This window comes from Brassica rapa, chromosome A01 (genome assembly GCF_000309985.2).
Source record: "Brassica rapa cultivar Chiifu-401-42 chromosome A01, CAAS_Brap_v3.01, whole genome shotgun sequence".
Lineage (NCBI taxonomy): Eukaryota > Viridiplantae > Streptophyta > Magnoliopsida > Brassicales > Brassicaceae > Brassica > Brassica rapa.
The window spans coordinates 23,302,795-23,372,698 of NC_024795.2; the positions used below are offsets into that span (position 1 = coordinate 23,302,795).

The 69,904-nt window shown below is 35.3% G+C and overlaps 4 protein-coding genes across 6 annotated transcripts; 1 reads left to right on the forward strand and 3 right to left on the reverse strand.

Annotated features, from left to right (window-relative positions):
* Nucleotides 1-18,781: 18,781 nt before the first annotated feature.
* On the reverse strand, nucleotides 18,782-25,285 carry LOC103837623. Of its 2 annotated transcripts, none has more exons than XM_033290087.1 (12): nucleotides 25,172-25,285; nucleotides 21,377-24,591; nucleotides 21,216-21,291; nucleotides 21,052-21,138; nucleotides 20,849-20,962; nucleotides 20,417-20,752; nucleotides 20,058-20,338; nucleotides 19,868-19,967; nucleotides 19,719-19,778; nucleotides 19,554-19,640; nucleotides 19,344-19,472; nucleotides 18,782-19,255 (listed from the first exon to the last, which is right to left on the reverse strand). In XM_033290087.1, exons 2-12 carry the CDS (start codon nucleotides 21,412-21,414, stop codon nucleotides 18,968-18,970), a joined length of 1,596 nt encoding a protein of 531 aa, XP_033145978.1. In that variant the 5' UTR covers nucleotides 21,415-24,591; nucleotides 25,172-25,285; the 3' UTR covers nucleotides 18,782-18,967. The 2 variants fall into 2 exon arrangements, with proteins under 2 accessions (XP_033145978.1, XP_009112230.1); XM_009113982.3 differs by having other exon boundaries at nucleotides 25,024-25,283.
* Nucleotides 25,286-27,997: 2,712 nt separating this feature from the next.
* Nucleotides 27,998-41,264, reverse strand: LOC103837637. The gene is made up of 5 exons (XM_033290118.1): nucleotides 29,865-41,264; nucleotides 29,243-29,458; nucleotides 28,825-29,163; nucleotides 28,495-28,710; nucleotides 27,998-28,420 (listed from the first exon to the last, which is right to left on the reverse strand). Exons 1-5 carry the CDS (start codon nucleotides 29,917-29,919, stop codon nucleotides 28,185-28,187), a joined length of 1,062 nt encoding a protein of 353 aa, XP_033146009.1. The 5' UTR covers nucleotides 29,920-41,264; the 3' UTR covers nucleotides 27,998-28,184.
* Nucleotides 41,265-50,702: 9,438 nt separating this feature from the next.
* On the reverse strand, nucleotides 50,703-58,237 carry LOC103838383 (F-box/kelch-repeat protein At3g17530-like). 2 transcript variants are annotated; one of them, XM_033290109.1, is made up of 2 exons: nucleotides 54,671-58,237; nucleotides 50,703-54,370 (listed from the first exon to the last, which is right to left on the reverse strand). In XM_033290109.1, exons 1-2 carry the CDS (start codon nucleotides 55,825-55,827, stop codon nucleotides 54,280-54,282), a joined length of 1,248 nt encoding a protein of 415 aa, XP_033146000.1. In that variant the 5' UTR covers nucleotides 55,828-58,237; the 3' UTR covers nucleotides 50,703-54,279. The 2 variants fall into 2 exon arrangements, with proteins under 2 accessions (XP_033146000.1, XP_033145996.1); XM_033290105.1 differs by having other exon boundaries at nucleotides 50,703-54,379.
* On the forward strand, nucleotides 58,225-60,208 carry LOC103837663 (probable 1-acyl-sn-glycerol-3-phosphate acyltransferase 5). Its single transcript, XM_009114023.3, has 3 exons — nucleotides 58,225-58,336; nucleotides 58,709-59,435; nucleotides 59,501-60,208. Exons 2-3 carry the CDS (start codon nucleotides 58,861-58,863, stop codon nucleotides 60,060-60,062), a joined length of 1,137 nt encoding a protein of 378 aa, XP_009112271.1. The 5' UTR covers nucleotides 58,225-58,336; nucleotides 58,709-58,860; the 3' UTR covers nucleotides 60,063-60,208.
* The last annotated feature ends 9,696 nt before the right edge of the window (nucleotides 60,209-69,904 follow it).

Below are 69,904 nucleotides of genomic sequence, written 5' to 3' on the forward strand. Positions count from 1 at the left end.
TTACTATAATCACTCATTTATGTTCATTTTCTTAAAATCAGATAAAACATTTATTTTCTCTTAAAGAATGAGATTTGTACTTTGTTTAGATAGAGAATTTCTTAAATTTTCTTAGTTTAGAACTTTTGTTATTTTTCTTTTTTAATTTTCTTTAAATCTATACTATACTAAAAGCCAGAGTCACTTATTAAATTCATCCAATCACAACATTTCATTAAAACATGTCAGATGGGCTTGAATTTATTGAGTCATTGAAACCAAATGGGAAATCCCCTATCACCTCCGAGGATCTCAGCAGCCTTTTCTTTTCTTTCCTTAATCACGCGAAACCCAGAACAATCTAACCAAAAAGACTCGACCTTTCGACGATTGCAGGTCTGTAACAATCGCAAATGAAACGCGATGAAGAGAATCAGATAACGAGAACAAGATGAAAGCTTTACATTCTCTACCAATTGATTATAAGAATTAAGGTCAACAGAGGCCCAGATGAGGAAATGCGATTACAACGATGATGACGATGATGATGATGATGATGATAACAACAACATTCAAAGTTCTTCGGACCTATTTTGTTTCGTAGTTCTTTGTTGACTTGAGAACAAAAAAAATCTGTTTTTTTTTTGTTTTTTTTGGGTGTAATCCAGTTATAATTCTTTGTCTTCACCCGAGAACCTCCTCCTAGACGAGAAGCTCGACTTGAAGAGATCCGATTTTGGACTCTGCGGCATGCCTGCCTACGTGGCGCCCGAGGTGCTCGCCAACACAGGATATGATGGTGCCAAAATTGACGTGTGGTCGTGTGGAGTGATACTGTTCGTGCTCAACGCGGGGTATGTACAAATTGATAGTTCATGTAATCTAGGTTCTTTAGTTTCGTAACCAAGTCTTAGTGTTGCTTATATATATATTTCGGGAGTCAGAGTTGTATATATAAGAACGTGATCCCTCTCTATCAATTAATACATAGAAATTTAAGTTTCTGCAACCTCTTTAGACTCTAAACTCTCACATGAACCTAACTTCCGTTCTGATATGGTGAACAAAAACGAATCAAAGTCTTGCCTTTCTGCCCAGGTGTTTATTCAAACAGCATGCCTGATGTAGCGTACACATTGGGCTTTCGTATTCTATTTCCTTTTCTAATATTATCTATGTTTTCCTTTTAAGCTTACGTTTAGGTTTTCCTTTATTCTTTTACCTTAGGATTTATGTTCCTATATAATGTGATCTCTTGGCTTTGTAAGAGACATGACTTTTAAATTATTGATTAATAAACTAGAGCTTTTGTGTTAACAAACTCTTGAATCCTTACTTCCGGGCATTCTCTAAGAATTCAACGGCTTTAAGAAGGCATAGATAGCGGGTATTCTCAGAATTCAACGATATCTTTTGCACTATCGGTTACTAGACGGTACTTCCGCTCCGTCAATTGGTATCAGAGACCTTTAATTGCGATTCTACTCGTGATTATCGATCTTAGGATCAATGGCTCCTCGTCCAAACGAATGGACACAGATGCAACAGTTCCTGGAAGATTTTCAGGAGAACTTTCAAGACAATATGAGACGTACGATGGCTGAAGCAATTCAAGCCGGCGTCCAGGCCGGAGTTCAAGCCGCGTTCGCTGCCAATCCCGCGAATGCCGCCCAAGCAGCTCCACGCCAGCGTCAACAACGGCGCGATAACCCAGTTTTCGAAGAAAACAACGACGATTCCGACGTTGAGAACCCCTTCGGCGACAACAATCAGCAACAACATCTCAACCAGGGTCGACGACACAGGAATGATGATGATACACGCTGGATTTCAGGAATCAAAGTAGACATTCCCGAGTTCCATGGTGGTTCACAACCTGAAGAACTTCTTGACTGGCTCGTGGCAGTCGATGAATTCATTGAATTCAAAGAGATTCCAGCACACAAACAAGTTCCCTACGCTACAACTCGATTCCGCAGTCACGCTGCATCTTGGTGGAATCAACTAAAGATATCACGTCACCGTCGCGGGAAAGACAAAATCGTCTCTTGGGATAAACTTAAGAAACACTTGCGCAAAACATTCATCCCGTATAATTTTGAACGTTTGCTGTTTCAGAAGTTTCATAATATTCGCCAAAGCAATCGATCAGTAGACGACTATGCGAATGAGTTTTATCAACTGCTAACTCGTGTAGACGTTCAAGACTCGGAAGATCAGCTTGTCGCTCGATTCATTGCAGGTCTACGTCCGCAACTACAAAACATGTTACATCAATTTGACCCAACCTCCGTGGCAGAAGCAAGACAACGAGCAGTCTTGGTTGAACAACAAACAAAGTTCTCAACTAACTCTTGGACGGGAAACTCGCGACAGCGTGGCAGTACGACCAACGACGACAGCAAAACATCCTCGGGTGTAGATTCGACTAACAGTACCCGCGGAAACAATCGACCTTCGGAGACCAACGCAGTGACCAGTGATGCACGTCCTCCTGCGCGCACCAGCGCTTTAAGGTGTTTTACTTGCGGAGAAAACGGGCATCGACAAACCGCATGTCCTAAGAATGGTCGGCGAGGTTTATTGGCCAATGAGAGAGAGGTAACAGGCGAACCAATCTATGATACCGAGGAAGAAGAACTCGATGATACCGAAGAAGAGCAAGTCACAGGTGATACAGGAACGTTTTTAATGCTGCGAAGAAATTGCTTGGCTCCCAAGACAACAGAAGCTTGGCAAAGGACGTCGTTGTTTAACTCCACATGTACGGTCAAAGGGAAGATCTGTCGATTTGTCATCGACTCAGGCTGTTCTTCAAACGTCGTATCCGAAGAAGCTGTCAGAAAACTTGGCCTCAAAATTGAAGCCCATCCCCATCCTTATCGTCTAATGTGGATGCAAACAGGTGCAGAGGTTCAGGTTTCTCAGCGAACACTTCTTTCACTCTCCGTCGGTTCGTTTTACAAAGACACGCTTTACTGTGACATTGCAACGATGGACGTCTCTCATATCATCTTAGGACGACCATGGCAGTATGACAGGGAGGTGATTCATAACGGCAAGCATAATACACACTCATTTATGTTCGAAGGAAGAAAAATAACATTGCTTCCATCACCGGAAACTGACGCAACGAACCTCCCCACCGTGTCACCAAAGTCAACGAAGCAAGGGCTTCTTATCATCTCAAAATCTCAGTTCGAAGAAGAGCTTCGTGAGCCTTGTCCAATATTCGCGTTAGTAGCAACAGACAGTAGTCCGGAACAACTTAAAAACGTTCCTACGGCCTTCTCATCAATCATGGAGGAGTTTAAAGACCTTTTTCCAGAAGAACTTCCAGCAGGCTTGCCACCACTACGAGACATTCAGCACCATATTGATCTTGTTCCCAATGCAGCTTTACCAAACAGAGCTCACTACCGAATGAGCCCGGAGGAGCATGAGGAACTACGGCGGCAAGTAGAAGGTCTGTTGTTCAAAGGGTATGTACGTGAGAGTCTCAGTCCTTGTGCGGTCCCTGCCCTTCTCATACCAAAGAAGGACAAAACGTGGCGTATGTGCGTCGATAGTCGTGCAATAAACAAAATCACGACCCGCTACCGGTTTCCAATTCCAAGACTTGACGATCTCTTGGATCAGATAGGCAAGGCGTCTATTTTTACAAAATTGGACCTTAAAAGTGGTTATCATCAAATTCGCATAAGACCGGGTGATGAGTGGAAGACGGCTTTCAAGACGCGTGAAGGATTGTTTGAATGGTTGGTCATGCCTTTTGGTTTGTCTAATGCCCCTAGTACCTTTATGCGTGTTATGAATCAGGCTCTTCGCCCATTTATTGGAAAGTTCGTCGTTGTCTACTTCGACGACATTCTCATCTTTAGCAACACGTTGCAAGATCATCTCAGCCATCTCCGGGACGTTTTGGTGGCTCTGCGTCGTGAGAAACTATATGTTGCGCAGCATAAGTGTGAGTTTGGTGTGTCACAAGTACTATTCCTCGGATATGTCATCTCGGCTGCAGGTCTCCGGGTTGATCCACAGAAGGTAGCTGCTGTCGCCTCATGGCCGACACCCACGACTGTTACAGAGGTCCGGAGTTTTCATGGTTTAGCGTCATTTTACCGACGGTTCGTATATAACTTCAGTGCCATCATGGCCCCGATAACAGACTGCATGAAGAACTCAACATTCACTTGGTCTCCAGAGGCTTCTGCAGCATTTGAGCTTATCAAAACAAGACTAACGACGGCCCCTGTATTGGTACTGCCAGACTTTGACCTCCCTTTTGAGTTGCATTGTGACGCAAGCAAACTCGGCATTGGAGCGGTCTTAAGTCAACAAGGTCGTCCTGTAGCTTACTTTAGCGAGAAGATGGCGGGAGCGCGAGCTCGTTATAGCACGTATGACGTCGAGTTTTACGCAATTGTTCAAGCTGTCAAACATTGGCGTCATTACTTGGCCCATAAGGAGTTTGTTTTGTTTACGGATCATGTGGCTCTTCGCTATCTAGGAACGCAGGATAAAATCTCATCTCGTCATGCCTCTTGGACAGCTTATTTGCAACAGTTTACGTTCGTCATTAAACATCAGTCGGGCAAGCTCAATAAAGTGGCGGATGCATTAAGTCGTCGTTATGCTTTGGTCTCCACTCTGCGGGTTAGTGTCACCGGTTTTGAGTGCTTCGCTGAGTTGTACCCAACTGATAACTTCTTCTCCCCGATATGGATGGACCTCACGCACGGCGTGCGATCTGAATACTCTCTGGTCGATGGTTTTCTTTTTCGTGATAACCGCTTATGTGTCCCAGAGTGTAGCCTGCGCTTACACATTATCGTGGAGTTGCATAAAGAGGGCCACATTGGACGAGATAGGACACTCAAACTCGTCTCAGAGTCTTATTTCTGGCCATCTTTGCGTCGGGACGTCGAACGATTCGTCGCACGGTGCACGATTTGCCAACAAGGAAAAGGACATGCGTCTAATGCAGGACTGTATTTGCCTTTACCAATCCCTACTCAACCTTGGAGCGACATCAGTATGGACTTCGTCCTTGGCCTTCCACGAACGCAACGAGGTAATGATTCGATCTTTGTGGTGGTTGATCGTTTCTCCAAGATGGTTCATTTTATTCCTTGCAAGAAAACTACGGACGCCGTCCAGGTTGCGTCTTTGTTCTTCCGGGAGATCTACCGTTTACACGGCTTACCAGTCTCTATTGTGTCGGATCGTGATTCGCGGTTCATTAGTCACTTTTGGCGGTCTCTTTGGAAGCTTTTCAAGACAAGCTTGAACATGAGTACTGCATATCATCCCCAAACAGATGGTCAAACCGAAGTTGTCAATCGAAGTTTAGGCAATATGTTGCGGTGCTTGGTCGGTGACAACGTGAGATCATGGGATTCTCTCTTATGTCAAGCAGAATTCGCGCATAACCATGCTCACAATCGCAGTCTTGGTTTTAGCCCTTTCAAAGTGGTTTATGGAGTAGTTCCACGGGGGCCTTTAGCGTTGGCAACAACACCGCAGCCGGGTGAGTTTCATGGCCGTGCTGTGGAGCTTGTGGAGGAGATTACCACCCTGCATACTCGTGCGCAGGATAACTTGGCAGGTACAACAAAAAAATACAAACGAGACGCGGACAGAAGACGTCGGGAAGTTCACTTTCAGGAGGGTGATCTTGTTTGGGCCGTGTTAATCAAGGAGCGCTTTCCTTCGGGACAGTACAACAAGCTTCAACCTCGAAAGATTGGTCCCGTTGAGATCATTGAAAAGATTAATGAAAATGCCTACAAACTCCGCCTTCCACCTCATGTTCACACAGCAAATGTTTTCAATGTGAAGCATCTCTTCAAGTTCGAGCCTTCTGACGACGTACTCTCTGGATTCGTGGACGAATCGCTCGTAGGGGAGGGGACCTGATGTAGCGTACACATTGGGCTTTCGTATTCTATTTCCTTTTCTAATATTATCTATGTTTTCCTTTTAAGCTTACGTTTAGGTTTTCCTTTATTCTTTTACCTTAGGATTTATGTTCCTATATAATGTGATCTCTTGGCTTTGTAAGAGACATGACTTTTAAATTATTGATTAATAAACTAGAGCTTTTGTGTTAACAAACTCTTGAATCCTTACTTCCGGGCATTCTCTAAGAATTCAACGGCTTTAAGAAGGCATAGATAGCGGGTATTCTTAGAATTCAACGATATCTTTTGCACTATCGGTTACTAGACGGTACTTCCGCTCCGTCAATGCCTCAAGCATTGATATGTGTTGTTGCCCAAGACTGAAGGCCCCGCGGTGGCACACAATTCAGAATCTCCTTCTAAAAATGGTAAAAACAGTTGCACACTATTTATGAATCTTTACTAATTGTCTTCATATTCAATTACAACAATGATTAAATTTACAGCAATAACGCGTCTACACCGAGCCAGATGTGTGCAAATTCGGGCCTTCCAGAGAACCGGCATATGTACTACACGTAAGCTTAAATTAATCAACTATATCTGCATATAGGATAGCCATGAAATCTGCAACGCTATAGAATGATGAACAGACAGAAATTATAAGAAGCACCGGTTTTAAAATTATGCTAACACGAGCAACCATATTTACTTTTTGATGCACATCTTCATTTTCCTAACATAATAAAAAAAAAACACCATGGTTTGCAGGAAACACTCATCCCCTAGACTTAGTCACATGCCCTAAGTGTGGTGGTTGCTATGGAAAGGGGAGTGACCAGTTACGGATTTTTAAGAAGCTGCAGATAGAAGGTTCAGCACTGTCTAAAGAAAGCCAATAGTTCACAAGAAAATAAAACAGATCGTGAGTAAGGATGAGATAAGATCATGAAATATTTTATAAGTTGCAATATTTTTGTTCATATTTTCCACCTTTTCTTATCATTTTGTCATATTACTTCTCTTCTTTCTCTTTGCTTTGACATTAACTAAGTGTTGCTTCCTTTGCAGGCTTTCTTCTTCACTTAATAGTCTTTCTCTTTCTTTTGCTTTGATATTTGTTACGAGAACTACAAATATCCTTCATCAAAACTGATGACACATAATCTTTTGAGGAAAAGAACATCGTTAGAAAGGTCTGTTTCGATGTAACAGGCTCTGTTTTTGCTTATTTTTCTTACTAATGTACAATGAGTTGTGAAGTTTAGGTACTCTCTTTCACAAGCACGATGTGTGTTTTCGTACTTTATAAGCTGTATTTCAAACTTTAATACATAAAAGACTATTATGTTTGCTATGGTCTTTTCTTTTCTTGATGAAAAAAAAAAACAGAGGGTAATTAACTTGGTTCACACTACAGCGATATTGATGTCGAAGTTTATATCCTTCTTATATTATACAAATGTGAGTTTCTTATTAAGACATCTTCATGTTCTTGATCGTTCACATTATCTTCGAAGTCATTGGCTTCTTCTCAATTGTGCAACCTGCTCTATCAAAACTCTTACCTCTCTAGCATTTGAATTCTTGCCCTTAGGAAACCTTTTCCAAGCGTATGCTTAAAGAGCAGAACATCCAACAAAGTGCCCACTACTCTTTGATAACCAGATGAGATGGCGTTGTTGTACCAGATGTGGCCAATATAATGTTATATATAGGTAGAAATAGTAGTGGGCACGCTTTATAAATAAAACCATTATTAATTCTCTTTCCATTCATATATGAACTTGAAAACAATATCAAAATTATATCTAACAGTCAAGAAATCTGTGAGTAACTTCCCATGTTGTTAAGTTATACAACTAAAAAAATAGTAACTCATTTTAAAAACGAATATTCAACTACAAAATTTTTCATTGTCTTTCTACCCCTAAACATAAGATTACCTAATATATTTATTTGACGTCCAACACAATAATCAGCAGCCCACATGAAAAATTGCCCAAGAGTATAAAATTAATAAACCCAACTCTATGCAAAAATCATACGGATATACGTTTGAAGCGATAAACACATAAAATACACAAAATAAATAACATACGAGCTGTTCGTATCAGTGACACTGCCAAAATTTAAAATTGTATCAAAATTTATTATTTATTAACAACACTACATCTATTGAATTAAAACCACACAACACCAACTTCCCCTAAAGACAATATATCACTTACACGTACAAAACAAAACCCAGAATACCAAAATCCATAAAAGCACATCTCTAAACAAAAGTTGATCCACAGCACAAGTATAATCCACAAAAGAACATAACATCAGCCACACATGTGTATAAACTCTACTTCGTCAAGCTGGAATCATAACAAACACATCTTTTATGCATAGCAACATGTAGTCAGATACATATAAAATTGAGTAATTGGCGTAAATGCACCCAGAAATTCATGTAATTTGTCATATAACTTTGTTTCTTTTTAATGTTTTAATGATTATAATACCCTTATCTCTATTTCTCTCCCTTTTCCTTTTTATGTGTTCTAATCTATTTATCTCTCGTACAAATTCTTCAAATCATCTTCTAATTCAACACAAATCTTTATTTTTTTATTCTGATTCTTTTGACACCCATAATGCTAATCTTATTATCTCACCCCAATTCTAATGTTTCTAATTTCGAATCACAATCAACTTTTAGATAATATATACGTTAGTAGATATTTTATTACTTATCTGCTATTATTTAGATTTTAATGGATTCTTAATCGATACATGAAGTGTTAGCTGTTACAAATAGATTTGGAGCTATTCAATAGATAACTAAGTAATTGTTAATAGTTTCATTAACTGATATATGATTTGTTAGTCGATACATTTGTTTGATACATAGATTGTTAGATGATACTGAAATTATTAGCGGATATGTTAGTTGGTATGTAGATTGTTACCTGCTATGTAAATATTTAGCTAATAGATCTAGAGTTACTTGTTTTCGATAAAGCATAAGGGCATTTTCGTCTGCACAGTGTCAAAAGGTTATTCCTTTTTGGTTTATCCATAATTATGGGCATTCAGCAAATTTGGATCTTAATTGAGGATATTCCACACATTATCTCTATAAAATTAACCAAACAACAAACCACATCCCTTGCTTAACTTTTTCCAACGTCCTCTCCTCAACCTTCATCTTCTCATCAATCACTCTCTCTAGATTACCCGGATAACAACATTAGTTGAGCAAAAACCAAATAACACCCTTAATAACCACTAAATTGTTAAAATGCACGTCCAAATATTTAACAATCAAGTTAATAGTTTACAGTTGTTTTAGTTAGAAATTAAAGCAACACACTGTATCCTAAGTGAATAGTTTAGAGTCATTATTCATGAATCAATATGATTCGACCAGTTCAATCAAGTTCAACCAAATTCAATTAATCTCAAATAAAGAAGAAAAATAATCAAATCTAAACTACTTTATTTGTTATCTTTGATAATTTTTTAAAAATAATTAAATTGAGTTATTACAGTTTTCAATTTAAAACTATAAAATAAAATTAAGCATAAACAAAATTAAAATAAAATAAATATTTAAATTATAAGATAAAATATTTACCATTGTGAATTATGAATTTGAAAAAAATTATATAATAAAAATGTAATATCTAATTTGTAGTAGTTATAATGATTTAAAAGATAAATAAAAAATTTCATAGCAAATAAAAAATAAATCCAGTGTAATCCACATGATGCACATATATGTCCGTTTCAAAGTTAAACCCGATCTGATGTTAATTAGGTCCAAGTTTAAAGATAATGACAGATACATTACTCAACGTGAGAGTAACGGCTAATATGCACCACTTCATCTGACGGACGATAACTCCATAGCCCACACTCAACTTCCCTCAAAACAAACAAATTTCTCGCAATAAGCAAATATACCTCCGAATATCCACAACACATATATCATATTTTTTGGATTAACTAAACAGAAACCCGCCCGTAGGGCGGGCCAACCCCTAGTGATTATAACTTCTCGTAATACTGCTCTTGGAGATGCTCTAAAACAAGAGAGTGCAAATATTACAAACAATGTCAATTGTGAAAATATGCCCAAATGAATGAGCAAAGCCCAAAGAAGCTGAGTTTTAAAATCCATAGAAGACGAAAATTAGTAATGGATGAGGTTGGAGCCTTGGAGGAGATGAAACTATTCCTCGTTGATGTTAGTACTGGTGAGCAGTGGTGGAGCCAGCCCAATTGCTTACATGGGTCAGTCTTATGATTAACATTATTATAGGGGTTAATCAGCTAATTTTGCAACATTTTCCAAGTTTTTCATAAGAAATATATGTAAATTTTATTTAAAAAGCATGGGACCAACATTATTTATTATAATAACTAAGAGATTTTCTCCGCGCTTCGCGCGGATTGTGTCTTATAAATTTATTTTATTTATAATATTATTTGTCGATTTTTTTCTTTTACATTGACTTCTTGTTTTTCCAAAGTTAGTTTTTCTTAATTTAAATTTATATGTTTATAATTTTTCATTTTTCTTGTTGTAGATGGAGAATTATATTTTTTATTGATGGTTTTTTGTATGTGACATAAACTTTTTGAAATTTTAAAATAATGTTATATATAGTACGATTAACACATTAAAGAAGAGAAACATATTCAGGCACATTTTACACATGTTTTATATGCATAATTTTAAACATTATATATGTATATATTATAAGTATGAAACATGTAAATGCTTTCTAAAGCTAAATACTTGTTCTGAGTTTACATAACTTATCGAAAGTTTGATCTCTTTTTAAATTCAAATCACATAAAAAAATATCAAAAAGCCAGTATAGATGTGTGTTTTGGACTTGAAAATCAACACTGAAAAATTACATGAATCAAATAACAACAGTTTTATAAACAACTGGATAAAATTTGACCGAGCCAAAGATTTTCACACAATATGTTCTTTCTTCTTCAAATTGCGAAGAGCCTATAGGCACAAGAAAAAAAATCATAATTTTTGTTTTCACTTATATAACATTTCTTCTCCTTTACACACGGAGTTTATTACACTGCTATAAGCAATGGAGAACTTTATTCATATAAGATTCACATCTATGCATTTTGACAAAGAAGAATTTTAGTCATCTTAAGTTTCAGAATAGACCAACTTCAGTCATATACACTATATTTCTCTATGATTCAAATCTTACAATTTTAATATATGTGCAGATTTCCATGTGAAAAAGCACGCACGCCATCTATCATTTGACCTATTACTTTTTCCAAAGTAAACACTATAATCCTCGTTTGGTTAGCTCCACAAACTAATCTCTTTGGATCAGTTTACTAAAAAATATGGATACTAATGTCAGAAAAGAATATAAACACTATCAACAACAAATATTGGCACAAGACTATTTGGTTCAAGGAACATATTCCACGTAATGCGTTTATATCATGGCTGGCTTTGCGGAGAAGACTGCCAACCAAGGATCGCTTGAGGTGTTGGGGGTTAAATGTCTCAGGAACGTGCGTCCTTTGTAATCTGGAAATAGAAACTCACCATCATCTCTTCTTCGAGTGCTCTTTCTCTCGCTTGATATGGGAGCTTTTTGCTGCTGAAGTTTGGATTTCTCCTCCGGCTGATCTACACTCTATTGCAGCTTGGATCAATTAACCTCGCGTCAACGCAGATGCGCATGCTACTCCAGTCATCAAGCTCTACTTTCAGTCAGCCATCTACCTGCTGTGGAAAGAGCGTAATGCTCGTGTGTTCACAGCTGTCTCCTCAGCTTCATCAGTTATCTTTGCCTCTCTCGACCGTATGATGTGTGACCGTCTCCTCTCTTGCCCGGCAAGTTCTTCTTTCTCCTCTTCTCTACTTCTTTTTATCTTTCTTGTATAAGACCTCCTTAATGCTTTTTTTTTTACTTTGAGTTGTTATTGATTGTTTTTGTTTCCTTGCTGTAATAAGTTGTTTAAAAACAACAGTGTAACCTTTCAGAAAATGATAATCTTAACATCTTACAAACAAAACAATAAATATTGACTTATTTATGTGAATATATATTTTATTTTAAATCATTATAATGGACGAAGAAAGCACCATAATTTGTACAACAAATTTTCTTAGATTCACCTCATCATACTCACCATTTTACCATTTTAATTACATAATTTTACATGAATTTTTCACCCTCCCCGGTTATTTTCTCTTTATTTATAACTACAATATAAAGTTATGAATTATATATATTATAAATTAATAATTTATTTACCCTTAAAATTTCTAGAAATATCAAAAGTCGTATGTTAGTTAATATTTTCTAAATGACGTGTATTTCTAATTCTTTTTGGATGAGAATATTTTTGGGTTGCGAGATTTTTCTTTACCTGGCCCACCGGCAAATATTTTTGCAGCCTATTATATATTTTTCTTTGGTTTTATAGCGTTCGGACTGGTCCGAGTGGGATATTCAGTGATGTTACGTGATATAAATCAAGGAGCATGGACAAAAGTTTTTTTCCAAGTGACATGGCAGTTTGATAGGTGGAGCATTATTTTGCCTATGTGGCACCTCTAGAAAACCTAGAATTTAGCTCCTTTTATATAGTAGGATTGTTATCTTTAACTATAAGGGAAAACAAAATAAGTTATATTTAACACATCACATAATTAATTGATAAATATGTGCTAATATTATCAAATACATAGTCATCTGGGTTGAAAGGAAGTTTTACTATGGGTGTAGGATTTTGAACAACAATATTGAAACCTTTCCTTCGCAAGGCTTCAAGAACAGTTGAGAACATAAGATCTTCACCAGTGTCTTTTGAGAGTATCAAACAAGTTGTGGTTTATTTAACCAAGTCATTGCATGGCAAAGCAAGTCCTCTGCAATGCTATGCATTCTAGCAAACTTGTTTCCTGAGAAAATGAAGCATACATAATAAGTTTATTTATTTAGGAATTCTAAGTAACTTTATTTAATTATTTATATAATAAAATAAATAGCTTAAATATAAATCAAGAATTATCACATTTGGGGACTGAATGCATAATGAGATTGGGATGGCTATATATTGATAAGATATCTGACGAGATGGCTCATCAACGTAGACCAAAGTACTACATCGAAGACACATATAAATGTTACAAGTTTTGTTTCAACATTCAATGTAAAAATAATTGAATCATATACAACATTTCTAGTTTTTTTTTTACAATTAGTTTTTATGATCTTAAATGTTGTTAATGGCTTGTCATTTTAGAAGATCAACTAATTCAATAGTCATCTATTTGTCATCACATGGTATATAATACTCCTTGTTATGGGCAATAACTGTACAACAAATTCTTATATCATTTTAACATTTTTTTGTTAATAATCATCATGACTATTATTATTTTGGTGTTGTCTATCTATCTTTATATTTCTTCTTATTTAACTCGTCTGATTTAGCAGTGATTTGTTATTTTTTCTTAGTAATTCATTCACACATGTTATTTAATTTTTATTTTGGCATCTAATATATCCATATACTATTTTAATTTAGCATGAGTTTTAACATGAGAAAACACTTATATGAATCGTTTAACAACTCACATTGACAAAACTCTTGAAAACATTAATCACATGTATATTCTGACATCTATAAAAATCCGACTGGTGACATACAGTATTAAGGTTGATTTGCAGTATGTATTGTAATTCGATGTGATTTGCAGTAAAATTTATGTGGTAAAAACTGTAAATTTATATGGTAAGTTTGCAGTAAAAGTATGAGTTACGATTTTTTTTAAAGTAATGACTGGTAACTTTTTTGATGTACAAGTTGCAGTACAATTTTTATAAATAATTAAATTTATAAATAATTAATTATTTATTAAAATAAATTAAACGTTAAACCATTTAAGACAAATAAATAATAATAAAAGTATTTTCATTTTAATATGTATAAAATACAAATTTGACAAAAATAAGTTGCAATATTTATTTTCTAAAAATTATAGTAACTAATAATATAATTGATTGGTAACCTTTTTGTTATATAAATTATAGTAAATATTATTTCAAATAAATAAAAATTATAAGTATAAAATAATTATCCTTATACAATTTTAATAAGAAAATATATTACAGAAAATTAATTTCTATTAACTAAACTAATGAAAGATACATAAACATTTGTATTATATATGTAATAGCAAAAAATCTCATATAAACATACAACTTTATATACAAACATAGTTAATAATTTTTATTATAAAATTATTCTGTTGAATCATTTAAATGGAAATAAGAATGCTTATAAAAAGACTAAGAAACAAATAGTTATTAAGTCACCAAAAGTAAACACAAATACCATGTTTCAAAAGATGATAAATTGTTTAAAGTTAAAAAAAACAAACGTGGAAATAACAAACAACTAAAACACTAACTCAAGTTCTAATACACCCACTTTTCCTTGATGTTGGTTTAGAATTTGATTTAGTGATTTTACAAAGAAGACAACTCAAAAATATAACTCAACTTTACCACATTATAACTCAAACACAAAATCAAAAAGTTATAATTAAATCATGATTGGTAACATTTTTGATTTATACCTCGAACTCAAACTAAATCAAGTATAAATCATGTTACCAATCAAAGCAAATATGTGGTAGCGACAAACTTTTCACTGAACCACAAGAATAGATCCTTAAGAATCGTGGATCCCAACCAAATATGATGATTTTGGTTATTTTGTATGAGGAACTTAAGAAATTTGTTATTTTGGTTATATGTGTTAACCAAACTCGGTTCACTTATGGATATTAACATAATAATGATGTTTGATGTCTCAATTTTCTAGGTTTTTAGTTGGCAGTAATCATATTTGGGATTTGTAGTATTTCTGCTTTCGGAATGAGAATTGATAATGCTGGCGGTTAAGTAGAGTAAATTACTTTTGAACATCTAAGAAGATATTTAAAATGAATTTTAATGAAAAATGACTATGATTTTAGTTTTTTTTTTTTTAATAATTCAAAAATTTGTATGCACAATCTCATATAAACATTTCTGGAGTCTTTTCTTCATTCAAAATGATAAATGTCGTGGATACAAAAGTATTTCAGTTATAACACATCTAAACTAAACAAAATATTACATGATGTAATAGCTGTTATAATATAGAAGTGTTTTTTTGTTTGTTTGTAAATTTCGAATAGCCACGTGGATATAGATAACGATCTAACGAGGCCTAACTTACAGCCCACGTATTGTTTTTGGTCGCCAAAGCCAATATATACGAGGCCTAGTAGATAGATACGCTTACCAAAATGTTCATGCAAAAGCCAGGCTCTCAGTGATAATAAGATAGGCACTTTTTTCATGACTTGTAACCATAACACAACATAACTGGAAAAGTTGGCACAATACAAGTTTCTCGTTAAACTCTCAAGTATAAAAAATTATCGGTTCACAATCTGATGTTTTCTTCTCAGAAAAGTAACATGAATCTGAAATCATGAGGGACCCAATCGATGGTGAATCTTCCATGCTTCTTGTTCACACACGGCTGAACTTTATTTCTGGCATCACAAGCCATATGGTTCACGATCATGTCGTTGATGCCAACGTGGCAAAGTTCAGTGTCCTTGGCATATAACTCAACCAGCTTGGGCAAAAGAATTTTGTTGTCTTTGGATATTGCTACATTTGATCTTACATACTCTTCTTTACCACATTCTAGCTCCATCACCACGTAACCATGTGTGCGTAAAACATATATAATCCTATTCTGAATATAAACCTATTGATGAGGACTACTTTAGGGAATAAGAAAGTAGTGATCAATTGATAGATTTGAAATTTCGTACATAAATGTTTTATTCTGGAGTCAATTCTGGAGTTTCTAAAGCCTTGAGGTGAAACATCTCCGGGACTACAAAGAAAGTAGTTGGGCAATCAATTCTGGAGTCAAATAGTGTTTTATTCTATCGGTAACTATAAGCCAAGCCAAGTAGTTTGACCGGTTTCAATCTTGAGAGCCGATGAAACTCACTATGAATTTTCTTTTCGGCAGGGAAGAAGGTGGGAAATGGCGGATGCCGTATTCTTGGAAGACTGGAAGAGTATGTACGGAGATCACCCGAATATGTCCATGTCTTAAAACTGTTCTTCTAGCTCACAAGGTGTAGTAGTACAAGTATGATACAATGAGAAGTTATAATCCGATGGAAACATTTTAATGAGGGTATTTCATCTTCAAATCTGGTACTGTATGACAGACTTAACAGGTAGAATTTCAGTATTATAAGAATATATGTGTTCAGTGGTGACCGGTGAGCTCACAAAGTCAAAACAGAGGTTGCAGTAATACAAATATGATACAAAGCGAAATTTATAAACACTTGAGATGGTTTAATCTTAACAGAGATCTCTTTTCTGTTTTTTTTTCCAGTTATCAAATCTGCGTACTGCATAGCAAACTTAAAGAAGTAAAATTATTTAACTTGGCTATTTATAAATTGTTCCATCGGATTTGAGTTGTGCTTACCGGTGCAAAATGGTTCCTCAGCGTTCTTACAAATATTAATTTTTGGTCCATATTTGGCGCCGTGCCGTTTATGCATGTGTATTGATTAGGATTTGTTGGAAATGAATTCACTTTTTGAGATAAGCAACTAATTAATTTCAACATCTTTTTCAAAATGTAGCTTTTTAAGTAGTTGGACAATAAATTCTGTTACTTGGTTGATAGTATATATTTTAAATTACAGTCTTAGAATTCTATCATATTAGTCCATATTTCATCGCCCCAGCCACAGACACTCGAATGACTCCAGATTCTGTTCATTCTATGTTCCCCTACTATGTGGACCAAACCACTTCTAACCTTCTTGCAATGCCCACTGGCATCATTACAGCTGATACTTTGAAAGAGATTAATGGTGACGGTGACTACAGTGTTGAAGCCATTCCGCTTGATAAATTGACCGAAAAAGAGTTATTGGTATTGCCTGCTGGTTTACCCATCCCTGAAGTTCCGCTTGAAGAAGTTGGTACCAAAAAAGCTAAGAATTACTTCACTGCACCTTACCTCTTTTCTGTGTACATCCTTAACAAGGCTATTTGTGCTGATACCACAAACAACAATGATGTTAGGTTTGGGTTAGCCAGGATGGAGGCTGTAAAGCTAGGGTGGTTCTCAAACCAGAGAGCAGTCAAGATGGAACCAGCTCCGAATGATCCCATTACCGTTGCTACTGCTGATATTGCCCTGATAACCGAGCTTCTAGCACCAGCAAGGGATGTAGCTTGGCTAGTACCGCTGGCAGCTGAATACACCTTCCGTACAATGGGGCATCATTACCTGTCTGCCTTGAAATCTGATTACATTAAGGGTTATGATGATATCTTCAAAGCTTCCTTGATGCCAGATGTTGGGAATTTCCTACCAAGTAACTTGCTCTATCAATCTGCTTTTCACTGGATAACCCCTGCAAGGATTTGGAAGGTAATGAAGGCACATGAGGATAGTAGACTCTTACCAGATGCCATAAAATTGAGGATGACCTGTGCACCTGTTGGGGCTGCCTTGGTGACTACAACAGCTGCTGTTTTGAAGTCATTTAGCACTGCTGGGTTCCTGAATGACCTGATAGCTCTAAATATCACCAAAATCGACATGATCTTCGAGCTTGATGCTAAGATTAGGAAAAGTCCTACTGTGTATCATAGAACCCCTACTGCCTATGATGAGGCATTCTTGGATGCTGGTCCTAGGAAGGAATTTGAAGATGGAAAGGAAGATGCTAAAAAGCTGGCACCACTGCTCCAAGCATTCTGTCATAATGCTCAGAAATGCTCCACTCGGACGACAGAAGGTCTTGAGAAAGCATGCTGATGTTAATCCAGCTTTGAGGCAAGGTGCAAAGAGGTTCTTCCAGGATGTTGTCAGAGGAGTCCCCACATCGCTAGCTGAGGTGTTTGGTCAGAAGAAGAAGAGTAAGGCAACCATTGAAGACCCATCAGGTGCTGATGATAATCCAGCTTTGAGGCAAGGTACTAAAAGGTTTTTTCAGGAGGTTGGCAGAGGAATCCCCACATCAGTTGATGAAGTGTTTGAGCAGAAGAAGAGTAAAGCAGCCATTGAAGACCCGTCAGGTCCTAATGAAAGTGGCTAAGGAGACAGTGCCATGATAGCATTGCAGCACAAGCCCAGTTTGTTTCTTTTGTTTCGTTTTCTATGAGTTTCGGTTTCCCTAATCCGTAGAGGAGGGCATTATGATGTCCAATGCGAGATGAACCTTTTTTTTCCAGTTAGTTTGATCTCTTAGTTTCTGTCATTTTATTGTATTTGGGCTTTGTGTGTTTTAGAAAGAAAAATTCTATCATTATATCATATTGTCAGTCTGAAAATACAGAGAGAAATTAATATCCGGGGAGTGTATTACCCACCAGATAAGCATGTGTTTGCTCAAAACCATAGGAATAATAATCTGAGATAATACAAAACAATACTCCTAAGGGAAACCACCAGACTTGGTTGGTTTTATCAAGCAGTATGAACAAATGGAGGAAAGGAAGAAAGAAAAACAGAGAAAGAAGAATTTTATAAAAAGGCTTTGATCCAGTTAAATATAGAAGTCATAAAACCCAACTTAATAAAGTTCTCAAACTATTAGTATCAGAGTAAGTCAAAATATTCTGATAATTAAGAAATTTGCTATCTAGTAAAAAAAAAACAGATGGCAAAAGCAAAGCCAGGTTTAGGGTTGTAACTAATCTTAGAGAAGAAGAAGAGTAGAGACAATAATAACATTTTGATATAATGAATGTTCCTGCAAGAGCCAGGTTCTTGAGGTTAACCACTAACCATAACACAATCTTCATGGGAAACCATAACTGGAAAGATTGCCACAATACAAGTTCTTTTTTTTTTAATTCAACAATCTTCATGAATAACCATAACTGGAAAAATTGGCATAGTACAAGTTTTTCAATTCAACTCTCAAATAAATAAATAAAACTCTCAGTTCACCATCTGATGTTTTCTTCTCAAAGAAGCAACCTGAATCTGAAATCATGTGCGACCCAATCGATGGTGAATCTTCCATGCTTCTTGTTCACACACTGGTGGATATTATTTCTTGCATCACTAGGCAGATGGTTCACGATCATGTCGTGAATGCCGACATGGCAAAGTTCAGTGTCCTTAGCATATAACTCAACCAGCTTCGGCAAAAGAATCTTGTTGTCTTTGGAGATTCCTACGTTTGATCTTACATACTCTTCTTTGCCACATTCTAGCTCCATCATCACGTTTTTTGGCGTATAAGTACGGACCTATAAGAATCATACGTGTGTTGTTCAAAACATACATAATCCTTCAAGTGGAAGCGTGTAACACAAGGAACATGTTTGAGTTGCTTACTGATGGATCTGAGAAGTTCCCAGAGCATAGCGCGAAATGAAGAAGAGGCTCAGGGTGAGTTATAGCATAATCTTTACCCAAGTCTCCAGCTTTACCCTTTGGTTTAGAAGCAAACAAGAACCTAAATACCTGCTAATAAGCAAATCCTTTAAGCTCTCAAGCGAACTTCGAAAACTCTGATCAGACAACTTGAAAGAAGACTAAACTTGCCTGTCCTGGACGAGAGACACGGCAACGAAGAATCGAAGTCTGAATTGTATCTAAGTTCAAGCTTCGTCCTCCAACGTTATACGCTGCCTATAATACACATAAGAATAAGCCGTTGATATTGTTACTTTACTGTGACTTGAGACTCAAGTAAAATGATCCTACTACCTTCAACAATCCAGATACTCTTTTCATACTGTTTTTAGGGTTCCCATAGACAAGAATCGACTGAAAAAGGACAAAAGTAAACCCAAGAACACAAGTTAATGTCCTTACAGAGATTTATTAAGTTGAAAACTTAGTTTCAAAAGCATTACATGCATAACCAAAGAGTTGTGTATGTTGATCCAGAAAGCTAGCTTCTCTTCATGATTCAACTTCCTTGGATTAACTCCTTCTAACTTATTAACAAGCGACCTAAACATTTTCATTGAAGAATAATGATACAATTAAATAAATAAATATTCTGACTAATATAAACCAAGAGAGGTGGTTATTAATAGAAACCTGAAATGCTTTAAAGCAGGTTCAACTTCATTTAACTTCTCAGAGTCTCTACATAGAGATTTCACCATTAGTAACTTATCGTAAGGCCGGCTAGTAACCTTCAGCTTCCCCTTTCTGCGAAATGGACTACTGGATTCTTGATCATCATCCAATGATTCTTGATTCCCAAGTTTACGAAATACTTCTGAGATACACTTGATCATCTCTTCAGACAAACTGTTTGGTGATTTGGTAACATTTTCAGAAACATATGTCCCAACCATCACATCGATATCAGCTTGCTGTAACCAAAAACAAAGGATATTAGTTTTTTTTATTAAAAAACTCAGTAACATCACTTTACCTAAAGTTGCTTTTACCTCAAGCATTGAGAAAGGAAGAGAGTGATGGTATGATGAGTCCATTGCTTGGGGAGACATTCTAAAGGAATAGCCTGAACAATGAGACAACGATGAATGGCTGCGGAATATTCCAGAGTCCTCTAGAACTTTCTGCGGGCTGCAGACCGCAGTTTTTGGGGACTCAATGAGATTAGTAGACACAAGAAGATCCTCTGATATCTCTTTCTCCTCTGGTTCTAAGTTACTTGAAACTCTGTTGTTGAAGAACCTTCGGTATAACAAAAGAAGATATCTTTCTAAGTACATCACTTGCAGCTCCAAGCCTGCGATTTCGCTCACCAGTTTCTTTGCTTCCTAAATCAAGAAACCATTAAAAAAACATCTCAGAGAAGATTACTCAATAGCTTACTTGTGTTACAAGGTAGCCAAAGGTTAGTTGTTTTCTATAACCTTGGGGATAGAAGGATCTTCGTTTCTACAATCTTCCAAGAACAGTTTGCGTCTGAGAACTGTCTCCAATTCAGCCCGTACTAAAAGTTCATCTTCTTGAAGCAGCAAATCAATCTGAACATAAAGAGTTTTAAAGATTTTAAGATCTGTTTTGATTTTCTTAAAGAACTTGAGACAATCCTTAGATAAAACTTTCTTCAAACCTCATCACATGACACTCCCTGGGGCTGTAGTTTTCTGCATTTTACAAGAGATTTGAGCTGTTCTATCTCTCTCTGCAACGTTTGATCCTAAAGAACAAAAACTCATGTTAATTTGATGAGCCGTGAAGAAAAAAGCTTTAACAAACAAAGTTGAGTGTTCAGACCATGTGAAATCTATCGATGTTGTGAGTGGCTTCACTTGATTTGTTGGTTTTGAGAGATTTTTTGAGGACTGGATCACTGGAAAAATGGTGGACAACACAGACACTTGTTAAGACAGGACTGCTAAATTAATTATAAAGTAATGGAGTAGAAGAGACGGAACCTTCTTGAACGGTTGTGAATCGAATTTGTTGTTGTCATGAATGATCTGAACTCTGAAGGGTTTGCTTCGGTGAACAACTTGTTATATTAAAAATCAGAAGTAAAAACGACTAAGCAGCTGATATTCACTGAAACAAAGCATTAATGAGACATATAAAATAATTAGATAGTGACAAAAAAGTTACAGAAGAATAAAGGAAAGGTCAAAAACAGATGAAACAACGAACAAACATTATACCACAAATTGAATGAGACTACTCACTAAAATAAAGAAAAATTATCTTAGTATAAAATGTATTTTTTATAGAAAATATTTGTCATAGAAAAAGTAAAAGTACTAAACTGTTTGATACTAGTATTCTTTTTTTTCATCTCTTCTTTCACCTAACTTCTTTAGGTTAGAGTAAATGCATATACACATAATCATGCGCATTGTTTTAATTTAGGACTGGGCACAAAATGAATATCACAAAAACAAGAACACAATAAGGACATATTGATTAGTCTTAATTTATCTTCTTCTAGTTTTAATTTTCAAATTTTATTTTTAGTTATAATTGGCGTAAAATTTTTTTGGGGTTTATTAGTTTTTTTCCACAATATGGTTTACCTTGGATAAAATTACATTTTATCCTCTTATCATTCACATATTAATGTTAAATTCGAGTATTTTGTGAATGATAAACACAACTGTTTTAATATCTACGCGTGGTCAAAGTTTCATCTGAACATAACTCGTTGTCGGATATGACCATTTACATAATCATTGTAGAAATAATTTGGCTATCTATCTATTTCATGATTCATAATTTCATATTTGACCAGTCCGATCTTAGAAAGAAACATGCCTTTGATTGAAACACTATTATTATTTAAATAAAGTTTCTTAAAATAAAACAAACTGTCTCTCTTTTTGGGTAATTGCATCAAAAGAAACAAATATTATGTAATTATTGGTTTGACATCGGGTCTGATGTTTTGTAAAAAGTAACCTTTTTCATGCAAACAAAAATCACCAAGGACCACTTACAAATTGGAGATTTCCTGTGTTTGTGTGAACTTTTTTTTTTTTTTGAGAAATTAAGGGCTTGTGTATGTGTGTGAACTTGTAATGTTAACTCATCTTTATCATCATATTGTGGTTCTCAGATGATAATCAAGACGGGTTGTGGGCTAACTTTATACATCAAGTTTTATATAAGAACTAAATATTGTAAAAAAAACTAAATGATATCAAAAAGTTAGTATAGTAATTTATATCCTAATTTCCTTTTTTTTTTTGAGCAACATATCCTAATTTCCTTTATGATTTTTTTGGGGTCAAATATTCCGTTATGATTTAATCGGTTATATATAGGACCTGACCTGAACATGATCATCAGATTTTATTACACAAGATTCTAAATTACTTGGTGCATGATTGTATGCTTGTGCTAGTTTTATTTCCATGATACATTACCTTATTTATACGTTAATTTATTTTATATGGACATAACAATAAATTTAGATATACTCGTAGTATTTTTTCGTGGGAGAGCTATTTAGCATTTGCAACAATTTATTGAAAAACATGAGATTCTCTTGAAATTTTGGTTCCACGTCGTGTATATGGTTTGGCCATATATTCTAGTCAAGTGGAACCTTTCTAAGCTCCACTAAAGATTCAAAATTTTGTAAAAGCATTCCACGAATATAAAAGAAAACTTCTTTTGACAAAGCATTATCCGCAAGAATTACTAATGGTAAATGACAAAAAGGTTACTTTGGTGGGTGCCTTTTGATTAAAGAGATTGTGCATGGAGTGGCAAGCACTTGATTGAAATGGTAAAGGAAAGCCTTAAAAGCGATGAAAGGTGAGAAAGCTGTCAAAACCTCTTGCTGTAACAAATCTACTATAGGCAACGTACTATTAGAGATACATATTTTCTAAAATAAATGTGCTATTTAATGTTGTAAGTTGTAACAGAGTAGTACTTTTTGGCGCGATATCATCGATAACATTATTATAAAAAATTACATATTTGCAAAATATTGCTAGAGTTGGTTTTGTTTGGAATTATTCCATGTGGCTAAACGTAAATTCAAGTATATTCATGATCAGACTATATGACAAAACAAAACTTTTGTGAATATATAAAAAGAGATAAAGAGAATCCAAGAGAGAGGTTATAGAAGATTCATAGTTTGGGATTGTGTTCTTCGTTTTGTGGTTTCCCATGTTTATGTTCCGTAGTTTTCTCTCCGAGACGTAAGGCGACAACTCTTTCTTGTCTTCTAAGTTCTTGTCTCGATTGCCACATTTTCAACACAAACTAACTCCCAAGTATGTCGACTCTTCTTACCATGCACCCAGTAATCTAGAATTACTATTTTCTGGCCAGTGTTTTATACTTGGTCGTGTAAAGTATGCACAAAATTGTCCATACAAGAGTGTGATATGCCTTACACTTTTATGTAAACTTTAGCAGATAACACTGATGCTTCATGGGTGTTAGCCCTTGGCCATGCACACAGTAACTTGTACTTCTATGCATCGTTATAATCAGTAAAAAATATTTCTCTTATGGAGTATACAACACTAAAAAGTAAAAAACTTCAATTTTTTCATATCTTTTTAAATTTTTGTGTAATATAAATATGCTGTCTATTTTCTTTTACCAAAAAAAAAACTGTGTAATATATACAGTTTTATTAAAACATTTAACGTTATATATGTAAAGTTGAGTATATAAGATAGATCCAAAGTTTATGAAATCCTTTAATGATAATAAATCTGGATTATATATTATGTGAGAGGAACACAAATGGTTTATCAAATTGAATATGTTGTATTACTATACAAATAAGCTCCCTGATTCACACCAGCAAAAACTGAATTGCCCCCTTTCTCTCTAGCTCATTTTGTAAGAATCTGAAGTTAGGAAGAAGCACCAGGGTTTAAGCCCAACTCGTTCACAAATAACTAATGACTGATGACCGGAGATGGAAGCGGTGATGTTGGAGGCTTCATGTCCAAGCATTTGAGTCACTCAGCTCACATAAGAAGTAATAACAATTGATCACACTTAACGTAGAATGCTTCACCTCATCTCTCTTAATCTCATATTGTGTAAGGTGACAAAGGTCTTGGTCTTGGCTGATCAGATGCATTGTCTTCTGTCACATTGGTTACAGTTTCTGCTTCTGGTACAGTAGAACGCTGAGTCGTACGTGTTCCTGCACAAACAACAAGCAAAAACCTGAGAGATTGCCACCTTCAATGTTGATGCATTGAAGATAAAACAGAACAATGCTAAACCGATTCAATAAAATTTCGGGTCATGACAGGTTTTGCTTTGGTAAGGAGATAGTTTGGAATTGGAACATATCAAACAGTGAAAGCAGAGGGAAGAAAACAGTCAAAGGTATCTCTGTTGTTTTTAGGAAGATTCCTTCCATAGCTGGAGTAGCTGTTTAAGTCATAACTAGAAGATATCAAAGAATCAAACACTTAATAATCTCTGATATAAAAGAGGAAGATGCATTACAAATACAGCAAGACTTGAACCTAAAAGAAATTAGAGGGTCTGAAACTTAGCAGGCAACTACCAAACGGACCAAACACATGACTAAACTAATCACCAACTGAAATTAAGACATGGACTCAACTGAAACCTATACACGACTCTTTAACAACCGAAACCCTAGCTCCTCTCTTTTTTTAGTGCTTGATTGATCTCAGCAGATCAAATCTCCAGGTCTTGGTGGAGCCATAGTCATCATCATCATCATCTGTCCTCCTTGTCGTCTAACATACCTTATGACCGCAAGAGGACAGTACATCTGATCTGGACATAGTGGAATCACACTCCTCACGACTCTGTGCGGTGCAACAAAAAGATGTTTCAACAGTTCCGCTGCGGTGGCTCTGCGTGAGGGCTGCACTTCCATCCACTTTCTAAAGAAGTCATTGGCCACCGGAGACACAAGTCTGGGAAGCCTCCATGGCGTAGCAATCTCCCATCTTCTTTGGACAGCCACCAAACATCTGAAGAACCACTCACCCTAGAGACCACATATCAACGGAAGGTCCGACCATATTCACTCCGTTGAGTCCGAAAGACTCAGGGGGCATGTACTGAGGCGGGCGTACCACCAGACAAAGCCGACCTAGAAGAATCCGTGCCCGGTTCCTTGGATAAACCGAAATCGGCAAGCTTGAGATCCCACTGCTCTCCGAAAGTCTTGGAAGGGAAGAGAAGAACGTTGGCAGGCTTGATCACAGTGAACGTATCCCTGGGAGTGAAGAGCTTCGAGTCCTTGAAGGATCATAAGAGCATCACGTCCGATCATCATCTCTGGCATGGGTCTGCCAAGGAACTAGAGATCATGACGTTGTGGAGAGAACCTTTGGAGGCGAACTCCATGTTGATGTAGCAGCGGTCGAGATTGATCCCAACGTGAAGATTAGGACTAGTGGTTATGGTTGCGAAAACAGTGAAAGCAGGTTGGATCATAACTGCATTACAATACAACCAAAGAATATATAACTGGAGAAATGAGTATAAATGAAGAGAGTGTACCCAAACTAAAGAGAGACAACCAAGGACATGTCATTTTAGATGATCAACCATTCATTTGAATTATCATCTTCTATTTGTCAATCATATGATATATGATATGATTTGTTCTGAACAATAATTAGATAACAAGGTTTTCTATCATTTAAATCTTTTTGCTAATGTTTGATGTTTAATCGATAAGATTCAATGAATTCAACTTAACAAAAACGTAAAAAAATGTACACGCAGTGTTTACAAAATGTTAGAGAACATATATACTTAGATCAACTTTTTGTCATGAATCAACGTTGCTATTTGAGTTACAATAAGCTTCAACAATTTTTTGAATACATTTTAAAAGGGATGCAACACGAGTAAAATAATAATATTGTGAAGAGTAACGAAAATTAGATACGGAAAAGTTGTTGGTCAAATCAATGATGTTCGTAGAGTTGTTGATCAAGCCAATGTTGTTGAGCTGCCAACATTCATATCGGAAATATAAAGAGAACGAAAGAATAGTCTACTCAAGGACATAAATTAGTTTTGAATTTCATGTGTTCTTAGTGTGTTTATACATTGAATGTTGAATATTGTTGTTATTTTGAATCTCGACATTGCATTTTGTTTTGGAATTAGTATTTTTGATTTTTCCATGATGTAAAATAAAGAAAAAGTGAAAACATCAAACTTTAATATAATGAAAAGCAAAAAAAAAAATATTCAAATTTTCTTATAATATGAAAAAAGAAAAGTGACATACACCAGATAAATTTTCTTATAATTTTCATCACATTATTTTATCTACAACCTCTTCTGCTTTACATATATATTAATTTTTCAGAATTAAAATTTTACATAGTTTTGTCTAAATGCTAAAACGTAACTGACATACACCAGACACCTATATTTTAAAACCATATATAATCATCACATTATATTTTTTTACCACATCTTTTGAATTAGATGTAAAACATTTCCCCGTTGAAAATTTTACATAGCTTGTCGGATCTCCAAAACATATACACTCTACAACTTCCATATGTGTCATATGTAGATGCTTAAATAACAAAATTCCAACAGAACTATTTTTTTTTTGTCAACAATTTTACAAACTCATATAGACTCTGTAAACTACATCAGCCGCACCGTTCAATCCGCAGTCACCATTCTGGAGAGAAGCTTCCTAAGGTCGGCATCGGTCTTGGGGCAGGGATGGCCCATCATTACTAAAGGTCCTATTTAGATTAAAATTTTTGGATTCTTTTTTTAAGATAAAAAATATGAAATTTTTTTTGGACTTTTTTTCTTAAACTAAAAACCTTCAAAAAAAATTTTGGGCTCTAAGCGACCGTTTACTTTGCCTATGCTATGGGTAGGACCTACGGAGCTATTGAAAAATCTGATGATATTTGTGGTCTTCGGCTTTTTGTCTTGCAAGAGACTTTTGTGGTCTTCGGCTTTTTGTCTTGCAAGAGACTTTCATAAAGCCACCGTGGGTTTTCAGTACTATGAAGTCTTGGTTTTACTTGCTGCTTGTATGTTAAGAAGAAATTTTGTTTTCTATGGTGCAAAAGGTAAATATTATCGACTGCATCTTCCTCTTCAATTGTAAACAATTAGAGAGTGGGAAAACAAAACATATCAGATCATGGGATATAATCAGATCTAATCGAATAGATCTTACCTCGGAAAATATCGACATAGTTAGCGAGAGTCCACACCGGCGGCAACTAGGACATGGTTTCTGGCTGAGGAACTTCCGTGAACGAAAAGATAGAAACAACCCTAATCTTTTTACTCTTTTCTTTTTCTTTTTATTTTAGGTTTAGCTAAAGGAGGAAACTTTGAATCAAGAAACATGTAAGATACCAGAACCAAAGGAGGAAACTTTGAATCAAGAAACCCTGAGAAGATAACAGAATCAGTAGTAGCAGATGAGATGAGTAGAGTTTGGTATCGTGTGCATGCATTCAGTGAGGTGTGAGACAAGCGGAGATATGAACTTATGACGAACACATAGATGTTTGGTATTGAAGACAAGCAAGACTCGAGTCTAGCTACTATGTAAATGTCACCGGTATTACAAAAATGGTCAGAAGACGTAACCATACATTATTAGATAATGTAACCATAAGGGAGGAGCAAAATAAGTTATATTTTACAAGACAAGTATTCAAACTGCATTGAAATAAACTAAAGAAAAAAACAAACAAGGGCAGTGACCATGAATAGCTTATTTCGAAGAAAGGAACATGAAAAGTCCAATCAGAACCAACTTCCTAATCTGGGATCCAAATATAACTCTGACGCTAATATGGACTTGGGCGGCTGAAAAATGAGAGTGAAACCTTTCGATTTCACAGCTTCATAAACAGTCATGAAAAGAGGGTCTTCAAGAATGTCTTCGGAGAGTACAAGCAAGGTTGTTGGTTTGCTACGATGAGTCAATGCATTGAAAAGAATGAACTTTGCAATTTTTTGAATTCTGACACGCATATTTCCTGAAAAGAAAATAACACAGTTATTTTTATTTTAAAAAGATTATTGACAAAATATACATATTCCAGAATATTACCTTTGGGGATGATATCGACATGGAGACTGGAACCTAGATATTCTGTGATGAGATGTTCAGGGAGGGCATCCTCATCAGCAAACACCTTGGTAAAATTAGGAGGAGGAAGACCTCTAAGCATAAAAAATGCATCGATATTGGCAGCAGAGATGACAGGTTCCAAATCTTGAAGTGCTGCGGAATCCACGGCGTCCCAGATGGCATGTGTAGTATGAACTGCAAGTAAACAATTTTATTTAAATAACAAAAGAAAAGAAAAAAGAAAAAACAGAATTATGATCAGATGAATCAATATATAGATCTAAAAAAAAAAAGAATTTTGAAGCTTACCCCGTGATCTGACGAAGCTTCCGGGTACGTCTAAGGTCGGCATTGGGGTGTTGATGATTCTGATGGTGGTCTTGTTCTTTTTGTCAACATGTTGGCCGCCTTGTTGATCTACAGCTTGCAAGACACTTTCATAAAGCCACCGTGGGCTTTCAGTACAAAGGCTTGGTTCTACTTGCTGTTGGTATGCTAAGAAGATATTTTGTCTTCTATGGTGCAAAAGGTAAATATTACAGACTGCATCTTCCTCTTTGAAGTCCTCTGCGAGTACCATCAGATTTGAAGATGGATGATCCAGCGCACATATTAGCATGTCCACTGACATTCTATAATCTCTCGTGTCTGCAAAATAGATAGACAGATTACACACAATAAGTAGAAAAAAAAAGAGAGAGAGAGAGAGAGATAGGGTTTAACCCACCTGCAGGTTCGAAACAGAATCTGAATCCAGCAGACTCATAATCCTCCTTATAATCCTTCTGTATCTGGGATTCATGATTCGCGTACAACCATATAGACACGGGTCCCGAGTAACCCTTATTGAGAAGGGTTGACTTGATATTCTCATAAACCACATGGGGATCGAGACATGGAATTGGGAAATCATTGAGGTCCCAGAAGACACCTGTGTGTGCGGCTGCAAAGTTTCACAAAACAATTATAACCGATTAGAGACTGGGAAAACAAAACATATCAGACGTATTAGGTCAAAAGTGTTTTGGACCAAGTTTATTATAACTCCAATCAAGCAACATAACAGTGACAGTAAAAACACAATTACACAAGTTTTAGTTCCCGTGAAATCTAGTTTTATTCCACAACTAAGTGACAGTAAAAACACAATTATTCTCTAACCGTCCCCAAGCCGTACCAATGATGTCCCCGTGAAGTATCAGTCCCCGAAACGTTTCCCGTATCGGTAGCTAAATAGACGTCCCCGTGCTACATAGATATCAGATCATGGGATATAATTTGACTAGACTCGACCTAGATTCGACCTCTATTTTTACTACCATAATCAGATCTAATCGAATAGATCTTACCTGGGAATGTATTGGCATAGTGAGCAGAAGGCAACACCGGCGGCAAATAGGACATGGTTTCTGGCTAAGGGCTGAGAGAAACTTCTGTGAATGAAAAGATAGAAACAACCTAATATGTGGCCGCGGCAGATCTCTATTTGCTCTTTTCTTCTCTCTTTTTTTTCTTTTTAGGGTTAGCTATAAACCATGTCTATATATGCGTTGCTTTGTTGTGAACAATTCGTTTTAGACTGAATATTTTGTGTTATTATTAATCATCAAAAAAAGTTAAGGATTCCAAGATAGAGATAAATGAAAAGATTACTTATCCTAACCCTACATAAAATAGGAAATCTACTAAATACATAAAAGGAAAGATAACATCTAATCGGAAAAGGAAACCTCATTTTCTCCAAGCTTGTGGTCGCCTCTCTCTCTCCTGAAGTCGGCTCTCTCTTTCCTCTTGGACACGGCCGCGGTTGGGCCTGGTCGTGGCCTGATGGATCTTCTCTTCTTGTCTTGGTTAATGGCAATCCACATTATTCATAACACTCCCCCTTGGATGCCATAACCATACAGGATTTGTAGTACGCTTAATGTTGCCTCATTAAAACCTTATCAGGAAAACCCAGTGGGACAAAACCATGATGAAAGAAAAAGAGTACAACACGCACTATTCCCCCTGATGTGAACCTCAGTGTAGGTTCTACATTCCACGCATCTAATGCGTGATCTTTCATGTCTGTGTAGGAAGGGAGAAATCGGCCAGTTTCATTACTGAACCGTAATTGAGACCACTTAGACCTCTCAGGTCGTTTCTCATGTCCTTTGACATCGAGTGTCCCGGTAAAGCATGTGTGCTAAACAATGTGAACCACATTGTCCTTGGGAATCACTTGTTGGTCTTTACAAAACGTGTTTGCATGTGTCCATGGTCTAGACGTGATCGTCGACCACCAAACTCTTTACTTTGCTATTCATGATAACCATTCGGCCATGTATCAATCTGGCCGATCAATGTCCAGGTCATAGACCTTGTCTTATACATGTCTACTACTTTATGTTATGAGTGTTCAAGATCAATGATCTTTGCTGTGGCTCTTAGGCCGAACACACTCATGGATGTGGACATTGATTCCTTTGCCTTAGGTAATGCCATATGATGGCGTTTCATGACCTCAGTTGTTGTGGATCATATCACACGCTAAGTATACATTATTAGGTCATGGACTTCGGCTTTCACGAGCTTAGGGACTACAACTTCTTTTGTATCCGTTTGATTAACTATCTCCTCTCAATCTTATGACCAAGTCTTTGTATGGGTTATACAGCAGCATACGGTTCTACTAAGCCGGATCCTTACTTAAAGGATCTGATTGTCGGATCACAACCTGATGGTTGATCTTTCCTACTAGCTCGTGATCGAGAAGAATAAGGGCCGGATGTCTTTAGTCAAAGGGTCGGACACCTTTTGCTGAATAGCCGGACGCCCTTGGACGGACAGGGCCGGACGTCTTTAGTTTGAAGGACCGGATGCTCTCAGCCAATGTGCTGGACGCGTACAGATATGTTCTGTGTCATTCTTCTAACCTCTTTTAGGTTTAGTATAAGCATAAGGAATTTCTTTATAAATTCTCATAAGTATATGGACTGTTATTGGATTGTCTTTTACATAACTCCAAGATCAATGATCATGTGTGATCAATTTCTTTTACATACTATATGCAGCTGCTTTTATTTCAGTCCATCAATCAGCTTAGGAACAAAGCTGTTCTCTTATTTTATATTATCTTATCCAGTGATCCATATGCTGCTTACTACATCAGTGTATCTATTTTCTTTCTTATGACCAAACCATTTGTCAATTTCGAATTCTGTAGTAGCATTCACCACATAGGAGTTCATCTCCTTATAATCTGTTCCTTTTGATCTCTGTGAGTACCTTGTGTAACAAGCTATATCTAATGCTGTTAATATGAAGACATGGACACTCTAGGCCACGTGATTTATATGTCTTCTCTCACGGTTTCTTTATCTCACAAGATCCATCTATTTCACTGGTTTTATCGGATAGCGTTTCTGTATATGTACATGGACAATACGCTCATCTCTCTTTTAGATACTTTGAACCTCCACGTTTATCTTTCTAATCTTTATAATCTTTTATGATTGTATGATTGTATGATGAGTACTCATTCGTGGGTTCATGATCCTCGTTCATGTTCAAGTGCTATTCTCTTATGCATCTTTATATAGATCTTCATGTGTGTGTCGACACTTTCATATGGTTCCATTATGTTCCAGACATGATTTGATCATTTTGAGATTTCATTATCCAGGACCTTTGTTAGCTAGTAGCTTGGCGTCCCAAGCCACTTGATTTGGTACCTTAGATGTGTAGCTGTGCAGCCTTTTCTCAATGTCTGTATGGTTTCTCTTATAACTTCGGATCTATCATTCTATGCACCTTTTCTTTCTATCCGAGTTTCCTTAATCTTATGGAACATCTACGATCTATTATCCAAAGACATGATTTGATCTATTATCCTATGGCTTTTAGTTTAGAGTTTTATCTTTTAGGGTTTCAATCTTTACAAAACAATCAGGTTCGATTCATGTTCTCAGAATTAGGATTACCTTTGTTTTGCAGATTGTAGAAACCAGACCTCCAAGATGGACTGATAAACCTCGGACGGGAGCTGGACGGACGCTGCCTCCTATCGGGTCGCGAGCTGCTTCCTTTGCGAGTGGCTGAGCAGATTGCGAGCTGGTTGATTGGGAACACGAGCTGGCTATGTTGCGAACAGGAAGCTGAGGTTGTCTAGGATCAGGAACGCTTAAGGGCTTTAGCTGATCGGGAGTTTGCAAGCCGGAACGCAAGCAAGAACAAGTTAGGCTTCTTCGAGATTAGATCTTTGCACCAACTCCTCTCAGCTCATGAAACAATAAATAAGGAGTATTAGATTACATGAACACCGTAATTTGAACAAGATATCATCAAACTACTAAGGTATGATAAACTTATCTTTCATAGGATTTGAAATTGGTTAGAAAATCTTGTAGGTTCGGATTAGGGTTCCAAAGAACTAAGTCGGCGCCGTGTATTGTTTCTGCGAGTGTGGGCGCGTCTCAGATCGGATCGATAAACGGTTTACGCTGATGGATTCATCTCGTCAAGAGCTTCAATTTCCTTTGGCGCTCGTCGTCTGGTTCGTCGGGGTTGGAGAGATCGATCGGTTTGAAGTTCCGCCTGATTTAGGGTTTATGTGTGACGGATTTTAGGTTGGGGTTTTGTCTCAGGGTTTGGAGTCTATCGTGCTGATAACGTGTTGTGAACAATTCGTTTTAGACTGAATATTTCGTGTTATTATTAATCATCAAAAGTGGTTCCTTATATAAGGATTACAAGATAGAGATAAATGGAAAGAGTACTTATCCTAATCCTACATAAAATAGGAAATCTACTAAATACATAAAAAGAAAGATAACATCTAATAGGAAAAGGAAAGGGTTTCCTTTTCTTCAAACTTGTGGTCGCCTCTCTCTCTCCTGAAGTCGGCTCTCTCTCTCTCCTCTTGGACACGACCGCGGTTGGGCCTGGTCGTGGCCTGATGGATCTTCTCTTCTTGTCTTTGTTAATGGCAATCCACATTATTCATAACATGCTTCATATTCTTTGAATAATGTTAATTATAGAGATGCCTTTAATAAAGTAAAATATTATATCTAAGAATAATGTACTCAAAAAATATTTAATAATTTATGCCAATTAAAATTTTAATTTTAGTTTCCTTCTTTATATCTTATTATATAAAACTTGATTCTTCAAACTGTTATTATTATTATTGTTATTATTATTTTTCATTATAATGTTTGTTTTAAAATATAGTCCATTTGTTCTTAAATGTGAGATGTTTTACAAAATTTTGATGTTCTAATATATAAGATGTTTTCATTTTCCTAGGTAATTTTTATTTTATTAAAAACTATATACCCAATCATATTTTAATAGTCTATTTTGTAATTGGTTGAATATCATTAATTTATAGTTTTAATAATAATTTCTAGACAAAAAGTAGTTTTCTTAATATGTGTATTTCTACCTAAACATTTTATATTTAGGAACAAAGTGAGTATTAAAGATAGAGAATTATAAAAGATAAACATTAACTTTTAAGAAAAAAATGTTAAACAAAAACGAATTGTAGAATCATACAAGTCCAATAAATTATTTAATAAAAACATGAAAAAAATATTACTTTTTTAAGTGTAATTAAAAGAAAATTGTGAAAATAATGTTATTATTTTCTTATAAGTAAATAACTTTCTTTTTTAATAGATAATTGTATGTTAATAAATTATGACTAAAAATAGTTACAAATATTTCATATTTATATTTATGTTTGAGATTTCACATATTATTTTCACAAAATACAATAGTATTTACATGCACTATATTACCTGAGTATTTTCTTTTAATTTTTTGATACAACTCAACTTTTTATTATCTTTATTACAGCTTATGATGCTAGCATAACTTTTAATTTTGATTTTATTGTCGTGCATGAGTATATGTAAATATGTATTTGTATGTATAAAAAATATATAATTAATTAAACATTTTTTCAATTAAAAAGAAAACATTTGTATAAAAATCTACAAGAAATAAAATAATTAATTTTCTTTTTATAAGCATAAATAAAATAAAAACATAAAATTAATCTTATTTTCTTATAATTAACTACCTTTACTTTTTAATAATTTTGTGTTAAAAAATACTATAAACCAAAATTAACTTCAAATATTTCACCTATTATGTATGATTGTGATATGTGTCAATTAAAAAAATTAGTGTCAATAAAAACTTCCATTATATGAAAATAACTTCTTTTTTTCCTAAAATCTTAAATAAAAGAGATTTTTAAAAGAAAATTCTTTTCTAATCTTAACCATTTAAGAATTTTCCCTTTTTTTAGATTGTGACTAGAAAGAATTGTAAAATTTTATTTAATAGTAATTTTTACTTCAAAAATTTAATGATAAACATGATATGAATAATTATTCAATTAACAAGAAAAATTATAAAAATATCAATGATATTGAAAAAAAACGATTTAAAAGTTGCAACTTTTAATAATAATTAATATTAACTGGAAATAGTTATTTGATAGAAATTTTATTTCTTTAAATCCTAGACAAAATATAATAGTAAAAGATTATGTAATAATAATTTCTTTTCTAAAATCCTACGAAACTATAAAAGAATATTTGATAGTTTTTTCCTTTTTATAAAAAAAATCCTAAACAAAAGAAATTTATGTAATATTTTTAAGTCCTAACCAAAAGAGAATTGTAAAATTTTATTTGATATTATTTTTAAGAGAATGTTTGATGATGAGCATGATACTAAAACTTATTTAATTAACAAAAGAAGTGTAAAATTAGTATTCATATGAATTGTAAAAATAAAATTTTAAAATATTTATTAATAACTAAAAATAATTAGTTGATATCAATATTTTATTGTCCTGAAATTATAAAGAGAGGATAATTGTAATAGCTAATATGACAATAATTTACCTTTTCTAAAGTTTTAAACAAAATTTTAAAAAGAGTATTTAGTATTTTTTTTATTTTTTAATTGTAAATAAAAAGGAGATTTATAAAATAGAATGTTTTCCTTTTTAAAAAAATTCTGGCAAAATAACAATTTAAAGACTTATTTAATAAAAACATTAAATTAGAACATAAGAACATGTATACCATTGTCATTGATTTAATTGGTGTATTTAAAATTTATTTCTTTTTACTTTTCATTTCTTATTTCGGATTGTGCTCAGTTTAAATGTTTATGTATAGTATTTTCTCTAATCTTGAGTATTAAGTCATCTATGCACCATGATTATAAAATACAAAAAAAAATTAACTTGAACTTATGAGTGAAAACGAGTTTTAATTATAAAATAAATTTCAAACAATATATGCAAAATAATAATCATAATACTATAATAAATGATTTATTATTTTATGGTTTTTATTAAATTAAAACATCAAACAAAAACTCGTTGCAATGCAACTGGCTCAAATCTTGTTTACAAATAAAATATATATAATAAAAAGGAAATATTCTTATAAATAAAACCGAAAATTATATTTAAAAAAAGGAAAGAAAACATATTTACATGGATCAAAGTCTCTGGTCGATAAACTTAACATGTATCACAACTACTTTATTATTAACTAGGTGTTGGCCTAAGCTACACCCGGGATTTTTGTTTAATTTTTAATCTTGTTTATATATTTTTGTATGTATATTTTGGCATATAAGTATTATAAGTTGCTATTAAAATAGCTGGTAGACAATTTAAAATTATTTAAAATTATTCTTTTTTTTGTTTTACAAAATTGAATTTTTGTTTTTTTTTGTTATAGAAAATTACATATAAGATAATGAGCAAAATGAACAGAAAACAATTTAAATTAATTTTAGTTAGATTGGTTGAACTGTAAAAAATGTTTCAGTTCATTGATCCCAACGTGAAGATTAGGACTAGTGATTTGAACGATGCATGGATGGTTGCGAAAACAAAGCATGATCCTAAGCTCTTTCTCGAGAATCTTCAAAAAATCCATTAGATATGATTTCTCAGCGCAGAAAAGGTATTTGGAATCTCTCATGATAGATACGTAACCGAAACCACCTGGCCCAAGAAAAGAGACAAACTCTAGTGAAGAAGAGTCGTCAACAACAACATTGTTGTCTTCTTCTATACTCATCGTCTTGTTCAACATACTGTTTCTGAAATTAGAACCTATGCTTCAAAGTGCGTCCTAATATTTTTTTTTTGTGCAAACTGAATTCATTCATGATTTAACTTTGGTTCAAGGCCCATAAGGCCTGTTTGGCAATAGAGTCAGCTCTAACATTAGCTGCTCTAGGAATAAAGGTAAATTTAACTGACTTAAATGAGAGAGATAGGTGGTAGATATCACAAAGGACGCCATAAATCTCAAGCTTCTTCTCCTGTCGGTTCAGAGTTTTGATCAAGGTTTGCGAATCTGAGAAGAGCGAGATGGAATCAATTCCGTGAAGTAGAGCAAAGGTCATGGCCGTGGAGACAGCCAAAGTTTCTGCCATGAGGGGCGACGAGACGAACGTCGAGGTCGCTGTATGTTGAGACGATGAATTCCGATCATCAATGATCCAACCAAGTCCTGCACAGCCTGATGTCGAGTTCCACGCTGCATCCGTGTAGATCGAGCAGTGAGCTGAGTAATTAGGAGTTGGTTCCGGTCTGATCAAGGGGTTCATGATAGCTGGTGATTTAGGGGGTTGTGACAGCATCCATTCTCTGGCATCTGAGATCGCTTTGCTGATTGTTTCCTCCGGCGTGAATTTTCGTTTTTCAAAGAGTAGCTGGTTCCTTGCGATCCATAGTGACCAAACGATCCAAGCCGCTAGGGTCCCCGGACCCAGCCCTATCGGAGGAAGAGTGTGGATCTTTTTGACGTGTTCCCATCCTTCCAGGGTAGAGATGAATACCGCTGAGTTGATTACCTGTGGGAATGGTGCTAGTTTCCAGACTGATACCGCAAAGTGCGTCCTAATTTATAAGAAGAAGAAGCTAACTAACTGAAGTCGGTTGGTTGTTCACTATTTTATTTTCCTTTTTTTGTTCTCATGTTTAATTTCCTTTTTTCCGAAACAGAATCTTTAATTTCCCTTTTTAAATTAATAAACTTGTAAACCGAAATAAACTGGCTCGATAAATTAACTTTGGTTCAATTGGCCTTCGGTTTATTTTACTCACAAAATCAACAATTCATCCTCCTTGAATTATTCAGGGTCTTTATCTGAATCTCTCTTGCTACCTATTTGATTTCAATGTTTCTCTTCGATGCATTTGGATCATTATCTTTTTCATGTTTGGGTGCTTGTTTAGTATCGATTGACTCGCAATTGAATTTTCACATCTGCGCCAGGTCTACGTAACTGCAAAACACAGTTGATTCACTGAAGATAATATTACTATCTCAATTAAACTTGTACCAGAATCAGAACGGTTAGATCAAAGCGGCAAATATATCCAAAGAGTATAAATGAAAAAAGAGTATAAATGAAAAGAGTACCCGAACTGAAGATAGACAACCAAGATCATAGTAACCTGTCACTTTAGATGATCAACCAATTCATTTGAATTGTCATCTTCTTTTTGTAAATCATATGATATATGATATGACTTGTCCTGAACAATAATTAGATTAAAAAGTTTTCTATCATTTAAAAAAAACATTTTTGCTAATATTGATGCATGTGTTTAATCGATAAGATTAAATGAATTCAACTTAACAAAAACATCAAAACAATGTCAATTCAGTTTTTACAAAATGTTAGAGACTAAATGAATGATTAAATAAATGTTTACATCTAATCTATTAATTTAGGGATTGGTTTTTATCTACTACTTGAAGTTGTCATTTAAGTTTTGATCTCTTTGATAAATGTTACTAGAATATATCACACTACTTTACAAATGTAACATACCTACTTAAACTTAACCAATATACATACAATCGGATTACTTAATCTAAACCAATATCTAATATATTAAAACCATCCAAAATTAAACAAAAACTACAACGACAGGTTATTGCACTTAATAAAGCAATCCAATAAAACTAAACCAACAGGTTATCATGTTTGGTATAGATGTTCGTCTTTCCTTCTCTTCAGATCACTACCTGACACATAAAAAAAACTCAAATTATTTTCTATTTTGTCCATCTTTCATCGTACTAACCATTCTAACAAATATAAAATCTGATTATGAACACAAAATTATCTGCATATAAGCTTCAATCATATATAGATTAGATCATGACTTTTGTTTACGTTACATATGTTTTGTTTATTTGTTTATTATAGCCGAAGATACAATTCATACCCGTATACAATATATGTTCCTTTATATAAAAGTATATAGATTAGATATTTTGTAATTTCAATTCGTTTAATATCTAATGATTATCTACATACAATCGATATCCAGAATATTCTATCCACATTAAGATTTGCCAATAGAGTCTGGAACAAAGCCTTCAGATACGTGCAGTGTGTGTGTTATCTCAACGCAGCTGAGCTTAGCTTTTTGTATCCAATATATTTCAATCTGCCAATGTTTGTAACAAGCTCGATTTATTAGATTAAATATTATGAATAAAAAAACACTCAAAGAAAATTATAAAACTTATCTTTTCTCTTTCTCGATTGACTTGACGAACCACGTATTTCGTTTCAAATCGGCCACTGATTTTGCGTCCGCTACTTTCAACCTGGATAGTAACTGTTTCCTTGACTTGATCTCTCAAATTACTGTCTGATCTACAAGGTTTGCATATCTAGATCAACAAACATATTAACCAAACCAATTCTTTACACGATTTATAAACTATAAGAGATCAGATTAGCTATAAGAGTTAGGTTAAAAATTAGTATTACTTTCTTTTCCTCCGATCAAATAGCAAAGATCATGCATGTCTTGAGAAACAAAATCTTTGTAGAAGATCAATTGATTTTTTTTATTGTTTCGGTAAACTGGTCGTTTCGGTTCCAACGAAGAAGAGAGAGAGAAAAGATGAACTTGAATGGTGCATCTGTTATTCACACCGACAGAAACAAAATATTAATTGATCATCAAAAGTTGTTGACTTTACAGATTATTTTGTTTTTTTTTTGGGACAAAAGTTTATTACTCATTTGGGTTTAGATAATATCCTTTGTTAAATTAAATTTGTCACAAGGCCTGATCCATAAACTATTAAATAGCCCAAACTTTTGATCTTAAAAACATCCATTCAAATTTTTTGGGCCAAATGTGTTTAATATTTTTAACAAACTAATTATGATTAGTTATAAGCATAACTAATAAAGTTGTTAAAATTATATAATATTTATAAAAAAAATCAAATATTTTAAATTTAAGATATGTAAGTTTAAAGTGATCCAAATCAAACTATTATACTGAAAATGAAACAAGATTCAATACAAACTAACAACATGTACAACACAAATTATAACACCACTAAAAATTAGATATAGATGTCAAATATATATATATATATATATATATAAATATTACACAAAACGATTTATAAAAATTATATACACATATTATATACAAAAAAATAAAATTAAAATTAGATGAATTAATTTCCGCGTTTCAGCGCGGGTTAGAATCTAGTATATACTTAAATAAATTTTTTGTCAGCATTTAAATCAACTAATTGATCTGTGTTGCTATTTGAGTTGTTACAATAAGCTTCAACAATTTTTTGAATACATTTTTAAAAGGGATGCAACGCAAGGGCAATAACAATATTGTAAAGAGTAAAAGATGATTTGAATACATTCTCTATGTACGATTTTAGTGTTTTCTCTCCTTCGACATGTAAGTAAACCTTGTTTTCCAGATTACTAGTTGAAATCAAAGATCCTCTAAAATTTCTATGCTTATTAAGGTTTCTAAACTTAGTAAATATAACAAGTTCAAGTTTAAGGTTTTGTGGAATAACTTTGGTTAGATGATTTGCTTCTCTTTTTTCTGAGATTTGGTTGAATGTATTTTGTAGATCCATGAATACTCTCTTGTGAGTAAAATGTTAGTTCACTGCAATTATTTTATATATCTCATTAGAACTTTGGTCATGTGAATTTCAGTCGTTGTTTATTTATGAAGTGTTCACTTCACAAAAAAATCTTATTGGGAGGGGGTTTTCGGGAAAAGTGCCAATTTCGACCCCAACAATTTCAGTCGTGCCAAATACGACCCGAACAATTGATCAGTGCCAAATACGACCTCAACTCAATTATAATTCAAAAAAACTACCTGAACTTCTTAAAACGTGCCTAAATCTACATTGACTCTAACAGAAGTTAGTCAACCGTTAACGAGATAAAACGACGTCGTTTTGATATACTAGGAAAGTGTCAATTTTGACCTCAACACTCTCAGCCGTGCCAAATAGGACCCGAACAAATGGCCAGTGTCAAAAACGACTTCAACTTAATTATAATTTAAGAAAAATTACCCAAACTTTTTAAAACGCGTCTAAATCTACATTGACTCTAACAGAAGTTAGTCAACCGTTAATAAGATAAGACGACATCGTTTTGATATATATATATATATTTTTTAAAAAATATGTTCATTTCGAGACTCAAACCCGTGCCGAGATATCCTTTTAAAGGGGTACACTAACAACTAGACTAAAATAATTTTTTGAAATATTATTACAAATTGAAATTCCCATTATATAAACTACTATTCTTCTTCATCTTATCCAATTTAAAACTTTAGTGATTGCTTTATATATTTTAGTTATTGTTTAAATGTCTAATATTTTGTACAATATATTTTAGTGAAAGAAAGGTAAAATGTGTCTTAACATTTTTGAATAAAATATCAAAATATATAATATTAACTTTGAAAAATTAAAAAAATTCCGCTTAAGTTTAAAATTTAAAAGTAATTTATATAAGAAAATTGTATAAATAATTCAAAGTTTTAAGCATATTTAAGATCGTATAATAATAAATATTATATTATTTATATTTTAGTAAGATATAAGTTTATTAAAGATATGATAAATAAAAAACATGTAAATGTATTTATATAAATCAGAAACAATTGGCACCAAAATTATAAATTGGATAAGATGAAGAATAATAGTAGTTTATATGATTTCAAATTTGTAATAGTATTTAAAAATATTACTTTTATCTAGTTGTTAGTGTGCCCATTTAAAAGGGTGTCACAACACGGTTTGAGTTCCGGAATGAACATACTTTTAAAAAAAATAGATATATATATATCAAAACGACGTCGACTTATCTTGTTAACGGTTGACTAACTTATGTTAGAGTCAATGTAGATTTATGCACGTTTTAAGAAGTTCATGTAGTTTTTCTTAAATTATAATTAAGGTGAGGTCAGTTTTGGCACTGACCATTTGTTCGGGTCTTATTTGGCACGACTAAGAGTGTTGGGGTCGAAATTGGCATTTTTCCTCGTATATCAAAACGACGTCGTTTTATCTTGTTAACGATTGACTAACTTCTGTTAGAGTCAATGTAGATTTAAGCACGTTTTAAGAAGTTCGGGTAGTTTTTTCGAATTATAATTTAATTGAGGTCGTATTTGGCACTGATCAATTGTTCGGGTCGTATTTGGTACGATCTAAAATGTTGGGATCGAAATTGGCACTTTTCCCGGGGGTTTTCACCGAACCAAACACTTTAGAACACTCATGACAATTTTGACGGTTTACGAACATTGAACAAGGTTCTGCCTTTTCTTCTCCACTAATTTATCTTTGATTAATTAGTCTGGTCTCAACAATTTTATGTTTTGTCCACGTAGATAGAACAAATTCAAGTTTAAGGTTTTGTGGAATACATTATGTTAGATGATATTATTTTTGAGCTCTCTTGAGTTGGGTTAAATATATTTTCTTTCATCCATCGATAATCCCCTTTACGTTGGACTGTACAGGGATTATCAAACTTTCTCACTTCCAAATGATTATCAATTCTCCAAATTTAAAAAAAATTCTTACTTGGCGTTTGAAAACTAGAAATTTCAATTATGTTTTTGCTACTAATAAGTTGTTTCTTATGGGAGAGTTAAATGAGCTGATGGATCTAGATGCACACATGCCTCTCAAAGAATAAGGATTAAAACAATAAACAAAAAAATATTTATGGATCATAAAGTTGATGTGTGGTTGTAAAAATCAAAATGCAAATAAAAATATGAAATTTCAAATTTGAAATTTTGAATAGTGAAAATTCATATATAGAGTTTCACTACTCAAAACTTCAAAAGTTCATTTTTGAAGAACAAAAAACTTTATATTTGAAGTTATAAAATGTCTTTTAAAAATGCTCTCACTAGCCATCTATCATCATAAAAATTGAATTAGGAGTATAACAACATTTTAAACCTAATAGCAACGTCGTATCAAACACACGATTTTTCAAACTATAGGCAAACGATTTCAATGATTTAGAGATCAAGAGATACACAAGGAAGCATATCTGTCAGAATCAAAATCCATCTCTACAAAAAAAAAAAACAACCAGAGACTAAGAGATCACAAGTGTGTGGTGACTGAAAGTGGCGGCGACATTACTCATTCCAGTCACAGCACAGACCATAAACACCACATCTTTAAGCCTTAGAACAATTTGGACAACATTTTAAAAAAACTCTTAATATTTAAAAATATATAAGTAACCAATCAATAACCACTCTCTCATATAACAAATCAATAACCATTTTCTGTCTCATTCTATAAACTGAAGTTACATAAACCAAAACGCTTCAGTAAAACAAAGAGTGCGCAGAGACAGACATACCACAGAGACCGGTGATCTTCTTGGCGACCTCCTTGACTTCTTTCTCTAACGCCGAAACCCCCTGCAAAGGACGAAACATCAAACATCAAGCTCGAGACAATACTACTACTCTCATCAAGGCATGAACTTGAACTAAATATCTAAGCACGAAACATCAAACAGGCTTAATATTGAGAGGGTAGCTGGGGATAGAGAGTGTGTCCGTCTGTTGTTTGTGGGCGTTTAATATTGGGCTGGGCCGGTAAGTTATCAAACAGGCTTAGTTGTGTTTGTCGACTACCAATGGGCTTTTATTTAGCCCAAAATACTCTGGTTCATGGATATGAACCGGTTTCAAACTGAATCGGTTAAAAACTAATTTCTATTTAAAATGCGTACCGGGATGAGGATATAAAGAGGCGATTTCCGAAACCTGTGCTTCACTTCATCTTCAACCTCTATCTTCATCCTTCTTCTCCAAGTTCTCAAATTCCGTGAAAACTTAAGACTTCCCTCGCCTCGTCTATCTCTGCCCCCAATCTCTTCTCTCCAGCTTTCAACATCTCCAAAACCGACCCCGTCTTCCACTTTTTCACTGCCGAGGTTGAAGCTTCCCCGGAGGAGTCCAAATGATTGATCTTGAACTGCCCAAACATACTACTCTCCGTCGCTGGCTGGTTGCGGAATCTGAACAGAGGGAGCAAGAAGAACGCGAACGAGGGCTCAACACGAGTGTTGAGAAGCTGAGAGCTAAGACCATCTCCATCGGAGATGCTTAACATGGGTTCTAAAAAAAAAAAAAAGCCAAAAAAATAAATGAAAAAATGGCAAATTAGACAGAACCGATGTCTAAATGAGGAGTTTTGGAGCCGCTAGGAACCTTATACGTGGCAGTTTGATTTAGGCTAATTTTTAGGCAAAAGGAGAAAAAAAAAACTGGGTTCTCTCTTTCTCTCTGGATCTAGCGTCTCTCTTTCACGATTGAATTTTGTTGTGTTGATATTTTCAACAAATCCCTCTCTTTTTTTCAAGAGAAATCGTGTTGTTGATTGTGCTCGATGGCTGCTTCGTCCTCCTCCAAATCCGGCTATGAAATCACCGAGAAGGTTCGGTGATTCCGATCACAAAGTTTTGATCAATTCTCTAAGCTCTGGTTTTTGATTCAGAAAATCGAAGAAGGATTTCAGAAGGGCTATCCTTGAGAGGAAGAAGTCTCCTAATCGACTAGTTGTCATCAACGATGACAACTCTGTGCTTCAGTATCTGCCTCTTGTGGTTCAGTCTTCATCTTTTCTTTGATGAGGTAACGATTCTTCTACTTTCTTGGTTTCTTTTGTGCTTCTTGATTCATTGTGTCTGATACTAAATGTAAACATTACCATGTGATGTAGAAAATCTCGAGGCGCTGTCTGTTTGTCTGTTTATGTTTCTTGAGGCGTTGCTTGTGTGTTTGGTTTTATGAACACAGGTTCTCTGCAAAGAGCTGGCCCACGAGAAGGAATGCAGGTTCTCTCTATGCTACTGTCCTAAACGAGGCTGCAACTACGCCGGCCTGTGCAACGATCTCTACATAATTGCAGGTTAACTCCCAAGTATCAAGACTGAAGTTGTTTGTTGGAATGAAAAACTTTATAAAGATGGAGAAAGTGTTTTGTGTGAAGAAGAAAGATTTTATAACTTAGAAGAGGATTTTTATTACTTATTACAAACTTGGATTATTTTTTGATGATACAAAATGATGGGGAGTGGAGGTATTTATAGCCTCCAAAGTACAAAATATCTTACATATTTTAATCCTAAATCTAGAGAATTCTAGCATAATATCTAAGATTTTTTATCCTAATTATCTAGATAATTCTATGAGAATATCTAGATTTTTATCTTATGGAGGTGGAGGATAATTCTAGATATTGAGTTAAGTTTGGGCTAAAATGATTAGTAAATTATTAGCCCAAAATGTGATCCAAATCAAGTTTAACTTTCAACACCCCCTCTTAAACTTGATTTGGTTACTCCTAGTAAGCTCCTCATCTTGATGAAGTCTTCTCGCTTGAGTGACTTGGTGAAGATATCAGCTACTTGATCATTTGTCTTCACATACTCCAACTGCACATCCATCCTGGTAACACATTCTCGAATGTAGTGATAACGAGTATCGATGTGCTTACTCCGGTCATGGAAGACTGGATTCTTCGCCAATGATATTGCCGACTTGTTATCCACAAATATCTTTGTTGGCTCCTCTTGTGGTAGGCTCAATTCCATTAGCAAGTTTCTTAACCAAATAGCATGGCAAACACATGAAGTAGCTGCCACATACTCTGCTTCACAAGTAGAAAGGGTGACTATTGGTTGCTTCTTTGACATCCATGTGAAAGCAGTTTCTCCAATGAAAAACACGAAGCCACTTGTGCTTTTCCGGTCATCTACATCTCCACCCCAATCGCTATCGTTATATCCAACAAGCTTGTAATCATCAGAAATGGAGTAATACAAGCCAAAGTTGATTGTACCTTTGATATAGCGTAGGATCCTCTTGGCTGCCTTGAAATGAGTTGTTGTTGGATGCTCCATGTATCGACTCACAACTCCAACTGCGTGTAGGATGTCGGGCCTTGTGCATGTTAGATATCGTAAGCTTCCAACCAAACTCTTAAAGAGTGTTGGATCCACACTCTCTCCTTCTTCTTCCTTTGACAACTTGACTCCACATTCCATTGGCGTGCAAACTGGATTTGAGTCATCCATCTTGAACTTCTTAAGCACCTCTTTTGCATAGCCTTCTTGAGTAATGAAGATTCCATTTTCTTCTTGCTTTACTTCAATGCCAAGGTAGTATGACATTAGTCCAATGTCGGTCATCTCGAACTCTTTTGTCATCTCCATCTTGAAATCTTCAAACATAATCGGATTGTTGCCAGTGAATATCAAGTCATCAACATATAAGCATGCAATCAATATATCATTGTTTTGAGTTTTGATATAAAGTGCATGCTCATATGGACACTTGATGAAGCCTTTCTCCTTGAAGTACTTATCAATCCGAGTGTTCCACGCTCTTGGTGCTTGCTTTAATCCATAAAGCGCCTTCTTCAGCCTTAAGACTTTGTCTTCTTCTCCTTTGACTATGTAGCCTTGTGGTTGCTCAATGTAGACTTCTTCTTCAAGGTCTCCATTTAAGAAGGCTGATTTTACATCCATTTGATGTATCCTCCAACTCTTTTGGGCTGCCAATGAAATGATTAGTCTAACCGTTTCTAAGCGAGCAACTGGAGCAAATACCTCATCATAGTCGATCCCGGCTCTTTGACTATAGCCTTTTGCCACCAATCTTGCCTTGTACCTTTCAACTTCTCCTTTAGAGTTCTTCTTTGCCTTGTACACCCACTTCACACCAATTGCCTTGTGTCCATTTGGAAGTGAGGCTAACTCCCATGTATCATTCTTTTGAATCGAATTGATTTCTTCATCCATTGCACTTCTCCATGACTTCTTTTCTTGGGCTTCTTCAAAGTTCATAGGTTCGCAATCCGCAAATAGACAAAATAGAGTAAGATTGTCTTGATTTTCGGTTACCTCGTAGATATCTTGTAAACTTCTAAAATGTGGAGTCCTTTCACTTGAGCTTTCATCTCCTTGAGAACTTGTTGTTGGTGAAGTTGGTGGTGTAGCTGGATCTTCTCTCGGTTGCTCCACATTCTCTTCTTCAAAGGATGGAAAGAAGTTGTAGTCTTCATTATTTGATCTCCAATCCCATTCTCCTTCTTCATCAAAGATGACATTCCTACTAATGATTGTCTTCTTTGTTTCAGGATTGTAGAGCTTGTAGCCTTTGGAGTTAGCGTCATACCCAATGAAGATATACTTCTCACTTTTATCATCTAGTTTGCTCCGCTTCTCGTCTGGAACATGAGCATGAGCAATGCTTCCAAAGACTCTTAGATGTGAGACTCCGGGCTTCCTTCCGCTCCAAGCTTCTTGTGGTGTCTTTTCTAAAACACTCTTTGTAGGCGAACGGTTTGATATATAAACCGCACAAGCAACTGCTTCTGCCCACAACTCCTTTGGTAGCTTCTTACTCTTGAGCATGCTTCTTGCCATCTCAAGTATTGTCCTATTCTTTCTTTCCGCAACTCCATTTTGTTGAGGGGTTCTTGGCACCGTCAATTGTCTTCGAATTCCATTATCTTCACAATACTTCAGAAACTCCTTGGACATGAATTCTCCTCCTCTATCCGATCTCATGGACTTGATCTTAAGACCACTTTCCTTCTCAACATGGGCTTTGAACTTTTTGAAAATTTCAAACACTTCTGATTTTTGTTTCAAAAAGTAAACCCATGTTTTTCTTGAAAAGTCATCGATAAAGAGAATGAAGTAGTTACTCTTACCAAGTGAACTTGGTTTGATCGGACCACATACATCTGTATGTATGAGTTCTAGTGGCTTTCTTGCTCTTGTCTCCGACTCCTTTGGAAAACTCATCTTGAATTGCTTTCCAAGTAAGCAACCTTCACACACTTGATTTGGATGATTGATGCAAGGTAAGCCTTTCACCATTTATTTCTTGGAAAGTAGCTCTAAGCCTCCAAAGTTGAGATGCCCAAATCGAAGATGCCAAAGCCAAGATTCCTCCTTGTAGCACATCTTGAGACATCGTGCAATGTCATTTTGAATGTTTAGGACAAACATTCTATTACTTGACATCGGCACCTTTGTGATGAGATTATTTGCATTATCTCTTAAAGAAAGGCTATTATCCTTTAGTCGAATGTCATAACCTTTCTCTAAGAGTTTTCCTAGGCTCAAGATGTTGGTCTTCATGCTTGGAATGTAGTAAACATTGGAAATGAATTGATGATCTCCATTCTTCAAGCGGATGAGAATATTTCCTTTACCTTTCACCTCCATCTTCGATTCATCTCCCAAAGCCACATTGGTTTTCACCGATTCATCAAGCTCCACGAACATGCTTTTATTTCCACACATGTGGTTGCTTGCACCACTATCAAGGTACCACTTGTGAACCTCATTTGGTTCATCCTTCTTGTAAGCCATCAATAGTATATCTTCTTCCTTGTGTCGTTCTTCAACATAGTTGGACTTCTCTTCCACTCTATTGTTGTTTGGAGTTTTGCACTCAGAAGCATAATGTCCAAACTTTCCGCAACTATAGCATTTGATGCTTGATTTATCGTACCTTGATTTTGGGTTTCCTCTTCCACGACCTCTTGATGAATTCTCTCCTCTTTGGTTGAAGTTGTCTTCATATGGTCTCCAACCTCGTCCATTTACACCACGACCTCGTCCTCGGAAATGACCGCCACCACGTCTTGGATTGCTTCGGCCACTTTCTTCCTTGTGATCAATTCTCATCTTGAGAACTTGCTCCACAATATCTTCTTTCTTCTTCTTCTTTTCTTCATAAGCTTGTAGTGATCCAAGAAGTTGCTCCATCGTCATAGTCTCCAAGTCTTTTGTCTCTTCAATCACCGTAACAATGTGCTCGAATTTCGAATCCAATGATCTAAGAACTTTCTCCATGATTCTCACCTCATCTAACTTCTCACCATTTCTTTTTAGGTTATTAGTAACCGTCAAGACTCTTGAGAAGTAATCTGAGATGAGTTCTCCTTCCTTCATTTGTAATGCTTCAAATTCTCCTCTTAGAGTTTGAAGTCGTACCTTCTTAACTTGTTCCGCTCCCTTGTAAGATGTCCGAAGCTTGTCCCATGCTTCTTTGGACGTCTTTGCACCAGCAACCTTCTCAAATGTATATTCATCTAATCCTTGATAGATTAGACAGAGAGCCTTCTTGTCTCTCTTCCTTGAATCTCTCAAACCATCTTTTTGAGTTTGAGATAGACCACCATCATTCTCCGGTTCATTGAAGCCTTTCTCGACTATCTCCCACACATCATGTGCTCCTAAGATAGCCATCATCCTAAGACTCCAATTGTCATAGTTGCTCTTAGTGAGCAATGGAACTTGGAGGGGAACACCACTATTTGCCATCTTCAAAGGGAACTTGTAGCTCTGATACCACTTTGTTGGAATGAAAAACTTTATAAAGATGGAGAAAGTGTTTAAGTGTTTGAAGAGAAAGTGTTTTGTGTGAAGAAAAAAGATTTTATAACTTAGAAGAGGATTTTTATTACTTATTACAAACTTGGATTATTTCTTGATGATACAAAATGATGGGGAGTGGAGGTATTTATAGCCTCCAAAGTACAAAATATCTTACATATTTTAATCCTAAATCTAGAGAATTCTAGCATAATATCTAAGATTTTTTATCCTAATTATCTAGATAATTCTATGAGAATATCTAGATTTTTATCTTATGGAGGTGGAGGATAATTCTAGATATTGAGTTAAGTTTGGGCTAAAATGATTAGTAAATTATTAGCCCAAAATGTGATCCAAATCAAGTTTAACTTTCAACATTGTTAACAAACTTAGTTGTGTTTCTTATCTAAATAATTGCATCACTGTAAGACTTGTTCTGAGTTTAGCTATTTTGGACCCTGTTTTTATTTTATTTGGTCTCTCTCTCTGTGGTCTTTAGCCAGTTTCTGGTTCCATTGTGCTGTGAGCGGAATCCTTTGGGTTCTGATTCATATATTGCTTAATGTTGAGTTTGGGTGTTATTCGTTAATGGTTAATGCTTCTGTTGTTGTCTTGGTCTGCCCCTGCAAGCAAGCAAGCAAATGTGTGTTTGAAGTCTTTGTTGTTGTCTTTGTGTCTGATCATTTTTTTTGCAGGTGGAAGAAGAATACATGTGAGACAAGAAGACATGGGAGTAGACACTAGAAGATATGGGAGTAGACACAAGAAGACATGTGACTAACATGGCTTAATGCACAAGCCATGGTCAAGATCGTCTCCTCATCTCAATAAAGTCTCCTGAAGAAGAAATATCTTGTCTCTTATGTAACATTACGTATTCACATGATTGTAGTAACAATCTTTCAGTTTTTTCCATTCCTATTATTGTCTCCTCCATTGTGAATGGAGACAATGAGAATGATCTCTCTTTTTAATATGTTGTTATGTTTTTTTTGTTAAAATTTTTATGTTCTTTCATGTTATGAAATTCAATCATTCAACTTAAAAGAAAAAAAAAATTTTAAGAACCTCAATGAGATTCTCCCATTGGATTATGAGAAATTAAATTAAACTAACAAAGGTTCTAAACCTTTCAAATCACTAAATTAATTACTAAATTATTGATTAGAGCTCATTATAGGTTCTTACCAATGGACTTGCTCTAAGATGAGAGATTCTTAAAGAGCATAGGGTTTGAACACGAGGAATCGGCTAGGGTTTTAATTTGGAAGAGTCCCGGCAATATTCGGGTAAAGCTTGAGGCCCAAGTTTGAGTTACTGGTTTACGATATGGAAAGAGAGTTGAAGAAGTTTCAGCAGTATTTTGGGTTTAACTTGTGATCTCTGATTGTTTGTTAAGGTTTTGTTTCATTATGTGATACATACTAATTAATTAAATAAATCAAATTATATGTTACAGTAGAGTAGTAGTAGTAGTTGTGGAAGGAGAGAAGAACGCTTGTCTTGATCGCTCTAAGGTACCTCTTCATGCTATTCAACACTACGTCACGACTCACGAGTCATGATCAAGATAACTTTCTTACACTTTTCTCTGGTCGATTTCACAACCCCTCCCCTTGATAGCTAGGTGTGTACGGTCTTCTCTTGTGTGGAACATTGTCTGTGTGTGTATGTATGCGTGTGTTTTTTGTATGTGTGTGTTGGTTCGTTTTTGCAGCTTTGTTTGTTCAAAAGATGAACATAAAATCTAAAGATGAACAAGATTAAATAGTCATCAACATCGGGTCATTTAAAATACATTGACTTATACATATCACCACCGACTGGTGGTGAGAACGACCCTAATTATAATCTCTACCTAATAGCCGTACACTAAATGTTATTTATACTTGGCAAAGCAAAAGATAAATGGAGGAAAAAACAAAATGAATCTCAAGTTCTTTTTATTAATAGCTTCACTTTTACTTGTATGCATTGCATCTTCATGTTCGGCAGTCATTCCTGTTTTCAGAAACCGGAAACTTAGTAAGTCATTTGATTAATGTATACCCATATATATATGATATTATTATGTTGTTAGAATCTGCTCTACCTCTCTATATTTTTGTTGTTTTATGCGATTTATGTGAAAGTTAATTAGTTTTGAGTGTTTTACAAGTCAATGAAGGAGAAGATGGAGAGATTCACACTCGCAAGGAAAAACAGATCAGTGTAAACTTCAGCCGTTCACCTCCTGCCAAAGGCTGGATTTGTTGCAACGATTGAAGACGCTCTGAAAAAAATTACTAAGATCACATCATCCCAACATAATCATTATCGGAGAGCGATTGAATATGTAAGAGCATTAATTTGTAAATTTCGGGGTTAAAGTGTAATCTTTTGAGACTTCAGCTTGTTTTCAACCTTCCAGTTTCCACTTTTTGTTTTACAAGTCAGCTCGTAATGAGTTTCTGCTGCATGTACGTGTGTATTGTATGTTAATTTTGTTTATAACAAATTTAATTTGAATTTACTTCAAATAATAACATTTGTATTGAATTTTTTTTGAAGTAACATACTTCTGATTTTAACAAAGTTAATTAAAAAGATATAAAAAATTAGCATAGTAATATATAGAAATAATATATTCATAATAGGTTTGCAGTCTCAAACTCGAATGTTATTCGTAAATTCTACAGGATGCCTACAAGGTCTCTCTCTTCGACTAATGAGTTTTCAGCTGAGTTAAGATAATATATACTGCTACCAAAGTATCCTTCTCCGTTTGCTGGCGTATTGCGTGGTGAAAATTCACTTCCAAATTCCAACACATTCTAATAAGGTTGGTCTTAATTATGAAAGTTAGTTGATTCAACGAACAAATGGTCTTAATTAAAGAAAATGGTGGCTTACTTTCTTTTGAAAGACCGACAAACAAATTTCCATGTGATAAATGAGCATCATGTTTATATATTGAACATGACACGCTATCAGTCTTATCTGACATATAATTAAATCAAACAAATCTCAATTACAAGTTCATCATCAAAAGACAAAAGTCAAAATGATTACTAAAATTTCTTGTATAGTTAACGTTATTTCTTGGATGCATACATGGTTGTGGTGGTGGAAACCAGCTATCTATTACCCTAACTTATGATTGACAGTGGAAGGCATTATGAAGGACATACGTTCGTCTACGTTGATGCACCAAGTCAGGGGGGAGGGGGGTGATCACAAATTATACTCCAAATTAAGTAAAGCCATAAGAGCAGATTCAAATATGTGTTCAGAAATATAAAGGTCTGCTGGAAAATTTTGAATTGCGATCACAAGGAAGAGCGTCCGGCATAACCAAAACTAGAGTAGACTAAGGGAAAATGATCATTTCATTCCTCAAGTATTTGAAATTAACAGTTTAAATCCTCAACTCTTGGGTATGCAATTTAAATCCCAATGTTAGTGTTGACTTCACAACATTAGTCTTGAAAAAAGTAAACGTTAGATAATACCAAAAAACGTTAAATTAAACAGCTAATCTCCTTCTATTTTGTTTCTTATCATCTGCTTCCCCAAATCAAAAGCCAGAGTTCTAAATCCTAAAAGCAGCATCTTCTTCATATCAAAATTCAGAATTTTATTTTCCTAAAATAAAGTCTCCGCTGGCTTTAAGACTCTAAAGAAGATTTATTTTTTAAGTTTAGCTTCTTTAAAGCAAGCTCTAATTAACCTCTGGGTTTTGATTTAGAGAATATGTTTTTAGCAATAAAAGAAAGTTTTTGAAGTCAACACAAACATTAGGATTTAAATTGCATACTAAGAGTTGAAGATTTAAACTGTTAATTTCAAATACTTGAGAAATTAAATGATCATTTTCCCAGTAGACTAAAACTGATTTTCATTGGGCTTTTATTGTATATTTGTATCTTGTTTGTGTGATAATTGTTAAAGGTGTTTTAGGGAAATGCATATTGATAAGATGTTTTTTTTTTGGAGATATATCTTTCTTGAAATATAGATTTATGGGACTATATTTTCAAAAGGAATATCCTAAATTACTAAGGAATAATAATTTGTTAAAGAGTGAAATCATCTCATCAATTTATTTAGGCGTATTTATAGAAAATGAAAGGAATACATTTTACAAAATACCCAAAATATGGTAGATAGAGAATCAAAGTCAAGCAGACCTCCTGCTAAAGTAATCAAAACTTTATATTCTCTTCGAGCTGTTAAAAATCCAAAATAAAAAATTTGAGCCCTTACAAAAAGAATTTATTGACAAAAAAATATTTTATAAAAGTTTTTTTTCAAAAAATAGAATATGTCAGAATTGATATTAAAAATTCACCTCTAATTGGTAATTTTGATGGGATGATGAAGTTCATAATCGTGTTAGAGTGACTTTTATTTTACCAAGATGTAGGATGTCAATGTTTCAAAAATAGAATGCTACATTCTAAATAACTTATAAGAAATTGCATTCAATGACTATAGAAAGAACAAATATTAGTTATATGGAAAACGGAATAATAGACACTGTGCTTATTTGATAAACCCCGGCTAACCTCAATAGACTATATAGCGAAAAAGAAGTGAACTTTGAAAGAACCTTCGTCTTTCTTTTTCTTCAAGTTAGAGGAAACTTGAACCACACTTCTCCTTTCCACTACGCTCTCAACGTCTCTCGAGAGCAAAGAAGCAAGTTGGAGGCAGTCTGTGTGCTTCTTTCGCATTAATCTGATGGTATCAATGTAAATAAAATGAAATACAAAACCATTGCATTTACTCAGATTTTAAGAGTCAAAATAAGATAATAAACTTCAATATGCGTTCAATTTATTACAACATTTGGGATTGTCCAAAAAAAAGAAAGAAGAAAAGATAGAAATCATTGCGACATTCAAAGCAACAGCAAGAGAACTTCGATGTGCTTTTTAGGTCTGGTGTCACATTCATTTCCTAAACCATTTTGGGACATTCAAAGCAACCCTAGAAACTTCGATATGCTTTAGGTTTTGCTTTGGGTGTCACTTTTGTTTCCTCAACGCTTCTTGCCGATGTGCCCTCCTCTGGTTGATACCTGTTAAAGCTAACAAACAGTTAAAGGGAACCCTAACACAAAACATAATAATATAAATACCTTAGCAGTCTTTTAAACATGCATTTTTTCTTACAAGAGAACAATCTTTGTGTGAGATTTAAGCAATCCGTTTTAAGAACAACGTATATGAATCTATGAAGCTATAAGATGCTGATATTTAGTTTCTTAATAACTACTCTTCACTATATGCATCCAATGCAATTATAAAGTATTTGAGTAAGATCATTCATTAGAACAAAGAAAAACTAAACAGAAACTTAGTTAATATATTTGACTAACCTCCTTGCAATTCGTTTCCTTTTGCTTTTGCGCGTACTCTTCCTCACAACGTGAACCGGGCTTGGAACATAATTCATGAGATGTGGCCATGATGCATCTATTGTCACTTCTTCATCATAAACATGTCTCTGTATATTCTCTCCAATAACGAAAATGCTGGTACCCTCTTCGTCACCATCATCCTTGTCTGTACAACAACACACTGCCATTTTATGCTCCTCGTCAACCACGAAGCTGACAACATTTAACAGCACTACGTCCACTACCAAGAACTTGCCCCACGACACCTTTTTGGTGCCAATCATGTTGCTCACCCATATCTTCATCTCAAATGAAAACAAGTGAAGATACTGATGTAACACCGAGAGTTGTTCCTCTCTAACAACTGACAGAACAGCGGTATCTTTATGCCCATAATCCACTGAAACACCAGGACCAGCACTCTCATACGGAAGAGGGAGAAACCCAAATTTCTCTCTTGTGAAATCAAAACTGAGTATGAACTGGTTTCCATATCTTTTAGCAACCCAGTAAGTGTTTCCCTTCACAGACACGCCGCAAGCTGATATGTACGAATCATGCTCATCCACATCTAACACCCTCCATGAGTCAGACATAAAGTCATACAGTTCAAACTCGGAAACGGTACGCCTCATTTGCATGTCGAAATAACGACAATACCTCAAGATCTTGTAGCTATTAACACAAGAAGACTTGCTGCCTTTGTATCCAAGAGCATATTCGGAACAGCCATTACTTCTAGGTTTGACATACCTAGTTTCACGGTTACTAGGGTTGCAAACCAGGAGCCTTTGTTTTCCCACCATAGTGCATAGCACCAACCCCTTGCAGTAAAAAATACTATCTATTTGTAAATCATTTGAATCTTGTAAAGATCCAAGTTTACCTCCGAACTCCATGGTCGGATCAACGTTGTTATGGACTCCCTGGAGGTTGATGGTTGTTGAAAAAACACTAGTATTCAACAATAAGATGAACTCTCTTCCGGTTTGAGCCAAGTGTTTCTTGGCGAGTAGATCTTGGCGTAGGGCGTACCATCTCTTGCAGGTAGTTTGCCATTGTGGTCGAGACTCTTTCGGAACAAGGGTGAGTATCTTCTTTTCCAGATCAAATGGAAGGTCGGTTATCATCACCATCTTCTTCTAGTAGTGATTTCTGACCTAATATCTCTCCAGGCAGAAAGTATAGGAGAAACGATACAAACTAGGGTGAACTTTTTTTTTTTGTTTGAACACCAAAACAACGGTAAACTAAAACTGTTTTTCATTGGGCGTTTATTGTATCTTAGTCATATGATAATTGTTAAAGGTATTTTAGGGAAATGCATATTTTGTGAAAATTTCAAATCTAAATTTATCTTTCTTTTGGAGAAAAGATATCTATCTTAAAATGTAGATTTATGGGAGACTTTTTTTTTGGCCAAAAGATTTATGGGAGACTAATTTCAAAAGAAATATACTGAATAAAGTAAGGAATGATTCTTTGTGAAACAGTGAATTCTTCTCATCAATTTATTTAGACATATTTTAAAAAAGGAAAGAAATAATTTGTTGATAAAAAAAACTTTATAAAATTATTTGTATCTTTTAAAATATATTTTCATTCAACAAGAAGATGACAATGGGAGGCGAGATAAGTTTAACGGTTGAGATTTATGATATAGGCAGGAATGAGACTAAATGAGAACCGTTGGTACACAAACATGACTTAATGGACCTATATTTTTGGCCCGTTTAGGTTTGACCAGAAATGAGTTTGAAATCTGATAGGCGTGATGGACGATATCAGTCATATTTGGCATTGGGAGGTCCCTCTTGGCTGCACGCTCGTATTTAGAGAGAAACCTCGGAGAGCGATGTTTGATTCTTATTTAGAATGTTGTCGCTTGCTTTTTATTTTTCTCTGTCTTGTTGTATAAGGCATTGTCCTCTATGGAGGCGTTTCATTTCTTTGAATCTTTTTAATCCAGACGATTAAAATAAAATACCCTTTTTAAGGCTGACGAATTAGCAGATCAATAAAAAATATTTTATTAATTATTTAAAACTAAAGATAATTTATTTTTATAAATTATATTATAGAAATTTGAATACTGATTCAATTTTTGGTTCGATTTAGTTTGGTTTCGAATCTATCAGTAATAATTAAACTGTATTAAATACTGATCACAAATTATAAGAGTAGATTCAAATATGTGTTCAGAAATGTAAAGGTCTGCTAGAAAATTTTGAATTGCGAACGCAAGGAAGAGCGAATAAAAATTATCCGGCATAATCATAAATACCTTTTATAAGGCTGGCGAATTAGCAGATCAATAAAAAATATTTTATTAATTATTTTAAAATTAAATATAATTTATTTTTATAAATTATATTATAGAAATTTGAATACTGATTCAATTTTTGGTTCGATTTAGTTTCGTTTCGAATCTATCAGTATTAATTAGACTGTATTAAATATTAATTTTGTCAAACATTAATTGTTGTTTAGTGATCCACTGACTACTGTTTATGGTTCTATGTGTTTGGAAACATGGAAAATACATCAAACCTCCAAATCTAAATTATATAAAAATAAAAATACTTCAAATTTTGAAACTAATTATAAAATTTCTCATATAAATTATTTATATTTTCTTAAAATTTAATGGCTATTTTTATTTTTCATGACTAATACAATATATTGTATTACTTATAATTTTAGTTATTTTTAATGTGACTAGTAATTATTAAAATTATTCTATTATTTTATATAGAGAAATTAATAACTAAGTTTTAAAATTAATTAATATTATTTATAAACTATATAAATTTATTTTACAGATATTAAACACAAATAAGTTATATCAGATTATTGTTTAAATTATAGCTAATGTACCAAAAATTGTATGATTATTTATCTTTATGAAAATGTTATTTATTAATTATTAATTAATTAAATGTTGTAGTTTCTATCCAAAAATATCAAAATTCGTTTTTCCTTTTAAAAGCTCACAAAAGTTGGTTTTTGGTTTTTCTTCACAAAGTGGTTAAACTTTTCAAAAACTAGTTTCCCTAAATTTTAGGGAATCTATTTATTAGAAATCTTGATTGGCAAATCAAATGGTTTCTACAAAAACAAAAACTAAAAACTAAAACTTGATTGGATGAAAAATGGTTTTTGCAAAAACAAAAACCAAAAACTAAAACAAAAACCACGAACAATCAACCTCTTACTGTCCTACGAAGAGATTCTACTCTGCATTTAAACTTTATGGGCTTTATAAGCCCAGCCCAACTTTTTAATTTCTTAAAGATATTTAATGAGGATGAACAAATAATGGTGACATGAAGCCAATTTAATATTAATGAAAAAGGAGGAGAGGGGACAGTGGTTTAAATTTCCGCACCATCCTTGAGTACTTTCTACGAGAACCGGTGGCATAAACCGTGATTACCAACCACCTCCGAGCCCTTTTTCGAACAAGTCGTAGTCCTTTTGACTTGCTTGGTGATCTTTTTTTCTCGGCCATTAACTCTTTCTTTCTGCACTGTTTATAATAAGCACGGTAAGCTGTCTTCTTCTTCTATCTTATTTCCAGAACAAAATAAAACAAAAAATATCTGATAGTATATTTTACATCTGCATTGTATCCTGATTCTTTCTGTAAGTTTGCAATGCTCTTTTTTCTTATTGTATTATTTGGATTCCTTACTCAGATTTGACCTTGAATCTTGATTATTATGGTCGGCTGTTCATTTTTTCTTGACAATGTATATGTCTGCGAACAAAGGTTATTCTTTATTTTAAATCCAAATATTAGTCAGATCCTTAGATTCTTGGTTTGATTTTTTTTCTATTAAAAAACATGTTTATTTTTGAACATGTGCAGTGTTTAGTAATTAAATATGAAAGCTTTCACATGAACCTTTTATGATTTTCTCATCTTCTTCAAATTTTATTAATTAAATTCCAGACATTTGTTTTCATTATTAGTTTTGTATATTCTGTTGATTAATATATTATATGTTATGTCAGGTTCTTTAAGTCTTTGATCATATCAAAGCAGGTGAAGTTAAGAACTCTTATGATGATGTTGTAACCATACGAACCTCTGATGGTGTCAATTCTTGAATCAAGAGCAGACACAACATAGGAGGGTAAATAGATTATCTTAAGGTGTTCACAAGATGAAAAATAAAGTTACAAAGAGTGAAGGAAACATACCGAACTCTGACAACAAGTTGTCTCTGATAAGAATGTTGAGAGGTATAACATGTCTGATGGTGCTGGTTTCAACAGCTTTTATGATGTTGATATTCTGGGGGTTCCTATCAGGCGTAGTGTTGAGACTCTTCAGCATACACTATAGCCGTAAATGTGTTTCTTTCTTCTTCGGCTCCTGGCTCGCCTTGTGGCCTTTCCTCTTTGAGAAGATAAACGGAACCAAAGTTGTCTTCTCTGGGGACAAAGTTCCTTGCGAGGAACGAGTATTGCTCATTGCGAATCACCGAACCGAAGTTGATTGGATGTACTTCTGGGATCTTGCACTGCGCAAAGGCCAGATTGGGAACATGAAGTATGTGCTGAAGAGCAGCTTGATGAAACTACCTCTGTTTGGTTGGGCGTTTCACCTCTTTGAGTTTATTCCCGTTGAGCGGAGATGGGAAGTGGATGAAGCGAACTTGAGGCAGATAGTTTCGAGTTTTAAGGATCCTCGAGATGCTTTGTGGCTTGCTCTTTTCCCTGAAGGCACAGATTACACGTAAGTTACCGCGTATCATTCTTGTTTAAAAAACCCTTTTGGTTTAAAGCATTTTCACCATGCAGAGAGGCTAAATGCGAAAGGAGCAAGAAGTTTGCAGCTGAACATGGCTTACCAGTACTGAGCAACGTCCTGCTTCCAAGGACTAAAGGTTTCGTCTCTTGCTTGCAAGAACTGAGTTCCTCACTTGATGCAGTTTATGACGTCACCATCGGTTATAAAACCCGTTGTCCGTCTTTCTTAGACAATGTCTACGGTATTGAACCATCAGAAGTTCACATCCGAATCCGTCGAATCGACCAAAGCCAAATCCCAAATCAAGAAAAGGAGATCAATGATTGGTTAATGAACGCGTTCCAGCTCAAAGACCAGCTTCTCAGTGACTTCTACTCCAGTGGCCATTTCCCTAACGAAGGAACAGAAAAAGAGTTCAACACACTGAAGCACCTCATAAACTGCTTGGCAGTGATTGTCTTCACGGTCATCTGCGCGTATCTCACCTTCTTTTCGTCGATGGTCTGGTTCAAGATCTATGTCTCTTTGGTCTGTGCCTACTTGGCCTCCGCTACACATTTCAATCTTCGTTCTGTTCCACTTGTTGAGACTGCAAAAAAGGCCTTCAAATGATTAAACAAATAAACTTTCATTGTTTTCCATTTTACATGATGGAGTAATGTTTTTTTCTTTTACTGTTAGATTTTGAGGTTAAGACTCAATCCAATTTCTACTTATGAAATGTGAGCACAAGCTGCAAGCAAAGTGTTATACTTCAATCAAATCTCCTTCGGAAAATGCACTTGTAACTTCACAATGGCCGAGATCACAGCGTTCCACGAGTAAACGTTTCTCTCAGGCATTTCGTCGAACACATTCCGAGCAGTAGTATATTTCTGGAGTAGAGATTATCGAATAGGTTCCAAGTGATTTGTCGTCGAGGTTAAACCAGCTTTAATGGAGCGCGTGTGTGATAAGTTCGTAACTCGGAACTCTCGTATCAACACAATCAATCTCGAATACGTAAAGAACTCTCGATCTTATTGAGACTCAAACCAACGTTTACAAACGAAAAGGATAAAAGGATAAGCTGAATAAGTGAATCTCAGATCATGATCTCATGGCGATCCGTGTCTGAAGATTCAATCACGATCTCATGGCGATCGTGATGAAGGGAGACTCATGGCGTCTCACACTTACAACATCATTCAACATAACCAGTAACAGATGCAACGATGACGTATTTAAAGGAGAAGACTCTGAAACCGCAAAGCCTCTAATAACATTAGAGTCTTTGCCTTGCCTTGCCACCTAAGCTTTAGCCAACAAGAATGTTTCTTTCCCTCCATCTTTATTCTTGGCTTCTCTCTCGTGCCTATGACCCTATGGAACGTATCAATACCCGCCCCTTTCAGATGCAGCTTGTCCTCAAGCTGAGAATATAAAAAACCCAGTGGCAGTGGTATCATGCGTAACAAAGAAGGAAACCAAACAACCTCTCCACGTGAAAGCTTGTTATATGCATCACCCATGTTGTCACAAGTCCAAACTCACAAGAAAGCCAATCCCTGCTTCTCCAACGATGCCAAATACCAAAGAGTTTGTGCACAACCGGTGTAACAGTTCTCTGCGCCGTGGAAGTGAAAGTGATCTGAATCAATAGATGAGCTGTGTCAATCTCCACCAGAAAAATCATGCTCTGTACAACCAAATCTCGACTCAGGTTTCCATCATCTCTGCGTGGCAAAACGCCTGCTTCTCCACTTATAACCAACACAACAAGATGCGGCAGATATTCTGTCCAGGCCTTGAGAAATGTTTTCTTCCGCCCACGGAAATAACCTGCGTCTCTGAACTGAATGAGTACTACAGCCGAAGTTGATTCCTCTTTGGTAGCAGCATCCCCTGTTTCCATCGCACACCACACACAGAAAGATATCTCGGCTTTGTCAAGTCGTGTCCCACCTCCAGGATCCCAACTACTCCGCAGTTTTCCTTTTACCAAACTAACATGAACTGCTGCACAAAGAATTCTGTACAAGATACTCCAGTGATCAAAGAGTTGACGTTCTTGGCGTGGCATGACTTGTACAGAATTGATAACACTCTGAATTCTGTAGTATCTACTTGAACTGCCCTGGTGTACGAATCTGTAGTTTTCAGATCTGCCTTCTCTTGTAGTTAGCCTCAGAAACTGTTGCTTTTTGTTCTTGAGTTTATGGTGTCCACAAACTGATTTAACTCTCTGCAACTCCATATACTTGTATTTGAATTTCCAGGCCTTCAAGTTCTTCCTTTGTTTCTTCTTCTTCTTCATGAATCCAACTCTAGGCTCTGAACAAGGATATGAGAGTCTCGTTGTCCCTCTCTCAATCAAAACATGTGCACTGTTTTTGCTTTGATGAGTCACCAACACCTTACTGCAAATATCATAGTATGGCAGAGCTCTTTGGATTGCTCCATTGTCACCAACCCAAGACGAACCACACAAGTCTTCATTGCTTGAACCCTCCATATTCTGATGTAAAACATGATTTTCTGCCTTTTGTGAAAATGCCGTCACATCCCTTTTTTTAAACTTGAAACGCCATGACTTAGAGCACCTCCTATTCTTCTGCTGCCTCCAAAATCTGAGTCCTCTAAGAGCCCATTCGTTGAAGACATTGCAGGAAGAACGTGTAAACGTAAAACACGTTGATATCCCACTACTCACAGCCACTTCCAAATGTAAGTCCAGTTGAGTGATTGACTTCTTCTCATGAACAACAACAATTCCCATTGCTGGCTCACTTGCTTCTTGTAAGTTATCTACCAGAATCGAGTTTGGCTCTGTAGATACAAAAAAGACCAACTCTTCCTCATGATCAATCGCTGTAACAGTCTCTAGAGTTGATACCTGTTCCATCTGCAAAATCACTTCTTTTTGCAAATCCAGATATTCAAACGATGTTGCTGCATCCAGTGAGCCATCTTCTGTAATCACATCCCCTTGTTTGAACTTAAACTTCCAGGATTTGGACAGTTTGTCCTGCTCCATCTTCATGTTCATCATCTCTGTCTCAAGAGGCAATGTATCGAACACTTTAGAGGCGGAATGTGTACATAGAACACCCGGTGATAACTTCTCACTCCCATTCTCATTTTGGCAAGCTTCCAGCACGGCAGTTGATACCAGAGGTTCTGATGCTAGAGTCTTCTCATGAGCCACTTCAACCACCAGCTTCTGAAGAGAGTCTTCTGCTGCAGTCTTCTCTGTCTCCAATGATTTAGTTGGCTCAACAACGGTCTGAGAAATCACTTCTGTTGCCTCTGTTGCTGCTCGTCGGGAACATCTTTTGACCGGAGCAAAACGAGCCACCAGCCTGCGGTTAAACTCATTCCAGCTGCTGAATCCACCAAGGTAAAGTTCCTTCTTGTACCAACAAAAAGCTTCTCCTTCAAGGCACTCAGACAACCTTCCTAATCTCTCATCCTCGACAAGTTGACAACTCTGAAAATATTTCTCTATTCTCAAGAGCCAACCAAATGGACTAGATCCATAGAATCTCGGCATAGCTATCTTCTGAAACGGATCATCGGCAACCGGAATCGTACCTTTCGCCATTGACGATAGCGGATTTGTGTCTATGCGCGTACGAATCTGAGTGATCTGATCAAAACGACGATCAGTGAGATCGAAACGTTTGTCATAATCACGAGTCTTCTCGAGCAGCACAAATCTCCTCTGATCATCTTCCCCCCCAAACCGAAACAGCAACGCCGCCTTCAATGAATCCCAGCTCCCGAGATGTAACCACGTTTGGTTAAGAAACGTTTTCGCTTCTCCTTCAATCAACGATTTCGCCAGGTTCAGCTTCCATGATTCTGGAATCCTAACCCGTGCGAACTTCGCCTCCATACAATCGATCCATTGACGTAACGCAAAACCTTCGAAAACAGGAATCTCGACGAAGCTCATAGCGTTAGATTCGATCTCGATCACAAACGCACCAATTTGATAAGTTCGTAACTCGGAACTCTCGTATCAACACAATCAATCTCGAATACGTAAAGAACTCTCGATCTTATTGAGACTCAAACCAACGTTTACAAACGAAAAGGATAAAAGGATAAGCTGAATAAGTGAATCTCAGATCATGATCTCATGGCGATCCGTGTCTGAAGATTCAATCACGATCTCATGGCGATCGTGATGAAGGGAGACTCATGGCGTCTCACACTTACAACATCATTCAACATAACCAGTAACAGATGCAACGATGACGTATTTAAAGGAGAAGACTCTGAAACCGCAAAGCCTCTAATAACATTAGAGTCTTTGCCTTGCCTTGCCACCTAAGCTTTAGCCAACAAGAATGTTTCTTTCCCTCCATCTTTATTCTTGGCTTCTCTCTCGTGCCTATGACCCTATGGAACGTATCAGTGTGATGCAAAAAAAAAAAAAAGCAATTCATGTCAAGCTTCAGACAAATTCTAAGGTTTCAGCTTGGAGTCACCCTAAGCGGAGCGTGACGTCAAAATATCTGTAGTTGGGCTTAAATATCTAGGCCCGTTAATAAATAGTGTTTTATATTTCCTTGTTTTTTTTTGTGCAACTATATTTCCTTGTTTTGTGCACAAAAAAAACATTTCATTTTTCTTGATTTTAGAAACTTTACCCTAAAGGAGGATATAATTTTGAAAATTTTATAAGCTCAATTTCTTTCATATTTCATACATACAGTCGCATGAAAATGGTGCTTTACTTTTAACATATTCAATGTATTAATGTAGATATACCCACCATTTATAATATATTACTTATATTTATATATCTAAAAAAAAAATTCTTTTTGAACAATACATCTACAAAAGTTTACAATCTAACTTTTTAATTTAGGGTCTGACTGATTCAAACGCAGCGGTTGCAGTTGCGGAAGTTTATGGATGCGGACGGTTGCGGTTTCTAGTGGTTTTAGGAGATTTGTATGACTGGTACCGCGGTTAAAAATTGGTGCGTTTGCGGGTGACTTATGACTGGTTAACTACCAAATACGGTAACAGTCAAATAATAAATTAACAATATTTACATTTAATATAATTATAAAAATATCAAAAATCATAAAATTATAATAAATATAAAATTTATATTTAGAAAGTTATAATTTTAATTTTTTAAAATTTATTGAAACTGTTTTTATTATAAAATTTTATAATATTAATTAAAATATAATAGATATATTTTAATATTTTCATAATTTCAATTTTAAATTTTTTATTAAAATTTTTTACTTTTGTATCTATATTGTTTTAAAAAAAAAGAAAATTTTTTTACCCTCCCGCAACCGCAAACGCTAACTGGAGCCAGCTTTTGAATTTATGAGATTCAGAATGGTTTGAAGCGGTTTAGAACGATTGTTGTAAACCGTCGACAACCTCTACCAACCGTAAAAACTGCGTTTACGGGTGGTATCAGGAAAACCAGTCATTCCTTAGTGCGTCCTCGATCGTGACAAAGATCTAAACTTTGTTAGTTTGGGCTTATCTTCCAGTGAATTTTAACAAAATTAATAACCGGATGATTTTTTATTCACTTCCTGATTCCTTCGGCTTTTATATTTCCTGTGTATATGGTGATCCCATGTGTGTAAATCGTCCTAAAATATGGGAGCGTCTTTCAAGGATAGGAGTAAATCGTCAAGAATGTTGGTGTATGCTAGGCGATTTTAACGACATACTGCATAATGGTGAGAAAAGTGGAGGTCCGTTGAGGAACGAGACTACTTTTATCCCATTCCGTGATATGATCAAAGCTTGTCAAATGACTGATTTAGCAAGCACTGGTAATGCCCTTACTTGGGGAGGTAAGAGAAACGACATGTGGATTCAATGTCAACTTGATAGATGCTTTGGAAATAAAGAATAGCATCCTTTGTTTCCGGCATCTAATCAAGCATTTCTTGACAAAAGAGGCTCTGATCATAGGCCGGTATTGGTGAGTTTGGTTGCATCTCAAGATACTTATAGAGGACAGTTTAAGTTTGATAGGCGGTTTTTTCATCAGCCCAATATTAAGAAAGCTATCACACTTGCTTGGAACAGCCCTCATTATTTGGCTGATGCATCTGTGTCTCACAGAATTCATCTTTGCCGAAGAACCATGAGTAAATTAAAGAAAGTCAATTCTTTAAACTCAAAGTCCCGAATTCTGGATCTTCATGCGAAGCTGGAAAGGGAGCAATCCTCGGATTTTCCCAATTTTAATCATATTCATCTTCTCAAGTTGGATATAATGAAAGCATATAAAGATGAAGAATCCTTCAGGAGCCAAAAAAGTAAAGAACGATGGGCGAATTCAGGTGATAAAAATACCAAATTCTTTCATGCTTCAGTTAAAGCAAACAGGGCAAAAAAAAAGCATTGAGATGCTTTTAGATGGAAATGGAAGAGAAAATCGTTCTGAAGCTTCAAAAGGAATGGTTGCTGTGGATTTCTTCACCTCTTTATTCTCTTCAACAAACCCATCTGACTTCAGTGAGTTATTTCAAGATTTCATCCCTAGAGTAACTCATTCGATGAATGTGGAGTTGATCAGAAATGTTACTTCATTAGAGGTTAAAGAAGCCCTTTTCTCTATTAACCCTTCAAAGGCTCCTGGAGCTGATGGTATGACTAGCTTATTTTTTCAACAGTTTTGGGAAGTCGTTGGAAACCAAGTTACATCGGAGGTCTGTAACTTCTTTGAGACGGGTTATCTGCCTTCAGAATGGAACTATACACATCTCTGCCTAATCCCTAAGAAGGTAAACTCATCTCTTATGTCAGACCTTCGTCCCATCAGCTTATGTTCCGTTCTTTATAAGATAATTGCCAAGATATTAGCTCAGAGACTAAAACCTCTCCTGCCTCTCATTGTATCACCAACGCAATCTGCTTTTGTGACAGAGAGATTGATCTCTGATAATATTACAATGGCTCATGAGGTGGTTCACAGTCTCTCCACTCATCCGACCTTATCATCTCATTATATGGCAATTAAATCAGACATGTCAAAGGCTTTTGACAGGGTTGAATGGAAGTTTTTAAAAGCTTTGCTTCAAGCTCTGGGGTTTCATCAGAAATGGATACAATGGATCATGGTTTGCGTGACAACAATTACTTATTCGGTTTTGATTAATGACAAACCTCATGGTTACATTGTGCCGCAGAGAGGGTTACGGCAAGGAGATCCCATATCTCCCTTTCTATTTGTCCTTTGTACTGAAGCCTTGATTCATTTACTGAATAGATCTTCTGCCCAGCATAATATTTCAGGCATTCAGTTTGCGGTAACAGGACCTTCTCTCCATCATATGTTATTTGCTGATGACAGTCTATTTATTTGCAAAGCTGATTCTGAACAAACAGATGAGTTAAAGAGAATTTTGAGAGCGTATGAGGTGGCTTCAGGGCAAATGGTTAACCCAAGTAAATCATCTATTTTGTTTGGAAGCAAGGTTAATGATAGAGTGAAGGAAAATATCAAACTGAGTCTAGGGATTGAAAAAGAAGGTGGAATGGGAAATTATCTTGGACTTCCTGAGTGTTTTAAAGGTTCAAAGGTTGATATGCTCAGGTATATCCATGACTCTTTAAAAACTAGATTCTCTGGATGGTTTGCTAGACTTTTATCACAAGGTGGTAAAGATATATTGATCAAGACAGTAGCCTTAGCCATGCCTATTCACGCCATGTCTTGCTTTAGACTTCCTAAAACCACTTGTGATTCTCTAGCTTCAGCCATAGCTAATTTTTGGTGGAGCTCCTCTGAAGATAAAAGAAAAATACATTGGGTGGACTCGGAACATATGTGTCTCTCAAAGGAAGATGGTGGGTTGGGTTTTAGAGATATAGAAGTTTTTAATCAAGCTTTACTGGCTAAGCGTGCTTGGCTTATTCTTCAGAACCCAAACAGCTTATATTCTCGGGTCATGAAGAGTAAATATTTTGAGAACGAAGACTTCTTGTCTGCCCCTCTTACCTCGAAACCATCTTTCGCTTGGAGAAGTTTACTTCATGGTCGAGATCTTTTGGTTAAAGGTCTTGATAAAATGGTTGGGAACGGTTCATCTCTTTATGTCTGGACAGATTCATGGATCAAAGATGGATATATGCGAAGACCTCTGATAAAAAACTCAATCATTGATATTGATCTTCGTGTATCTGATCTGATTGATCATAGTAAAAGAGATTGGATCAAAGAAAAACTGGAAGCTCTGTTCTATCCTGAAGATGTAGCTTCGATATTAAAGACAAGACCAGTGGTATCTAAAGAAGATTTTTGGGTCTGGAGATACAATAAAAGTGGAGAGTATTCTGTTAAATCAGGCTATTGGATGCAGAATCAAATTACAAATGCTCAGCTGCATTCTGAAGCTAAAGCTTTGCCTTCAATCAATACCCTTAAAGCTCAGGTTTGGTCTTTAAAAACGTCTCCGAAGATCAAAACTTTTTTGTGGAAAGCTCTTTCAGAAGCTCTTCCAGTAGCTGATAAGATCTTATCGAGAGGTATGAAAGTTGATTCAAGATGCCAAGCATGTGGAAAAGAAGGCGAGACAGTAAATCATCTCCTCTTTACATGTGATGTAGCTCGCCAGATTTGGGCTCTCTCTCACTTTCCAAAACCAAGAACAGCCTTCTCTTCCGGTTCTCTCTTCTCAAATTTTCACTTTCTCCTCAAAGCAAGTAAGTCTTCTTCATTCCCTCCAGATATTGTTAGAAGGTTCCCCTGGACACTTTGGCATATTTGGAAAAGAAGAAATTCAATGATATTTGAAGGTAAATGTTTCTGTCCCATGGAAACTGTCAAAAAGATAAATGATGAAGCAGATCTCTGGTTCTTAGCGCAAAGAACAGAAGCTGATTTAGATATTTGTCATCACTCCACTATCGGTCATCCTCATCATTCATGGACTCCTCCTCCTCCCTCTTGGGTTAAATGTAATTTAGCTTACTCATGGGATAAGAAAGCAAAGATAGTTGGTGTTTCTTGGCTGCTAAGAAACCATGACAGAAAAGTTCTTCTTCATAGTCGACATGCTTTTGCTCAGATTGATAGTCTTGATATTGCAAAATTCTAATGCTTATTATGGGCTATTAATAGCATGTCCAGCTTAAAATTCTCCAATGTTATCTTTGGTTCTGAAGCAAAAGAATTGGTGGGAGCAGTTACAAGACCGAAAGCTTGGCCTTCTTTTGCTTTCCAGGCATCAGAGATCAATCTAGCGCTATCTACCATTCCTGGTTGGAAGCTTCAGTCAGAAACTCATAATACTAATCAAGGTGCATTACTCATTGCTAAAAGTGCCTCTTTTGGTCAACGGCTACATTCTTATGTTGCAAGAGGTTATCTTTTTTGGCTCAAGAAAACTTTGGTTAATGATCTTATACCTACATGATTAGTCGGTTGAAACATTTTGACTTCTCGCTTGTTTGAGGTATTTTGGGTTTATCTTGTAACCATATCTCTCAGACTGAAATCTTGTTTATAATACCAGTGAAAAAAAAAAAGATAGTACGTACGTAGAGACCGATCTTATTGATAAACTCACCGCTATGTTACTTTTATAGGGTAAGTAGTCTATATATTATAAAAAAATAGTTTTGAAACTGTTACAAACATTATAGATATAATGACTCATCAATTTAGAAATGATCTGTAGCCACTTAGCATACAATCATTTGTACACGATGATGAGCGTCGAGCAAACATTTTTTTTTTTTTGCTAAAATTTGATGCGCGTCGAGCAAACATGCATACATGATTCATGCCAAATCTCAAAAAAGAGCTAAAGATATAATGACTCTTAAATATGTTTGTCCACATATATATTGGACAAACCACAACGTACTTTAACTGGTCCACAAATCCACCCATCTCTAGTTTATGACCTTTCCACGTACAGCACATGCCACATGCCTGCTTATGTAATCATGTTTATTTGGACTACAGAATATTTCCATATATATTCACATTTCACGTAAACAACTCTGTGATTTTTATCTTCGAAAAAATGATTTTCACTAGCTCGTTAGATCAGTCTAAATGTTGGTAAACCCTATAAAGCATTCCGTCTGACAATATTGCATTATACCCAACCACTAAAATCAGCTTAATCACTAAGCAAACCCACCAACAAGGATGTACCAAACAAATTGTTGCAGATACTATTAGAGGAAATAGAGATAAAAACGCTGGAAAATTCAAAAAGAAAAGTCTTTGTGGTAATCTTAGAGTATTGAGGCTTACCTCAATTTGAACCACAGAGTACCCTTTAGGATTGTGTGATATATATCAAGTGATTGTAACATTTATTTTGTTTTGCTTTAAGTCGTGGCCCAACGGATGGATCCCCAATATGTTGTTATAGATTAACGACGTGACATGTTAGATTCGGGTTTATTATGGGCTTCCAACTCAAAACCAATTGGCAATTAGTGGATTGGCCCTAACCCTT

Coding starts and splice junctions, on each gene's coding strand:
- LOC103837623 (XM_033290087.1), bottom strand. CDS start 21,414: ATGACAACAACAAATTCGATTCACAACCGTTCAAGAAG. Junction 21,292..21,376: donor ATTCACAACCGTTCAAGAAG/GTTCCGTCTCTT, acceptor CCATTTTTCCAG/TGATCCAGTCCTCAAAAAAT. Junction 20,753..20,848: donor AAGATCCTTCTATCCCCAAG/GTTATAGAAAAC, acceptor TTCTTGATTTAG/GAAGCAAAGAAACTGGTGAG.
- LOC103837637 (XM_033290118.1), bottom strand. CDS start 29,919: ATGTCCTATTTGCCGCCGGTGTTGCCTTCTGCTCACTATGCCAATACA. Junction 29,459..29,864: donor CTATGCCAATACATTCCCAG/GTAAGATCTATT, acceptor GAAACTTTGCAG/CCGCACACACAGGTGTCTTC. Junction 28,421..28,494: donor TGTCGATATCATCCCCAAAG/GTAATATTCTGG, acceptor TTTTCTTTTCAG/GAAATATGCGTGTCAGAATT.
- LOC103838383 (XM_033290105.1), bottom strand. CDS start 55,827: ATGGTGATGATAACCGACCTTCCATTTGATCTGGAAAAGAAGATACTC. Junction 54,380..54,670: donor AGGAAACGAATTGCAAGGAG/GTTAGTCAAATA, acceptor ACTGTTTGTTAG/CTTTAACAGGTATCAACCAG.
- LOC103837663 (XM_009114023.3), top strand. CDS start 58,861: ATGAAAAATAAAGTTACAAAGAGTGAAGGAAACATACCGAACTCTGAC. Junction 59,436..59,500: donor CCTGAAGGCACAGATTACAC/GTAAGTTACCGC, acceptor TTCACCATGCAG/AGAGGCTAAATGCGAAAGGA.